The following is a 60,915-nucleotide window of genomic DNA, read 5'->3' on the forward strand; positions in this document are numbered from 1 at the left end:
TTTCTAATGTTGTCATATTTAGCTTTGCTAAAATTAGGCCTGGGTGTTTTTTTAATTTTTGGGGGCCTCAATGTTGCACCCACAATATTAACGGAATTACCTAGTACCGGGTGATGCGTTTCCAAATCCACTAGTGGGACACCCTGGGTCACTGATACTAGTTTCGGTGAGTTTGAAATAACGAGATCTAAGAATCTGCCGTTTAAGTTTGGTATTGCACACATTTGGTGGAGATCGTTGAAAGAAAGAGAATCGATAACCAAGGCGTCTGTGTTATCTGTAGGAGAGCTAGGGATCAGAGAGCATAAGTTTCGGTCTGTACAGTGACACCAGTGGAGGTACGGCCTATTAAAATCACCTACTAAAAGAAGTATAGATTCTTTTGACATTTTGTGTTGTATAACATTTGTTACATTATTCATTAAATTTTCTAAAGAATCATACTTAACGGGGGGAGGAAGATATAAAGTACAAATACATAATTCCACTTTTGAGTTACCCTGGCCAAACTTAATCGTAATCCATAGGTTCTGATTAGTAGACTCCCACTTAAATTTCCTAACGGGGGAATTTTTTTTGTGGACTGCTATGAGGACCCCACCTCCCTCCACTTTCTGCGAGACTGTCGAGTGTCAGTCTCGCCTAAAAACCAAGTGTCTGCTGTCTATAAGTTCATGGTCATAAACAGACTCGTTTAAGTTTGTCTCAGTTAATAGAATAACGTCCAAGTCTTATTTTAATACATTTTCTCGTAAAATATGCGCTTTGGTTCTAAGACCATTTACATTTTGATATACGATTTTAAGATAACAAATAGGTTTACTTAATGAAAGGATAGACACAAATTTAGAGGGAGTTTAAGAAGTCCGAGTCTCTTACTACGAAACTTTTGGAATTAACGTCCTTTCTGATAAAAATCTTTCCACCTCGAACCCACACAAACACTTAATGCAGAGACAGAGAATTTGACAGTATATTTACTCGCCGGTTGAGGGTGATCGCAGAAAAATATTGACAGCTACAAAAGAAGTCCGTTTTGAGGGTATATAAATCAAACTTATTTTACTTAATTTCTATTGCAAATAATTGGAACTTATCTGAGATAACGCCTAAGCAGCTTCTTCGTAGATGTTGCTTTCCGCCTGTTACTCTTTCCACATGAAACTAGCAGTAATTTTATATAACAAGATAAAAATCTAGGAGCACTGTATCAATAGTAGCAGGGTTGCCAGATTCCCAGATTCCTAGACCATATTTTGGCGGTACGTAAGCAAGTATCAACATCATATAAAAATATTGCGAACAATAGAGGGCCAAGCAAGGAACCCTGAGGAACGCCACTCGATATGGGTACCCACCTTGATATATAATTACTGACAACAACAGCTTGAGTGCGATTATGAATATAGGAACCATCTTAACAAATCACCGCTGATACCAATATTATAGAGCTTATTAAGAAGGATGTCATGCCGTATTCGGTCGAATACCTTACTGAAGTCGGTGTAAATTACATCAGCGTGGACACCTTGCTGCATTGTTTCAGTTCGATAATTATTAAGAAGTGCAAGATTAGAGACAGGCGAGCGACCTCTAAGAAAACCATGCTGACTGGGGCTAAAGGCTTGCCTTAATGCAGGATAAACCTGACTACAAATGATTTTTTCAAAAACCTTAGATATAAAACAAAGCTTAGAAATTGGACGGTAATTTGATATACGGTAGTCTTAGCCCCCTTTTTATGCACTGGAGTAATATAAGCCATTATTATTTATTAACACGGCTTTGCTCACGTTTTTGTCGGTGTCGGTACCGACTAGTTTCGGACCATTCGGAGGTCCATCATTAGGGTGAGTGTGGTTGGTTCGCGATAACGTCCCACCTCTTACTGCGGACTTGGGCTCGTATGGCGCGGCTGGACAAAACGTGAGTAAAGTCGTATTAATAAATAAATTAAATAATTTTTCTAGCTATTTATATTTATATCCAATCACGATAATATTACTAATGACAGGCTATAATGGCCACGATGGTCCGCGAGCGGCAGCACGGCCCAGTGGTTGAGCTGTCCCGCGTGGCGGCCCGACGAGCACGTCGCGGCGGCTCTGGTCTGGCGGGCGCGGGCGGCATGCGCTCCGTGTTCGGTCAGATGGTGGCCCGCCTGCCCGCACTCACGCAGGAGGCGCTCGCCCTGCCGCACCGCGTGTGGAAGGTCAAGTTCGTGGGTGAGTTACATACACGCGGGGCTGGCGGCATGCGCTCCGTGTTCGGTCAGATGGTGGCCCGCCTGCCCGCACTCACGCAGGAGGCGCTCGCCCTGCCGCACCGCGTGTGGAAGGTCAAGTTCGTGGGTGAGTTACATACACGCGGGGCTGGCGGCATGCGCTCCGTGTTCGGTCAGATGGTGGCCCGCCTGCCCGCACTCACGCAGGAGGCGCTCGCCCTGCCGCACCGCGTGTGGAAGGTCAAGTTCGTGGGTGAGTTACATACACGCGGGGCTGGCGGCATGCGCTCCGTGTTCGGTCAGATGGTGGCCCGCCTGCCCGCACTCACGCAGGAGGCGCTCGCCCTGCCGCACCGCGTGTGGAAGGTCAAGTTCGTGGGTGAGTTACATACACGCGGGGCTGGCGGCATGCGCTCCGTGTTCGGTCAGATGGTGGCCCGCCTGCCCGCACTCACGCAGGAGGCGCTCGCCCTGCCGCACCGCGTGTGGAAGGTCAAGTTCGTGGGTGAGTTACATACACGCGGGGCTGGCGGCATGCGCTCCGTGTTCGGTCAGATGGTGGCCCGCCTGCCCGCACTCACGCAGGAGGCGCTCGCCCTGCCGCACCGCGTGTGGAAGGTCAAGTTCGTGGGTGAGTTACATACACGCGGGGCTGGCGGCATGCGCTCCGTGTTCGGTCAGATGGTGGCCCGCCTGCCCGCACTCACGCAGGAGGCGCTCGCCCTGCCGCACCGCGTGTGGAAGGTCAAGTTCGTGGGTGAGTTACATACACGCGGGGCTGGCGGCATGCGCTCCGTGTTCGGTCAGATGGTGGCCCGCCTGCCCGCACTCACGCAGGAGGCGCTCGCCCTGCCGCACCGCGTGTGGAAGGTCAAGTTCGTGGGTGAGTTACATACACGCGGGGCTGGCGGCATGCGCTCCGTGTTCGGTCAGATGGTGGCCCGCCTGCCCGCACTCACGCAGGAGGCGCTCGCCCTGCCGCACCGCGTGTGGAAGGTCAAGTTCGTGGGTGAGTTACATACACGCGGGGCTGGCGGCATGCGCTCCGTGTTCGGTCAGATGGTGGCCCGCCTGCCCGCACTCACGCAGGAGGCGCTCGCCCTGCCGCACCGCGTGTGGAAGGTCAAGTTCGTGGGTGAGTTACATACACGCGGGGCTGGCGGCATGCGCTCCGTGTTCGGTCTTGTTGGTCAATGTTTTTTCTTTCTATACGCTAGTATATTCTAAATAAATGGTTACGACAAAGATCATGTTTATATCTCGCAAAAGACAGCGATCTTTATCCCTAATGAAGTTTACTTATAATCGGGGTCGTATTGCGGCACGATATCATTCAGAATATGTTGCTACTACCTATATAAGCCATCTGCTATATCGTTACTTACATAGTCCCATTCAAAGGTCAAAATTGCTCAAAATTTTACTTTAGCTTCGCTTGCCAAATGGACCTGAACAATAAATATTTTTAGTACATCCTTTCCTTTAAAGATTTACCATTTACCTATACTTCAGTGTTTTTTTATACCTTCGTTATATCTAGTATTCTACGTTCATAACTTAAATTGCACGCTGTGTTTATTGGGCGTACCTACATATAAGCTTTCTAAGATACCGGTAATATATTATCAACGAATGATTATCATAGATTATTATATAATAAACTATCCCCTAGGTGAGAGCGTGGACGACTGCGGCGGTGGTTACAGCGAGAGCATTGCAGAGATGTGTGAGGAGCTGCAGAACGGATCACTGCCGCTACTGATGGCGACGCCAAACGGACGTGGCGACGCGGGCGCCTCGAGGGACGCCTTCCTGCTCAACCCGACCGCCACCACACCGCTGCATCTTAACTGCTTCCGGTTCCTAGGTATGCTACTAACACATTGCCGCTGAATATTGTTTGGGCTTAACATTTCATCCTTCCTATCTTTGAATACTAGTGCAGTAGATTTTTGTCGTAGTTAGGAATTACACATACACTCACACACACAAACACACACACTTACATACACACATACACTTGCATGGGTAACAATAATAACAACAACTCTTTGTAATAGGACATTAAATAAAGAAAGATAGCTTATGTTGGTAATCGGGGAGCCATAATACATCCACTCCCACTCAATATCTTAGGGAGGGGATGGCTGAAAAACAGCGCTGCATGGAAATATGAATCCATGTCAGGTGTAGCTGAGCCTATTGTTTCATCGCCTAGCCTAATTGTGTATTTTATTTTTGTAGTTTTCTATAAAGCTCTAAAGTATTTATTTATTCAATTGAGATTGTGTATCTGAGTGATTTGAGAATTATTAGATGTGTGTGTGCGCGTGTGTTCAAACGGAATTAGTCTGCGCGAGTGTTCGTGACCAACATTTGGCCCCGAACTTTCTAATGTTAATATTAAGGATTATTATAGAGCTGCTCTATTATGTAGGTACTTGAGGTTATTAAATTTTCTATAAGTATAATAAATGTATTGTAATGTGCTGGTCTAATTCTACACAAATATATATATATAGTTATAAATACAAAGAAACGAATTCCGCCTAATACTTCATATTCTTTAAATAATTTTTTGTTAGATGAAGTGGATGAAATCAGAGACCTTGGAATTATTTTAGACAAGAAATTATCCTTCAATACACACATAGATGTAACAATCAATAAATGTTACAGATTATTAGGCTTTGTTTGGCGTAATTGCAAAACGTTTAAATCATGTTTAGCTCTTAAAATGGTTTATTTTGCTCTAATTCGTAGTTTATTAGAATACGGCTCCACCGTTTGGAATCTATTCTATAAGGATCCTATCAAAAGAATCGAAAGAATCCAGAAACGCTTTCTTTTTTGTTGTCAGTACATGAAAAAAAAACAGTTCGAGTTAACCTCTTATAACGATAGATTGTATTTCTTTAATATAACGTCACTAGAAAATCGTCACTGGGTGAATGATCAAATGTTTCTGTACAAAATTTTAAATTACAAATAAGACTGTCCCAATATCTTAGCCAAAATTAAATTTTCTGTGCCACGCGAAAGTGCACGTTTCACAAATTTCAAACCTTTTATTGGAAATTTATATAGAACTGAACTCGGTGCTAATAGTGTTTTAGAAAGGATCTGCCGGGAGCACAATAATCTTTTCAAAACTACTCGTGTTGACATCCACTCCTCCTCCCCTCCGCATTACAAAAAATTATTGCAGCAATTTATCAGTGCAGAAACCACATAACTTATGCTTTGTTTTGATTTATATCCAAAATTTAATTTTTAGTTTTTTTTTTCACTTGTTACTTCTACATTATAATAGTACAATACAATATTTTTTCATTGTAAACTTGCAACCCCGCACTTGTGCAACTCAAAAATGCATGCTGGTTTGCCTGTAACTTGCACCATAATTTACACTTATTTTGTTTTTTTTTTGTTTTTATTATGAAAAATAGAATTACAATTTATTATTATATAACAGGCCAAAAACCACAGAGGTTTGTCCGGCATGTTAGAAGAAATACTATTATCGATTACAATTACAATAAATATTAATATTAACTTATAAATACACAATTTAATAATATAGGTACAATACAAACGAAAAAATTAATGTAGGTACAACATCAACAGTACTTATTGTAGCACGGGTGGGTCGCATGGCCTGCCACCGCAATGTATTGAATTTTTGAGTGACCGTCTGTTTAGATATATTAATTAGTAAACAATACTCAACTTTATAACGAATAGTTAAGTACTCAATTGCGGATAGCACATCACGCTACGCACTAATCATGGCTTCGACAACGAAAGGCAACTCAAGACATAAAGTTATGACCAATATACAGATTGTTTAAAAAGAATAACTTTAATTTAGTTTTAATATTTTTTGTATTTATCTTGTTTCTTATTTCAGGATTGATTGTATTAAGTAGGCGTGGTACTAAGTATGCTGTAGTTCTCTCACCCTATACATTTCTGGCTTTCACCGTTTTATAAAATTTATTTGTTTGATTGCGTGTAATGGTTTCATGATTATATTTTTGTATAATGTTCTCATTGAACATTTGTTCTTTTAATATATTGTAGTAAAATTTAGATTGTACTGGTAGCACATTACAGTGTTTGAATAAATTGAACTCATCATTTTGGTTAGTTTCTTTTATGTTTTTTGAAACAATTTGTTTTAAAATTCTGTTTTGCAACTTTTCGATCTCATTTAAATACGTTTTGTAAGTTCTACCGTACGAACTAATACCATAACTTACTATTGTATCGGCCAATGTGTTATAAAGCAACAGTAAAATTTTATAAGGTAGTTTACTTTTAATTATTTTAATGTTTGCGAGGAAAGCTCTAAGCTTATCACAAACTGAATATATTTGAGCGTGCCAGTTAAATTTATGGTCTATAATTAATCCAAGATATGTGTGCGTTTTAACCGAGTCAATTGTAGGACAGCTGCAAATACTAGGGTCCAAGTTGTGGTGAAAGCAAATGTGACTATTCGCTTTTACTATTTGGGTAGTATCAATTGTTGATTTTATGTACGGGGATCGAATGTGTATTAGTTTGGTTTTTTTAGCGTTTAGGACAAGTCCGTTGTCATGGCACCATTTATTGATTAAATCGAAGTCGCTTTGAAGTTTATTGAGAGCGTGTTTGACATTCTTTTCACCTATTAACAGACATGTGTCATCTGCATATTGGTATGAGGTGCAATATTTCAGAACACTCGTCATGTCATTAACATAAGCAATGAAATGAAGCGGACCGAGCACTGATCCCTGAGCTGTGCCTTCAGTGACGGGAATCACCTTGCTAGAAGCATTTCCCACCTTTACATAATATGATTAAAATTAAATTGAAGTAGATGACCTCTTATACCGGAGTCTTATGATTTGTTTATTAAGCAACCATGATCTAAGGTATCAAAAGCCCTGGAGAAATCTATAAATAGTGCTAGCACATGCTTCCTATTATCCAGGTATTGGTTAACAGTATCCGAAAAATCTGATAGAAGGGATGTTGTGCTAAAAAATTTTCCTCAAAATACGTGATATTGATGACTGTTACAAGTTGCAAACAGACCTGAATGCTTTGTCTGAATATTATAGTAATAATAGGATTGTTTTTAACGTTAAAAAATGCCACTACATAACATTGACACGGAAAGTAAAACCAATACTTTTCGATTACAAGATAAACGGTGGCTCAATATCTAAAGTGAGCTCAGTTAGAGACTTGGGAGTCAAAATTGATACTAAGCTTTCTATGAACGACCAGGTTAATATCGTAGCAGATAAAGCATATAAACAGCTGGGATACATCAATTAGTAATTTAGTAACTAGTAATTTCAGCAACATAGAGTGCATAAAAAGTCTATACTTCAGTTATGTTCGCAGTGCACTGCAAGTAACATCTGGTCACCTTACTATGTCATACACAAACAAAGGATTGAATCCATACAAAAGCAATTCCTAAAGTATCTAGCGTTCAAGCAATTTAAAAACTTTTCATGCTATGAAGAAGCTTGTAAGCACTACGAAATTGACACTTTAGAGAATCGAAGAAAGCTAAACGATATGCTGCTATTGCAAGCAATCCTAAATGGTAAAATTGATTGTCCCTCCTTATTAGCGAGTTTTTCATTGAACGTCCCATCATTTAGAACTCGTCACACGCACTTTCTGGCTGTACCAAAAGCTAACACCAATTACACACAAAACTCTGTTCAGCAACGTCTGGCTCTCACCTACAATAAAGCTTATTTTAATTTAGATATGTTTTGCTTGTCCAAAGTACAGCTAAAAAAAGAAATAAGAAATAAACATCGACTGCAATGATTATCCAAACACACACATACTACATACACCCTCAAATACACTACACACAACCTTACATACACGCACACACACTCCTGTAACCTTATTTTGTAAAGCTTATTTTCTAAGTAGCTTATTATAGTAATTGTAAATATTTTGTTATCTTATTCTGGCTTGTTTAAATCATAAAATGTTACTTCTTTTGTTTAATACCTATATTCTAGGAGTGGTAGTGCCACGTTGGGTCCTTACGGACACAACCGAATTGGGCCGGCACGCCCGGAGAAATACCACTCCCCCACTCGAAACCGGCGTGAAATAGCGGCTATGCCGCTGTGTTTCGTCCGGTGAGTGGGGTATCCGGAGGCCTACACCCCCCCTCCCAAATACAAATGGCAGCACAGACTAAAACGAGACTACTCCAGGACGGTACCAGGCTATGCAGCCCTGGAGAATCCGTCCCTGGGCGTCCACAATTAGGGCCTGTACCGAACAGTGGTTGCGCAGGCTGCCCCGCGTATTCTGGAGGGGGCAAATCTGCGCTGACTCGGGGCAAACAGAGCAGGAGGCTCAAACCACCCTCCTCCACACTCGCTGTGGAGGAGGGGGAACATCAGGGGGCTTCGCTCAAATTTAAATGCCGTCCACTTTCACCTGGGGACGGTGAAGCCGGCCCTGCTCTTTTTAACCGAGACACAGATATCCTCCCTGGCTGATTCATCTTACCTTTCCTACCCGGGGTATAATTTGGAACACTCCTTAATACCACGGGCTGGCGTGTGCGTTTACGTCAGGGAGAATGTCTGTTCTCGACGCCTGAGTTTTCTTGAAGGACAGGACCTATCCATCATCTGGCTGCGTGTAGACTGCGATGACCATCCGCGAATCTACGCATGCCTGTATAGGTCCCATAGTGGTAACGCAGAGACTGACCGGCTCCTCGAACGCATCCAAATGGCTAGAGATTCCGTGTTGGAGCAGATCCCCACAGCAGAGATCGTGTTTCTTGGCGATTTTAACGCCCACCACGCCGAATGGCTAGGCTCACGTACCACCGATCATGCAGGGAGATCTGTTCACGACTTCGCCTTAGCATATGGTCTGACGCAACTGGTTATTGCGCCAACGCGAATCCCAGATGTGCAAGATCATACACCTTCACTGTTGGACCTTCTGTTGACCTCACATCCGGACATGTCATATTTACTGTGCCAGTCTATTTTATTTAATTCCTGTTGCAAGGTTTCACTATCACAATAATAAAGATGTTTTTTTGTTGGAACACGCTGTATATTGCTCATGCCTGGACACTCGCAAGCTAGTACAATAACACGATGATCTGCCAGAACTGTATCGACAGTCGCCGTACACGGATTCAAATGAATGAGACGCGTAAACAAGTGGACAATGCATCTTTTTGTGACTTTATTTAATCTTAATTCGATTCTAGTGTAATCTGATATTCCCATAATGAATCCGAGTTCGGAGAGCATGTCCAAATACTTAGTTTTTGTGCTGTGGTCACATTTTAAGTTAATATTCGTGTCACCTAACACGAATGCATCATCAGTTTTAATATTACCTAAAATTCGTGATAATTCGTGTATGAAAGTTAATTTATCCGTGTGTGGTGGTCTATATAATGCATAGAGAGTGACCGGGTGATTATTTGCATCAATTAACGTGCCAGTTATTGTCTCAAAGCTTGTTGTTTTGGTGGATATTGTTGTAAATTTAAGATAATTTTTAACGTAGACTATTATTCCTCCTCCCCTTTGTTTAGAGCGAAGCTCACTGTGCATTCTATAGCCTGGTATATTATATAAATTGATGGTACTATTTTTTAAGTTGACCTCCGTTAATACAATTAAATCAATAGGAGTTTTACATGATTTGATCAAGACTAATAACTTATCATAATTCTTGATTAAAGATCGAATGTTTACATGCACACAAAACAAGTGAATTTGGTTAAATGGAACAGAATTGACAAATGTATTTATGGTTGAACAATTAAATAATTCAGTATAGTAGATTTTTTGTTCGGTAGGTAAGTGCTTCACGTATAAATAATCGACGTGCAGCTTGGTCTGCAGGAGCTCGCTGTACTATATCTCCAGCTGTAATATCCTTACACTTAGAAGACACCAACCACTGGTTACGCACTAAATCGGACTTTACTTCAACTAATATGTGTCCTGGGTGAGGGCGGTCCTTTGGCTTAGGCATTCGGCGACAGGTTACAATATCAGATGGTTCACTTCCAGTTATTGAGCTATACATTGCATTACTTGATCCAGACTCATATTAGGGATTTCTGGAACGCCTGCTATTTCTATAGTACTACCCAACATTTTTTGTTCGATACCACTGATCTGTTGCTCTGCGGCGGCTAGACGGAGTTCTAGGTTTTTGTTTCTATTTATCAGCTCAATATTTTTGGTAAGAAGTGATTTTATGGTAACATCTTGCTGTCTTATAATTTGTTCTAAATCTGTAATTTGGCCGTTCATATGGTCCATTGAGCACGTTAGTTCGTATAATTCTGTTTTAATTACTTTTTGCATTTCACGAGTGATACTGGCAACTAGCTTTTTATGGTTAAGCACTGATTGTGGTCTAGTATCTTCCTCATCGGAACTGGCTTCAGGAGGTATAAAGAAAGATGTGCGGCGGGTTATATTGCCAATACACTGTTCACAACTCCATTCTAAGCCTTCAGAATTTCGAAGTGCCGCTAATTGTTTAGCGGTAAGCTTTGCACATGTGCTTGTTGCATGCACGGATTTATTACAGCGGCTGAATTCTAATCCTGATAGCTTTTGTGTTATATTTTTATCACAATTCGCACACTTTTTACTCGGCATTATGTCTAACTAAGTCTAACTTTATAATTTCTACAGAAAAAACGTATATATGAATAGCACACGTAGTAAGGTTAAAAACGATCCGATCGTTGCCGACGTTGAGGCCGAACTGGTTATTTTTATAAGCTAGTAATAGTGTATAATCTGTTGGTGAACCTAAATAAATAAAACTGGATTTTGTTCGGAGGATCATATACGCCTGACTTTAGGACATTCTATAAAAGAAGTTACTTTTTATCAGTTATTTTTTACTTTAGTTTACTTTTAATTATTATATTTTATATTAATTTGACCTCATTTTGGTAATAAAAGGCTTTTTAGTATTTATTTATTTATTAAGGTGTCCTGATGGGTATCGCGATCCGCACGGGGTCGCCGCTGTCACTGTCGCTGGCTGAAGGCGTGTGGCGGCAGGTGGCTGGCCAGCCGCTGCGGCCGCAGGACCTCGCAGAAGTCGACAAGGACTTCTTGCCCGCCCTGCTGTGCATCCGCGACATGACACCCCACAATAAGGTAAGACCCCAAGTAATATGTAAATACTACTTAACAAGAGGTGAGACTGCCTAGGTAAAAATTTAGTTTAGTACGAAACGTGCAGTGAGATTTGACATAAGTTTGAAATAGTAATTACAATATGGTGACAATATATAATTCGGCTAAGTTTGAAAGTGGACAGTTGCTCATAACGTAGTGGATTTCGGCTATCTCCGTTTTTACAAGATTATAGACATTATCTATCAATGTACGTTTCATACAATCCTTTTTTTCTTAGAGAGTTTCGCTAGGTTGGTAAGACCAACCTTGTACCATAATAATGATAAACACGTGCTTCTTTCATTTATGCATCTAAATAGACTTTCACAGTTGTGTAAACGGCGAAAAAAATTGAGTTAACCTGCATTTTCAGCAATACACGCACACACGACGTGACATACGAATCGCGAGTGTAATACTTAGTTCATAATAAATATTGTCACTAATACATTAACTAATATATATGGAGATTTCTCTGATTTAAATATATAGTTATTAAACATTACTGTGTTTCGGTCTGAAGGGCGCCGTTGCCAGTGAAATTACTGGGTAAATGAGACTTGACAACTTTTGTCTCAAGATGACAAGCTCATTTGTAGTGCTGCTCAGAATTTTTGCGGCACTGCATTGTAATGGGCAAGGCAAGGCGTATCAATTACCATCAGCTGAATGCCCTGCTCGTCTCGTCCCTTATTTTCAAATTCAATAATGTACACAATATATATATATATATATATATGTATATTAATGTACAGGAGCTACAGAACCTGGAGCTGCCGTTCTCGATCCCGTCCGCGGCGGGTCACGAGGTGCCGCTGTCCACACGACACAAGCGAGTCACGCCCGCCAACAAGGACGAATATGTGCAGTTGGCGCTGCACTACAGGTGAGACATTTGAGTATCTTTTGGGTTTACTTCTCTTCCTTTTTACAAGCTTATTTATTTATACATAATCCACAGTTCTTAAAGTTTCATATCACTACGTATTATAAAACAAAGTCCTCCGCCGCGTCTGTGTGTCTCAAAAAGTACTGCTCCCATTTTCACGCTGTTTTCTTCAATGTATAGCGTAGTTCTCGACGAAGGTTTTAGTATATATTTTGTAAAGTTTTAGTATACAATTTTGTATACATTAAAAATTTTTGTTGAAGGTGCCGGAAAAAATAAACCGTCTGGGAGCTTTCAACGATCTTATATAGGTCTACAGAAAATTCCAAAATTGGTCACTCCTTAATGAGGCTGACTTATATCTCTAAGTCTGGGGAGGTGATAAAATCTACGACATAAAATAAGACCAGTATTTGTTATCAATTTGCTATTTTTTAAGTCTTCTAGTATTCAACACTTCTGGGATTGATTATAAAAATTTGTTATTATTCAAGTCAATATTTTTCATTTTCCTAATTATTCAACTAGTGAGGTTCAGCAGGTTATCAACTATAAAGTAGATCCTGTAGATGGAGCCACAACTTGAGAGTTGAACAAGATTTAACAGGATTTGCGAACCGTGTGTCACTCGGACGGTTGGCTCAGTTGGTAAGAGTCCCGCATCGTTCATAAATTTAGGATACAAATTGAAGTGTCCAATGTTTGTTAGGATGCACGAGTTCGACGAGCAAGTCCGCGCGGTCCGCGACGGTGTGTCGCGAGTGATCCCCGCGCCGCTGCTGGCTCTGTTCTCCGCGGCCGAGCTCGAGACGCTCGTGTGCGGCTCTCCAGACATACCCGTGCAGGCGCTCAGAGCTTCGGCTACCTACAAAGGTGCGTGTGGAAGACCTGCTCCGGCTGTCGGGAATTAAGTAATACAGAACCTCGCTTATCACACACTTATAAAAAAATCATGTTTTATTAATAAATTAAACATTTAGTTTATATATTAGTCTAGAAAATAAATAATAGTTTAAAAAATTAAAAACACGCTTTTACAGAAAACCGAACTAAAAAATTAAAAATAAATTTGAATTAAGATTAGTTTAATTATTTTTAATAAATACAAATTAATATTTACAATACTACGACTACATAAAATTAAAACTATCATTACGTGGAAGCGTACCAAGAATACTGGCAGCTACTTTTTATGTAGTCGTTGTATTGTAAATATAGTTATAAGATTTGTTTTATTAAATATAAGTAACTAAAACCAATAAGTGTTATAAACTTCTAAGTTATACAAAGTTTGATTAATATTACATTAGTAAATAAGAAAATGCATGGTATCAATAATTTTGTACTGTATACATTACACTCTATGGGGTGTAATGTATATAGCATAGCATAGGCGGTACAGGTAATCTGAGGCTTTCTTATTTACGAAACCGATGAATGTGTAAAGATAATATATAGGCTCGTTTCTCAACTTGTTGGCATAATAAATAATACATTATTTGCATTGCATAAATTTGTAAGCAGAAGTTAACTAGTTGTGTCTGTCTGTGGGGCAGGCGTGGAAGCGAATGCCCCGCTGGTGACGTGGTTCTGGGAGGTGATGGAGGAGCTGTCCGGAAGCGAGCGCGCGCTGTTCCTTCGCTTCGTGTGGGGACGGACGAGGCTGCCGAGGGCGCCCCAGGATCCTCGCCAGAGAGACTTCGTTCTGCAGGTACACATACCACCCATGTTCCACCATTTACTCTCAATAAATCAATTTAAAGAAAATCTCTCAAGTGTTATGTATATATATAGGCACATAAGTGAATTTGCCCGAAACTGTCATAACCATAATGTTAACACCAGGAACAGACATAAACTTTTAATGCCTACTGTTCGCTAAGTCAAGTTTGTCTTGTGTGGGGCTTTGTATACCCATGCTTTTACAACAAGATCCCAGAAAATGTATAAAACAAATGTATTACGAAATTCAAAAGATTTGTTAAAAATCGTTTGTGTGGTAAAGGTACTATAATATAAATGACTTTCTTAACGATATCATAGATTGGGGATGGAGCGACCGCCCTCAGGCTATGAAATAATAAATTTTATTGTACGATTTTACATTGTAACCATACTTTTATAATAAAAAAGGATTATTAAAATTATAGATGAATTAATTTTTCTTCGCAATTGTAGACATCCAATCAAATTTGCTGTACTGATACGTACTACGCTCGACCGACGTTAGCGCTGACCGTCGGTCGAGAACTAAATCCAGCCTAAAAAAGACATATAAAAAGCAAAGAAATATAGGGGCGCATACAAACGTGTGGATAGTTGATGGTTGTTGATCGTTCAATTGGCAACACTGTTTAGAGACGTCGCTTCATTGTATGTCTTCTACCGCATCTATCACGGGGAGTGTTCCGAAGAGCTGTTTAACCTGATTCCTTCTCTACAATTCCACCTTCGCACGCACGGCTTAATGGTGTGACTCCTATGGTGGCAGTAGAAAGTGGACGGCGATGATCACTTAACATCAGGTGATGTGTAACACTCGTTTGTCCCCCTCTTCCAAAAAAAATCTTGGGTTATTTTCAACCAATATTAATTACCCTACACTGTCCCAAACTGTACCTAACACTGTCCCCCTACATCTGTACCAAAAAGGTCACTAACGCATTCTTTGATTGGTTATCTGGAGTATAAGAAGGTTTAGGGAGCGAGCACGGCTTGTAAATGATATCAGTGACATTATGTTTGCTTTTTAAAATTGCAATACTGTATACCAGAAAGTATATATATAGTATATATAAAATGTTTTATACAATTACAGGTTCTGGACAAGTATCAGCCACCAGATCACTTCCTGCCCGAAAGCTACACATGTTTCTTCCTTCTCAAGATGCCAAGATATTCGTGCAAAGCTGTACTGCGGGAGAAATTGAGGTAATCCTTTGAATTAACATTAAGTCTGTTGTGATGGTTTATGGTCTACAGGTGTTTGTGACCTGGAAATTCTAGGAGTTGATCAAGCAAAAGCCAAGCAAGTAATAGCTTAAAGGCCGGCAACGCTCCTGTGATTCCTCTGGTGTTGCAAGAGATTGTAGGCGGCTGTGATCACTTAACACCAGGTGACTCATACACTCGATTGTCGTCCTATTCCATAAAAAAAAGCAGTATTGAGGTCCGTAAATTTAGGTTTACACCTTTTGGAGTCATTTGTAACGACAGTTTTGTAATGAAATACGAGGATACAGGTCACCCGCTTTTTTTATGCCTTTATTGCCCTCTGCTGGGGCCTGAAAGGAATAGGTAAGTCCCAGGCCCTTAGGTCTCCCGTGAAGCAGTAATGAGTAAGCAATATTGTAATTCGGTCTGAAGGGCGCCGTAGCTAGTGAAATTACTGGGCAAATGAGACGTATCATCTATATCTCAAGTGACGAGCGCAGTAATTGTAGTACCGCTTAATTTTTGGGTTTTTCAAGAATCCTTAGCGGCACTGCATTGATTACAATTACCATTAGGTCAGGGTGTATCAATTACTATCAGCTGAACCCATACTCTCTTATAACACCAGAGTCGTTTATTCGATGCTGTATAAGGTGTGTATTCATAATAATGATAGCTGATTACTAATTTACTACCTTTTTTTATATGTTGATAAAATTTATCCGCCAGTTTATGACCACATTCAATATACACACGTAATAGATTTTTGTGCGCATTTTAGATACGCGATTCATTTCTGCAAGAGCATAGACACGGACGAGTATGCGCGTGTCGCCCTCAGCGCGGCAGAGCGCGTGTCTTCAGAGGAGTCGGACTCGGAGGACAGTTGTCCCGCCCCGACCCGGGCGACTCCCGCGCTGTACTCGCTCTCGAGGCCAACCACTAACCTATAAGGGTCGCTACACACTTACACTGGTCGGCCTGAATCGACACATTCAAACGGTAGCATATATAATGTAGGTTTATGAAATGCGCTTTAGCAATCAATACTTACATAATTTATCCGTCTAGATAGAGCCTCTTGCTACTAAACAGCTGATAAAAACAGGCCCGTTTTATTACTTTAGTGAGCGTGACTAGCTATGTCTTACACTCGCGTTTTGTATGTCACTTTGTGTTAGCGTGCGTGCATTGCTCAAAATAGAGGTTAACTGTCAACCTCAATTTTTATCGACCTTTTCTCAGCTGTCACAGTGTATCTAGACGTATAAATGATCTAAGCTGATCTAAGAAGATCAATATTCAATACAGCTAATTGCTAGACGAAAACAGCGTGTGTTGTATGAAGTTGTTAGACACTTGCCGAACAAAGTCCAACATGTATAGTGATTGCTTCGAAACAGTTTTGTTATTCAACGAATACTTCTGAACCGTTTAAATATGGTGCAACCATATTCAACATTAGTCGGTACATAAGGGTTTGGTGACAGAGAAGTAAATTATTCGCCAATCCGCGCTGATGTCGCATTTTTCTCTTAGTGGATATATTATGTGGATATGTTGAGTCGGGCCAAGTGGTAAACCTCGAAAGGTGTCTGTGCACCACACCGTACAAGACCATGGCCACACTATGAACATTTCAGGTACGGAAAGAAACTAACTAAATCCACTGGGACGTATCCTCAGTACCATAGTTCTTGATACTCGAAGAAAATTATCTTTCCTGACACGTCTAGCAGTGTCATGGTACGACGTAATGTAGTGGGCATAATTTATATATAGACCTTAAATAACACTTAACTAAGCTGACCCAGTAGAAATGCTTATTAAGAATGACGACGATAGTATTCAATTATATAGATTGTCATTTCGAATTTTTTAATGCTTGCATAAAAATATCAACCAACAAGTTTCTAGTCTTTCACGGTTTTACGCTGAAACGAACAGTTTCCAGACCATCTATCAAAAATATGACACCTGTCAAAAGACGGTCGCCATTTATAGTTTTATTGGCACGGCCATGTCTTGGCAACTTTATGTATACGCTTCTGTTCAGTATATTATGTGTAATAAGTATTAAAATTAGTAATGTTAAAGAAGTCAAATTATTGCCAACGCCTTATTCTAGGACCATTCTTAATATTGCAGTTGCGGATCTAACACTAGATAATCTTAGAATAATCGCGGCCTAAGGATTAAGCAGTTTATCAATTTAAATTAAATGTATGATATTTTCGCCGAATTTTTGTAACAAGCAACTTGATTTTCAAGTAAGAAAAACCATTCCAGTTATAGTATTAATTAAATATCGATAATTTCTAAATCGGATATCGATATCACTAGCTAAATGTATTATTCGTCACTTTTTAAATATAAAGATGTACTGCCTTTCTGTTTAATCATAAGATATTGGATGTTTTGATACGAATAATTATTTATTTAAATTATTAATAGGTTTTAATTATAATAATTTAAACTAGATATAAGTTTATAGCTCGGCGCTTAAGTAATATTTACTCCATCCAAAGGAGTTTCCATTATCTGTAAATTGTTGTCATTGCGTGTAAATGTGACGTTATTGACATATGAGACCACAAAGATGAGGTTGTAAGTGTAAACTCATTACCTCATCTTTGTTGTTATCAGGGTTGGATGATGTGATGAAAAACTAAGACTGTTTTTGAGTGCGCAAAAGAGGCAAATTACCTATAAAAATATCGAATATTGAACTTATGTCTGTTGGAAAACTTGGAGTGATTTTTATTTATTATGTATACGTATGATATTTTATATTTACCGAGCTAAAGTATTGAATGCTAGTCATTTTATGAAAAAAGAAACACTTCTTGAGAATTTATTAAGCAAACGTGCTGCAAGCAAGCAAAATACTGCAGTCCTTACTAACTGATGAGAGAAATATTAACGATATTAACTTCAAATTTTTAGGTTATATGAAAAAAATATGTCATAAAATGATTCTAAAATATGGCTTAGTTTTATTGAGCTTGTTGATCATAACTACATTGCTTAAAAATTTGGTTTATATAACGCGTTATCAATGATTTATAGAGGCGTTACGTCATAAACAGCCGCCATGACACCTAGATGTTTTCGCGCGTAACTCTAAATAAATTCAGATTTTTTTCCAAACTAATACACGTGCACCGACATAGTGCATGAGAAATCCAAAATGTGTGATCATGCCTAATAATTGATTAATTATTTTTCAAGGTCACATCACACAAGATTTACATTCATCGATAAGAATATGCAATTGGTTTTATGTAAGATTTTCTATGTAGACTTGTAGAATGTGATATTTTACAATGATTTGTCATTTGGTGTAACCATAAAATGCTGGTGCTTTTATAAATATGGTGATACTGAGCACAAAGTAGAGGACTAGATATTGGCTATTGATATTATTGATTTATTAATCGAATGCACCACCAAAGAATATTGTAAAGATCTGTAATCAGTAGTGTTATGCTTCTTTTATCCATTGCTGCAATTATGTATATGAAAATAATATTCAATCTCAGATTTTGTGGTTTTATTTCTAACTTAAGTCCCTATCTAGAAGACAACTTATTCAAAATCAAAAATAATATATTCATTTAAGTCAAAAATCAACCCTTAATATCAAAGTTATATTTTTTACCATTCACCATCATTTTGGAAGGTTGAGTGAGAAATAGATAGTGATAGGAGTGTAATGAGAGAAGTGGCAATAAACTCATTTGTCATTCTTTAAAATCAAACATAAAATTTTGAAACCAACCTCACATATCTTCTTTTAAGTTATATTTAAAAAATATATATATAAAGAGTACATAAGGTGGTGTAACAATAAATAGTCTACTTTCTGAAGTTATAAGAATATAACATAACTCAACAAAATCCTCAATAGTTAGAGTACAGCTGTATGTGCATTCACTTACATATTATAATGTTAATAAATTATGGTAGACCTTGTATAGCGGACACGGACCTGTCGGCGCTTGAGATTAACTAACCAAAACTCATTTACTGAATGAGAATCAAAAAATATTTTAAAAAACTAAGGTAACATTTTTTCAACATAATATTTTAAGCCAAATGCTTACTCGCATTAACACTTATAGGTAACTTAATATAAAACAATTTGGGACTGGGCTTTACTAGGGGACGCTCGACTACGGATGCAGATGTTGAATCATTTTGAGGCCTGGGAGGTATCACAGAATCATCTGTGATTTATCTAAGGCTTTCGATAGTGTTCAACATTCAACGCTGGTCAGGAAGCTAAGTCACTATGGTATAAAAGGATCTGCGCTCGATCTTCTGATCTCATTTTTAAATAATAGAATTCAGAGGGTCGATGTGAATGGCAGGAGATCTCCTGGGACCCCTCTCGGTATCTCAAGGGCACCACAAGGGTCTATTCTTGAACCGTTTCTCTTCTAGTTCTAATTTAGGTATATAAATTTATCTAACCTCGGAGACAAAAAACACAAAGTAGTATTAAAAGAAGCCATATAACGAAATAAACAATGCTCTATCTGACATCGTGTACTGGTTTAGCGCTAATAACTTATTGTTAAATAGTCATAAAACTAATTATATTAAATTTGTAGTCATCAAAAATGTAGATGCGAATATTTTACTAACCAGAGAGATGGTAAAACCAGTGGAATTTCTTGGCATTACTCTTGATTCGAAATTGCAATGGGGCGGAAATTGAAGGATTGGCGAATAGGTTAGTTCTGCAGCATATGTGGTTAAAAATTAGAGAGTTAACTGACATCGATAAGGCGCAACTAGTTGCTTTAGTTATTTTCATAGTATTATGTCCTATGGTATATTGTTATGACGCAGTGCAGCCGATATTAATCCCATCTTTGTGCTACAGTAGAGGGATAGTCGCGCTATTTATAACCTAGGTCCTAAAGAATCATTAAGAGAAAAATTTAAATCAATTAACATTTTGACTGTTGCATCTCTCAATATATTTTTGATAATGTTCATAAGCACAATAAGGAATTTGCTAGAAACGGTGACAATCATAATGTTAACACGAGAAACAATCAAACTTCTTATGCCTACTACTCGGTCAAGTCGAGTTAGTAAGTCTTTTATTGGGCGATTTATATGCTTTTACAATATGATGTGTTACGAAATTTAATTTTGTGGGAAATGTTTTTGAAACATAAATGATTTTCTTAGTGATACCACAGACTGGGAATGGGGCCGACACTCTCAGGCTATTTATCTTTATATATATAATTCTTCTGTACGTGTGTTGACAGTGAACTCCTAAACGGCTGGACCGAGTTTCATGATTTTTTACACGTACCAGTGAATATGAGAATGGTATAGATTCTCAATTGAGTCCATATATAATTCTCCTGTCCATGTGTATGTTAGTGAACTCCTAACGGCTCGACCGATTTTTCAAATTTAAGACGTGTACAGGACAACGTCGGGCAGGTCCTAGTTAATTATAAAATATGTTTATTGTACGATATTACATTGTGTGTCTCATGTGGCTCGTTAAATAAATTAATTTACGTAGGCACTTGCAATCAACCAAGACTCATGAGGAAAGAAGTAAAATGCAATCCACTAACCTTTGAACACTCCCACGTCGCTCAGGGGGCGGCGGCGCAGCAGCTCCAACGATCCTGACTCTGGTGTTCCAGGTGAACGTCACTGGCGATCGCAAGCTTGCAAAGTTTATATGTAGACACTAGTATTGAACGTCAACACTAGACTTGATGACCACTGGTTATCACTCAGAGTAAAAACGGTTTACATGTGTAGTGCTATCGACCACGCCCGAGCAAAGATCAATTGTCTCTGTCTGCTTGTCAACCCAAGCGCGACTTGTGTCATAGGATAGTGGAGCACGTACAACTACCCTCATGATTCCTAATAAAATCAGCAAGTACCATACATACCCCCCACCGAAATAATTGTAATGATTTCCAGGTAAAGGAAAATTAAAGTATTTATATTTATTTATGTATTTAATAAAATTAGAGTCATCTAACTCTATATAAAAAAGTATAAAAAAAACTTATGTAATTAGTAAGATAATAAGTATTATAAAAAGTAAATTATGACTATGGATACCTAATAAACTTAACCTATTTATGTAACAACAATACCTACCATTACAAACGTTAAATTCTAAATATTTAATGACAAAATGGTAACGGACATAACTTATTAACTGGCCGCTTAAAACAACGATTAACTGTCCGGACACTGACTACGCGAACGTCGCCGTCAGGACCAGGAAACGTTTCAATGACTCTTACCTAATGGCCATTGCCAAGGGCGAGTTAAATCCGATTTAATTAAAACAAGGTCACCAACCTTCAAATTAGGTGGGGATACATGCCATTTTGACCTTTGTTGTAATGTGTGTAAGTAATCATGTGACCAAAGTTTCCAAAATGATTGTGAACATTTTTGAATATATTGCCACCTAGACAATAAATTAATAGGAACGTCCTCTAAATTGTGCTCAGGCACTGCGAGCAGGGAGCCTACTCCTAAAATCGATATTCGCTAAATCGTGGCATTAGTCGTATCGAATCCTACTCTTAGTTACATCGTAATCAATGTCGAAACGATGATGGAACGAACGAAACATTATTCGATATTATCGGTCCTAACCCTACTCTTAGTTGAAAATGTCAAAGACGAATATTCGAATTTCACAAATAAACGTCACTTTTACGATAATCTCAACGACACCTTCTAGGCTGTCGATGCTATTATCGTTTCAACTTGTATAGATTTACCTTGTAACGTACGAGGTCCTACATGTTAATAATTACGATGGAAATGTCCAATAATCAAAGTTGTAATGTGACTTCGTCTAGGTAAAAGCAAGGGATGTTTACGACTAAAAGGTAGACTCGCCTGTGAGATTCTACCCCTCACCCTGAGAAACTCTGCTTCGTCCAAGAATGGAGATGTTTTTTCAAAGTTTGAATTATTAATCTATTATTTTTAAGTGAATTAATTGCGTTGGAATAAAATTGTTTTTGAGTTAATTTAATTATAAGGTTATGTGCGGAATTTTATTCAATAGTTGCCAAGTTTTAAAATATCTATCACATTTTTTATTACGTGAGTTGTTAATGAATCGCAAACACCAAGCGGTGACGCGCTGCAATTTATTAAAAGTTGAAAATTTTAAAAACAATTCATGATCCGACGGTTCTTTATTACTCAACAAATTAAAACTCTCCGTATTTTATTTTAACTGTAAAATATCAGTGTCGTCCCTAACATAAAATGCGGTAATCGGCCACTGTTGAAAGTCTCTCGTGAGCCATTCTGGTCCATGCAACCAGAGCTGTTGGACGGCGAGGAGGTCCGCGGGTGCTGTACCGCGCGAGCACACGCCCGCCACATTCTCGTCGCTACTCACGTGATACCAACAGTTTGACGGCATTGCTTCGATTATTTGAGCAAAACGATTGCTAACAAACGTTTTTAATTTGTAAGGTGGCGTTTCCAACCATGCAAGTACGACACTAGAGTCTGTCAGAGCTATGATTTTGTAATTAAAATTGTTAAGGTTTTGTTTTAAAAATAATATTAATTTGGATAATAAAACACATCCCATCAATTCGAATCGAGGGATTGAAAGAGGTTTAATTGGTGCTACTTTAGTTTTACAAGTGAGCAGCCTAGTTTTAACAATGTATGTACGAACGTACAGTTCGTAGCGTAGACAAGAATAATAAATATAGTACACGCCGCATACCCACGCGTCGAGGCATCACAAAATGCAATTATCTGGACGTCAGAAAAGTCCGTTATTAATAAATGACGCTCAATGCGGAGCTCAGACAAAGTTGACAAAGATGATATAAACGTTTTCCATCTCTCACAAAGATCAGACGGCAGGGGTCCATCCCAGCCTTTGCTAAGTTTCCATATATCCTGCGGGAGGCACTTAGGCAAAAAAACACACGGTGCTAGAAAACCTACAGGGTCAAAAATGCTTGCTAATAATTTTAATACTGAACGTTTAGTGAAAATATTATCTGTTAACTATTGCCGTACCTAATATAACGGAATTTTGTTTGCTATCTGATAACGATGAGTCATGAGTGACAGTTGTCATTGGCGCGTCAGCAGGCGCGGGCGACGCAGGGAGAGGGGGGCGGGGGCGGGTGCACTGCAGACTGCTTGCTGTTACAGTCGACATGTAACAAAGCATGGTGCGTTTGTCCGCGTGTGTAACATCGAAACTAGCTGTGGCACTCATCAGCTGTATGATTTAGTTTTAAACAATTATGACAAATGGCTACCTAACGTATTAGCACGGCTAATACGCTGTATTGGTGTCAGTTTACGAAACTCTGTACACCTAAAAGTCATATTATGATTTTCGTTACAGTGAAGACATTCATAATTATTCAATTTGTTTTTGTTGTTCGTTGTTTGAGTGTAATTTTTACGTGAAGTTAAGTTTTTATTATTATTAGTGTTTAAATTCAAAGGTTGTTTGTTACGTTGTGTGCGAACTGCCATTATTTTGTATAATTATATTTGAAGTGTACGTTTGTGAATGTTCCAATACTTTAACATGATTTTGCACAACGGATATTAAGTTTTCATAACTAGGAATTGTTGTTTGATCAATGCTTTGCTCAAATAATTTGCGAGTATTTTGATCAAGTGATTTTAACGCAATATGGCAGATAACGTAATTATGAAGGTTAGCTATATTAAGTGAACAAATTACCTTGTAGGAACTTTCAAAGATTTCAATAAAATTATTTAGGCTTAAAGGAGATTCTTTTAAAATGGGTGGAAAAGTTAACATTTTTATCACTAGCCAGCATACGTTGATCTTGGTACTTACCAAGTAGGGCTTTCCATACCACATCATAGTTCGATGATGTAATCGGTACACTTTTTATAACACTTAGGGCTTCTCCCTTGACAACAAATAGTGAAACTTATCAATGTTTGATATGCCTTTTTGGTTATGAACTAAGGAGCAAAATGTCTCATAAAAGGTTGTGAAGTTTTCTATGTTTCCGTCAAAGGAGATTAACTCTAGTTTAGGTCACCTAGGACGACTATTTATTGATGAATTATCTGACGAATTATTACTGTTGTTAAGTTTTGGTTTTTAACACAACTTTTGATTTGAAAGAATAAATCATCAAAACTATTTAATTCACTAGTAAACTGTATTTTAGGATTTAACAAAGCTTCTAGTTCAAATATATTAATTGTAACCTTTGCATATTTCTCGCGAATAGAATTAATTTCAGAGGCACGAAGTAAAAACATGTCGATGTCTACAGATTCAGGATTCGAACATATTTACATTATACGAGGGCTGCACTAAAAGTATCGGGAATGGAATATTTCCACTGTTCCTGTCATATTAAAATCTTTTTAATTGAAACCTCCTTGGTTTTAAAAATCGAATACCATTTATTTATTTAAAAAAAGACTGTCTTGTCACAAGGTCTTTTCAAACTTTTTTAGTCGTTGAGAAAATGGAATTGACTCGAGAAAATTCTAGAGCGATGATTTATTATGACTTTCGATGTGGTTTAACACAAAAACATTGTGTTGACCGGATGATTTGTGCCTTTGGTGATGAAGCCCCATCTAAAACCACAATTTATCGCTGCTTTGCTGAATTTCAACGTAAACGTGTCAAGCTCAATGATGAACCCCGTCAAGGTCGTCCAAAAACTGCAATCACCAAAGAAAACGTTGATGCTGTGCGTTAGCTGATTGAGGAACATCGACATGTGACATACCGCGAAATTCAGGAGACTTTGGCATGAGTCAAATACAAATAATCTAAGGTGTAAAAAAGTTGTTTTCCCGATGGATACCGCATTTGCTCTGTGAAGAGCAAAAAGCGGCTCGCGTTACTTGGTGCGTCAGAACTCTCGAAAGATTTCACGCAGGATCCTCAAATGCTGTATACAACATCGTATCAGGTGACGAATCCTGGGCGTACGAACCGAAAACAAAAAACCAGTCACGAGTTTGGGTGTTCGAAAATGATTTAAAGCCAACAAAAATTGTTCGTTCACGGAGTTTTGCAAAAAAAAATGGTGGCCACGTTTGTCTCCAAAACCGGCCATGTTGCGACTATTCCTCTTGAGAGACAAATAACGGTTAACCGTTCTTTCAGAACGTTCGTGCAGAATGGTATGCTAGCATTTGTTTGTCGCAGGTCGTTTCTGAACTCCGTAAAGAGAACTGCAACCGCCGCATCATCCTCCATAACGACAATGCGAGTTCTCACACCGCGCACAGAACAAAAGAGTTTTAGAGCAAGAAAACATTACAAGAATTATTAGACCATCCGCCGTACAGCCCCGACCTAAGCCCTAATGATTTCTATACTTTCCCTAAAATAAAGAATAAATTGCGTGGTCAGAGATTTTCATCACCTGACGAAGCTGTGGACGCCTACAAAATGGCCATTTTGGAGACCCCAACTTCCGAATGGAATGGTTGCTTCAATGATTGATTCCATCGTATGGAAAAATGTGTCAAATTTCGCGGAGAATACTTCGGAAAGCAATAAATACATTTTCAAATAGTTATGTTGTTGCAGTTCCTTGATTCCCGAAATTTTCAGTGCCGCCCTCGTATTTTCAAAGAAGTATCGTATAGTTTTTGGACCTGAGAGAATAGTCTTTGCTTAACTGCATTATGAGTTCAAACTTTGTAACGAATTTCTTGTTCGTCTCCTTCGACTTCAACTTTCCTGCGGGTAGCCATTTTTAAGCGACGCAGTTACAATATTACGTAGGTACCAAGTTAATATTATTTAGTATAAAAATTAATTATTAAGGATTTCGCTAAGTATTAATGTTACAAATAAGTAAGTTTATCAACAAAATGATTTACGTATGACGATTTTAATGTAAATTATATAAGAAGTATTAATATTATAAGTATGTGTAGGTAGATTAAAATATCTAATTGTAACAAAGGAATTAAGATTTACCTGTAACTAGACCGATTAAATAGTAATATTAAAGTTAAATCAAAGTATTCGAAGGACCTATAAGAATGAAATGACCAATATCCGACTACGTTGGCCAATATCCGGCTCCAAAGGCCAATGTTCGGGCTCAGGAATATTATCTGGGACTGTATTAAGGTTTCCTATAGTCGCCGGTTTTGGGTCGTTAAATAAATTAATTTATGTAGGCACTTGCAATCAACCAAGACTCATGAGGAAAGAAGTAAAATGCAATCCACTAACCTTTGAACACTCCCACGTCGCTCAGGGGGCGGCGGCGCAGCAGCTCCAACGATCCTGACTCTGGTGTTCCAGGTGAACGTCACTGGCGATCGCAAGCTTGCAAAGTTTATATGTAGACACTAGTATTGAACGTCAACACTAGACTTGATGACCACTGGTTATCACTCAGGGTAAACACGGTTTACATATGTAGTGCTATCGACCACGCCCAAACAAAGATGTCTCTATCCGCTTGTGAACCCAAGCGACTTGTGTCATCCGATAGTGGAGCACGTACAACTACCCTCATGATTCCTAATAAAATCAGCAAGTACTGTACAGTTATCGATATTTCTTGAGCCAGTTCTTCTCAGGTCTGAGACATTCTTTTTTGAATGGGTGGTAGTTTTTGACGTTCAATAAGTGATTTTTAATCCTATTTTGAATAAAAATATGAGAATTTGAATTACCACCCTAGGATGATAATATAACAGGTACTCAACCAAAGTAACAAAAAATGTGTATATCATGTTTTCATACATACAAATGCAATAATAACATATTACATAAACATTTTACTCGAAAGTTGACACTCCCATTGGTTGAGTGCAATATGTGTATGCCTTTAGAAGTTTGAAGGTTTGATCGCCTCTGTTAACATTGTATGTTTTTCTATGGGTGTGTGTGTTGATAATTAAGTAACATATTCCAAGGTATAGCAATATTATTAAATAGACACCAAAAAGGGAACCAAACTCATGACATATTATGTAAAGTCCATTAAGTTTGAAGGTTTAGGCTTTATAAATACCAATAAAAATCTGAACACATGAATGATGATGGTTGTGGGTAATCATCATCAAGCGAGTCCCATTTCATCAGCTAATGACTGATATCATAACAGCAGTATATTGTAATTAAAATAATAAGATTTGAATCACTGATAAATTAAATGCCCTTTTATAAACATATATGGTTATGATATTAATAAGCAGTTGTATTTAAAAAATAAGTAAACACCAGAAAGGTGAGAGAATAATGCCCAATATTTACTTACATCTTTACAAGAACCACCACCAAGATGTAAAAAAATATACATACAATTATGATATTTGAATTGGTGGTTTAAAATAAAAATCTCCATAGAAGTTATATCAATGAAGAATGAACTGTCACAATTGGACTATTAATTGAACACAATTTTATTTGCAACATTGCAATTGTGTTCATCACATTAAGACATGTTAAATAAGTGACACATTAATGAATAGTTAAGTATTTCATCTTTAGCCCAGTTATTATGATAACTATGGCACCCTTCAATATGGAAAATAAGATAAACATTCCTGGCAGAAAAAGGTGTTGCTACTGTACCCCCCTACCCAGCATTCTGTTATAAAATAAAATGTGTATAAAATTTCAAAGCAGGGTTAAAAAATATAATAATATGTGCAACAATAATTTACATGATTTTAATTTTCACTAAATACAGTCCTTAAACATAAATGAAACACACCATAATAATATTTACTTTGCTGCTGTAGACTTCTTAGGCTTCAGTATGTTATATAGAATGACAACTCCAAAGAATGCATAAGTCGCTTTAGCTGTCTGTAAAAAAATATAAAATTAGACTAAAAATTTATATATATCGATAAATATCAAAATATATGTAGGTAGTATGTACTAAAATTATTAAATTACTATAATACTGATGACATAATTTTTTTTAATATTGTCATTTTGTTTCAGCAATAAGTAGGTAGTTCTTTTGATGTTCACCAAAACAACACCACGTAGTTCTAGATTATTTTAACTATGTATTGATGTAGCACGAAATTAAGACCGTATTATTAAAAATAATTTTAATTTGTCTTACGTTTGCCCTGCCTCTGTTGGTTTGACTATTGAAGTATTTGGAAAGTCCCTTCAACTGGGATTCGTCAACTGCTTCTCCGGCCATGCTGTAAATTTAAGGAAATAATACTTTTAAGGTATGATACAGCTAACAGTAATTTTTTATTAAAATAAAACCATTAAAAATACCTTTTCTTATGTAACAACAAGTAACAACCTCAAAAATTGCGAAGAACCAGGGTCTAATTGTCAAATGTCAGGTGAGAACTGACAGTTAAATTTGACGTCTCCTCATTTTCTGGAGTCCACAGAATATACAACAACGCTGTCAAGGATGTTGGAACGTGTTAAACACTATTCATATATTCGGTACGGCACCTAACTGATTTGTTATTGCCATTATAAATTACCTTATTTAATTTAAGGAGTGACCGTTGAGTTTCCTGTTTTTCTCGTGAGCTTTTCCGAACATATTATGGTAAATTCAGTAATAGAGAGAAAAGTTAATAAAATAAATATTTGTAGTGATTATTCAAAAGGGCTTAGTTTAAGCCTAATTGAATAAAGCTTATTTGACGTTCACATACTTAAAAGTTAATCTTCAATGTTACTTAGACTTAGTGAGCGAAATGTACTTCGGTTGACGGATGCCTTAAAGCTAGGGTTTATTTGAACTACAAATGATTTACCCCTATATCACGAAAAAGTTGTGGGTATGAAGCTATTGCAGCAGACAAAATCAGTACCCAATGTCAGTTAAATAAGTTAACAGAACACTTAAAAGCCGAAACCAATATTAAAAATTCATAACCACTTTTAAAAAGTTACTTTTGGAAAAATGTTACTATTCTATTAATGAATACCTAGAGGAAAAATATATTTGAATGTCTGCCCCTCTGTCGATTATTGCTATGCCTTATTACGAGGTGCATATGATGATTATTTTGTACTACAATTTTGTTTAGTAACTAAGTCGCATGTAACGCAATTTAATTAAATAAATAAATAAAAATGCAACCTTGTATAAGTAATTTTTAAATCAATCAGAGAGCGATAATGACAGTGATTGTAGTAGTTGTTTTGATGCCATTGAGAATAAAATAATTAAATGTAGTATATTTGCATAATATTATAATACATTAAACATTCTTTACTTTTGATTTCATTCGCATCCTTAATTATTGTAACTAATAATTTAAAACAATGAATTAGTGACGGGTCCGGATGCTTGGTATGAGCGTTGAATGATCGGCGCTTATGTCAAACATGTGGCATTTGAAATAGCCTGCATGTTGTGGGGATGAGTGGCACGATGACGTGTCGCCCAATGAAAAGCAACATGCAGTCTATAGTGAATAAGGATTCTGCATGTTGTGAGGATGAGTGGCACGATGACGTGTCGCCCAATGAGAAGCAACATGCAGTCTATAGTGAGTAAGGATTGAGTGATTTTTCGACCAAAGAAAAGCAACAAGTAGTGACAAAACAACATTAACGAATAGTGAGAAGTGAACTTTGTAGTGAGCGACTTTTGAACATTAAAATGTTTTGCTTAGTTACATTATTATTAGTAGCTAGAGAATTGTAAATTTATTTCTAGTTTGTAAGTAACAATGGTATTATGGCATATGGCACTTTATTACTCGCAAGCAAGCCACTCGTATGCCTACAATTTTTGCAATACTGCACTGTTACAACGATGTCGCATAATATAATAATCCATTTCATCGTAATAAAAATTGTGAAATCGACATATTTAGTCAAAGTTTATATAATTTTAAAATAACAATTAAGAAGCACTGTGACATAGAACTCAAATATTAGTTGTAATTATATATTATCAATGTGAATGTAAATAATATAACGCTGTGTACAATAGTTAGATTTACAATTTTATAGTGATAAGATCCTTCTTTTTATTTTTTATATTTCATGTTTTACTTTGTAATTGTTTTTATACCTTAAATAAATAAGTATACAATTGTGAAAATCTGACTGTTTGTAAAAGTCAGAAGGGTAATAGTCATAGTTTTTGTATAAACATTAGCATTATATAAATAGCATATAGAAAAAAAAATGGTTTTGTAATGCTAACATATTAAGAGTATTTGTATGTGTTTTCTTAGAACGTTAACTTTAATTGACTGCAACGAAGGCACTCGTTGAAGATCGGATGGCCGAGCTGTTACAAATATTAAAACCATTAGTCGACTCTACTTTAATTCCATAGACAGTGTTGGTTCTCTCTAATCTGCCAACCTCCTCTTTGTTCAGTAAGCTGTAAATCGGTTACTAACGTTTTTAACACAAACGATCAGCAAGCCAGTCGAGCTTCAACAGTCGCCTGGCAAGGTTGCCTTCGAGCATGTTCGTACATTAAGTGAAGTAATATAAGAAGTTAATATAAATTCTAATAAACCGCTTATTGTAAAGACGACGTTTTACTGGATCGACCTAAAACACTTCTACCACAGTCTTAAACTCTTCCCTGCAGTCATCCCACGAACATCTAGACTATCTGGGCAATCATCGTTGTCGTGAGTGTCAATTAAGAACAACTAACATCTATTTCGAGATACAAGATGGTGGATTTGACTTTTTTAATAAAATCAGTATAGGTATCGTTTTCGAGATTTTCGGGAGTGTCGGTGATCACACAATTTTATTTCAAAAGTCCAGCATTAGCGGCTTCCGATGATATAGTACATTAGTAGTAGTATATAGTACATTTTGACAGCACTATCTGTTTCAACATACTCAAAAATTATGAAAACGACAGACATGACGAAAGATTTGTCATTTTATTGCAACCGCCATCTTGAATTTTCATTTTGCTTCTGATTTTCACCATCATATTTGAAAACGCACGTATGTAACAATTTTTTGTTCAAAATAAATAAATATATATAAAAACATCCTTGAAAACCAAATCACACTCATAAAAAATTGATATTAAATATTGCAGTCGCCGTTTTAGTTTAACATTGTGAATTATGTTCACGAATTTATTATAATCGATCGATCGGGCCTATAATTCGAACACCTACTAATTATAATAATATAACAATAAATCATATCATATAGTTACTATACTACTTCATAGATTAAAAAACGAAAACCAGAGTTTTGATGGAACAGAGTTCAAAAAGCCGTACCTATACCACGCAATACGCTGGCATTTTATTAAAAATAAAAAAAATATTAAAAAGATCGCGGAAACAATTAAAAACGTAACACATGACTGGTCTTGACTGCGAAAACCGCTAAGGGGCCTCGTCGATGGGCATGTTTGTGTGAGTGTGTCATGTCAAACGTTTGTAGGTAGTTTCCATACTGGTACATATGTCTACTGTGGTTAAGATGACTAAGATCCATATTCCAATAGGGCTAGTCTACAAAAAACTGAAACCGCAGTGCTACGCGACGTCTGTCAAAAATATTCAATTAAATTCAATTGCCCTACAGATGTCTTCTAAAAACCTCGATCATGGATTACGTGTTGGGACACCTAAAATACGTTAAGTCTTGAGATCACAAAAATTGGCATGTGGCGGTGTCATCGATACTGCTCTATTTTGCGTTAGGTATCTACGCAAAACCCTTATGGGCACATATTTGATAGTTGCTTTGAGTTTGTTATTTTTAGAAGAACCTTGATAGTTTCGTATTTATTGTTGATCGCAACATTTATGGGCCAGGATAAAATCAACAAAAATTTTAGCTAATGAAAAGTATAACATGACCGTGTAAGTGTATCCCGTTGGCTTTTTCAAACAGCACAAAATGAACATCTCCCAAGCCGCAGAATATATCATCTGAATAATTGCTTTAAAAAAAATACATTTCATTTGGCAATTTTACAGTCCCTCAAAGTATATTTTTTACTATAATACTGTATTATTACCTCCATATAAGTACTATGTTTCACCAATATTTTTATACGCAATCGATAGACCTTAATGCGAGTTGGTGATTGAATTTAAATTACTGTCGTAGGTTCTTCAAATCCATTCGAAGCGAAAATATCGTCATTCCTTGAATTGAAACTGCTTCCCCTCCACCAGACACATTAATTGGCATTCCACACTCGTAATCTCTTTGCTTATTTAACTATCGATTGGTTTATTTAAACAATCGATGTGGGTGATGGACATAACTAAACATTGTACAATACCAAACCACTATTGAATAAATATAAGACGCATTCACGTCAAAATACAAAAATCTAGTGATACTGTTACAAACTTACATCCAACATCACAGAAACACAACAATAATTAGGAGCGACAAAAGTCCCATTCCATAGGACATTATATTACTCGAAAAAATAGCATCCGTACCTGGGCAGGGTTGGCAGTGCGGCTGGTGGGAGGCTCTGTCCATAGTTCATGGCCCAGGTTTCACGAGGCAACGGCGAAACAAATATCTCTCGTAATATCGAGGACAACTCCTACCACTAATGGGTGCCCGTGACTTTGTCAGCACCAGAATTTCAGTACATATACAAAACTAAAAAAAGAATAAACAAACACTAAATGTTACGGTAAGCTTGCCATAATATTAGGGTAGTAGTAGTGCAAATTATTATAGCCGTTTCTGTACAAATAGACAACTTCTAAACTATACATTTGGTATAATTACCATTAGACATGAGGTATATTTTATTTTAAAGGAACACAGCACAGTCAATTGCTATTAAACTTCATCATTCTTTCTTTTTCTTTGGTGCAGAGGACTTGAATAATTTATAGTAAACGTAGTATATGGCCAACAATCCATAGGTAGCTTTAGTGACCTGAGATATAAAATATTATAATAATCATCTGAACTGAAGTAAGTAATTAAATATTGTTTTGTGTTTTTATCAAGCCCGTAAACTATAGGTATAGAAAACTTACATTAGCTCTCCCTCTATTCGTTTCACTGTTAAAATAGCGATGAAAGCCTTTTAATTTTGGATCATCTTCCACCCCACCAGCCATTCATGTAAATTATTTACCTAGTGTGGAGATGACTTTGTAGATACTTTTATAAAATTACTAATATGACTTCTGTTCTCGTTAAGCTGTCTATTATTTTCATAATGCTTACACGACAGGGATAAAAAAGTTTGGATCCATGAGGTTTTATTTAGTCCTCAATCACACCAAATGTAAAATTGAACGGCTACAACATCATAATAATATTATCAACAGAATAATTAATGTTTGGATTTCGCTTACGTTTAATTTGAATAAAAGCCTGAAATATCTAATAATTGTCCGCCACGGACGAGTAAAAAAAGAAGGACTCCGTGTCACCTTACATAACAGAGGAGCACCAAAACACGCCGGCTAACGTGTAAATACATAGCCCCACGCCCACACTTACACTAATACAAGCTGATCGGCCGCCATTATGAGATTTGCCATAGTCTGTGACAGATCAGTTTGTGTCGCAATAAAATATTTTAAAAATGCCGTCGTGCGTTGTTTAAAAGTGTAAAAACGATACTATAGAAGTATTTGTGGCCATATATGATTATTTAAGGGAGAAAAATTGTGTAACTAGTATCCCCCGTAACCGCACACACACTAGCATGAAGGTGCTTCACTTGCTAATATCACGGCGCGGAGTCCTTATTTTTTTACTCGTCCGTGTTGTCCGCATGCAAAATTATTAAAAAATGGGTACCAATCTAAATGAGTATCAACCAGGTAGCAACTCATGTGAAAATATTTCGGACCACTCGTTCCTCTCATTGCCACTAGAAAATATTGCTATAGAGTAAGATTCAGGCTGCAGGATACACCTTCCACTAACATTGGGAGCTTTGATATTGCTCAAGCTTGTCGAGATCGATCGACTTTGTTTTTTGCCTAGGCTCTTTTAGAACCATTCCTCTGGGTACCTACATACCCATTTATAGGCAATGTAGGTACATAGTCTCGGACGCTGGTATAGAATGCTGCTGTAAGCATTAAGGATAGGTACCTAGGTAAATATGGATATGGATCACTTATTGTATTATTCTTTAACATTAGGTTTTCAGCTAGCTCAACCGGTACTAATTCTTATAAAGTTTTATCACAAAATTGGACAGATGACCCAAGATTTGGTGCCTCTGTCAGAGAATAAGTTTTCCCATTCAAAGAGTTAGCATTGGAGTTGGCACGTAACACGTAGTCAGTGACCTTAATAATGTCTATTACTTACAACTTACTGTTTGAATTAGATAAACAGGTTATCAAATCTGCATTTACCTAAACATAAATTAATTTTGTAACCAAAAATCCAGTTTGGAATGTTTTGGTACCTACCTACGCGCCTAACATACATAAAACACCCATGTCGATATCTTTATTAATCTCGCAGATGATAAGCTGTCAAATCCAGCCACTTTAAGAATTGAATTTTGTAAAAAACAGTCAGCTTGGTGTAAAATGCAGCCAATTTTGACATTAACTAAAATACTTACAATGCATTAGTCAGCCAACCTCTATGGCTGTTTTTAACAAATTTCAAAATGTTAAGAGTATGCAGTGGTGTGCAGTTTTCAAGTAACGTAAGATGCAGCCAGTCTATGATGGCTGTTTTCTGTCAAATAGATATTTATTATTATTAGTAGTTGGCTTTTTTCAACACCATCCTGGCTGTTTTGTGAAATATTACTTATTTTATAATACAATCTTCATGAATGTTGAGTAGTTCTACTTCTCTTACTTGATCAATATAGTTTTTCAAGAAGTTTTTTTACAGCAAATCTAAAATACTAAAGAAAGATACGTGCAATCTGCGATACATTTCGAATCGAAATAATAAATGCAGGAAGAAGCGATGGGGATATTAACTCCATAACAGAAATACCCAACATACATTAATCAGACCGAACGAGCATGATTTCAATTAAAATAGATATGAACCTAGCTAAAAATAAAATAAAACATAATATTATATTGCATATTTTGATATGCAAAGCCATTACCGCGGATTCAATCAAATGTGATATTTTACTAAAGGAAAGGCTTTATAACTAAGGTGTGCTATTTTAAACCAAAGCTACTCTTATACATGGGTAAACAGTCAGACTGGACGTGGTTCACAGGAGGTGGGTACGGTGGACAGTACGGCTTTCGCTATGGCCGCTCTCCGGGTGTATCTTCTGGTATACCTAACACAGGCGGGCGCGTCTATGCGTTAGCAAGGTTCTCCCTAGCAGTTAGTCTCGTTATAGCGAAGGCCTTTGATCGTGTATGGCTCAAGGCGCTTCGCTCAAAACTTCCATTATTTGGGATTCCCGAGAGTTTATGCAAGTGGACCAACAGCTTCCTCACTGGGTGCAGCATACAAGTCCTCGACGGTTATTGCTCGGGCCCAAAGCCCGTGGACGCTGGAGTTCCCAAAGGCTGGTCGGTCGACTGGCGATCTTCTGGTATACCTAACACACAGATGGGCGGCGGCTATTGAAAGCAAGGGGGAAGGCCTGGCAGTTGGTCTGGATATAGCGAAGGCCTTTGATCGTGTATGGCACAAGGCGCCCCTCGCAAAACTTCCATCATTTGGGCTTCCCGAGAGCTTATGCAAGTGGACCTCCAGCTTCCTCACTGGGCGCAGCATACAGGTCGTTATCGACGGTTATTGCTCGAATCCCAAGCCCGTGAACGCTGGAGTGCCCCAAGGCTGTGTGCTATCTCCCACGCTGTTTCTTCTGCATATCAATGATATGTTGGACACCGCCAACATGCATTGCTATGCAGACGACAGCACTGGTGATGCCGTATACACGGGCCATGCAGGTCTCTCTCGGGAAAACGTCGACCAGTGCCGGGTGAAACTTGTGTCTTCTATCGAGTCCTCTCTCGAGAAGGTCGCGGAATGGGGTAAGTTGAACCTTGTCCAATTTAACCCCCAGAAGACTCAAGTTTGCGCGTTTACCACTAAAAAAACCCCATTTGCCGTATCACCGCTCTTCGAGAACACTTCCCTTAAAGCCTCGCCTAGTATCGGAATACTGGGTCTCGAAATCTCGAGCAATTGCCAATTCCGTGGCCATCTGGAGGGCAAAGCCAAACTGGCTTCAAAGAAACTAGCCGTCATAAATAGAGCACGGCAATACTTCAAGCCGGCCCACATTCTAGCGCTCTACAAAGCGCAGGTCCGGCCTCACATGGAGTATTGCTGTCATCTCTGGTCTGGCGAACCCCAGTATCAGCTCGATCCATCTGACCGCGTGCAACGCAGAGCAGCTCGAATTGTCGGGGACCCAGTACTCTGTGAACGGCTGGATCACTTGGCGTTGCGTAGAGACGTCGCTTCATTGTGTGTCTTCTACCGCATTTATCACGGGGAGTGTTCCGAAGAGCTGTTCAACCTGATTCCTGCCGCCGAATTTCACCTTCGCACGACGCGGAAGTAACAGTGTAGGAGATAACATTCAGCCTTTTTTTTTTTATGGAATAGGAGGACAAACGAGCGTACGGGTCACCTGGTGTTAAGTGATCACCGCCGCCCACACTCTCCTGCAACACCAGAGGAATCACAAGAGCGTTGCCGGCCTTTAAGGAAGGTGTACGCGCTTTTCTTGAAGGTACCCATGTCGTATCGTCCCGGAGACACCGCACAAGGAAGCTCATTCCACAGCTTCGTGGTACGAGGAAGAAAGCTCCTTGAAAACCGCACTGTGGAGGACCGCCACACATCCAGATGGTGGGGATGATATCCTAACTTGTGGCGTGTCGTGCGAAGGTGGAATTCGGCGGCAGGAATCAGGTTAAACAGCTCTTCGGAACACTCCCCGTGATAGATGCGGTAGAAGACACACAATGAAGCGACGTCTCTACGCAACGCCAAGTGATCCAGCCGTTCACAGAGCACTGGGTCCCCGACAATTCGAGCTGCTTTGCACGCGGTCAAATGGATCGAGCTGATACTGGGGTGCGCCAGACCAGAGATGACAGCAGTACTCCATGTATGGCCGAACCTGCGCTTTGTCGAGCGCTAGTATGTGGGCCGGCTTGAAGTATTGCCGTGCTCTATTAATGACGCCCAGTTTCTTTGAAGCCAATTTGGCTTTGCCTTCCAGATGACCACGAAATTGGCAATCGCTCGAGATTTCGAGTCCCAGTATTCCGATACTAGGCGAGGCTTTGAGGGAAGTGTTGTCGAAGAGCGGTGATACGACAAATGGGATTTTTTTAGTGGTAAACGCGCAAACTTGAGTCTTCTGGGGGTTAAATTGGACAAGGTTCAATTTACCCCATTCCGCGACCTTCTCAAGAGAGGACTCGATAGAAGACACAAGTTTCTCCCGGCACTGGTCGACGATTTCCCGAGAGAGACCTGCATGGCCCGTGTATATGGCATCACCAGTGCTGTCGTCTGCATAGCAATGAATGTTGGAGGTGTCCAACATATCATTGATATGCAGAAGAAACAGCGTGGGAGACAGCACACAGCGTTGGAGCACTCCAGAATTCACGGGCTTCGGGTTCGAGCAATATCCGTCGACAACGACCTGTATGCTACGCCCAGTGAGGAAGCTGGAGGTCCACTTGCACAAGCTCTCGGGAAACCCAAATGATGGAAGTTTGGAGAGAAGCGCCTTGTGCCATACACGATCAAAGGCCAGGCCTTCCCCCTTGTTTTCAATAGCCGCAGCCCATCTATGTGTCAGGTATACCAGAAGATCACCTGCCGACCGACCATGGCGAAACCCGTATTGTCGGTCGTTGATCAACTGGTGACCCTCTAGGTATACCAAGAGCTGACGGCTAATTATGCTCTCCATGATTTTGCAGAGCAGGGAGGTAATAGCAATAGGCCTGTAGTTTGCCGGATCCGAACTGTCTCCTTTTTTTTGGATCGGATGGACAAGGGCAGACTTCCATGAGTCAGGGACTAACCCTTTAGAATAAGAGTGCCGGAATAAACGCGTTAACACCGGCGTCAACTCAGAGGCACACGTTCTAAGCACGATTGGAGAAATGCCATCCGGCCCGCTCGACTTCCTGACGTCCAACGAAAACAGAGCTCGCCTAACAGTTTTCTGTCTGAACTGTACTTCAGGCATAGAGCACTGACACCGCGGGATGGTCGGCGGTGTTTTTCCGTTGTCGTCAAGAGTCGAGTTGGAGGCGAGAAGAGTGCACAAGATATCGGCTTTCTCTTTTGCCGTATGGGCCAGGGTGTCATTCCTCATGTGCAACGGCGGCATGGACGGCTGGCTGAAGTTACCAAGAGTAGCTTTCGACAACGACCAGAACTTGCGTGTTCCGGTCGGGTAACTGGAAAGCTGCTCGCCGATTTTGACGACGTGTTTTGACTTTGCACGGGCGATTTGCCGCTTAAAAAATCTGGAGGCACGGTTGTATTTCCTCTTAAGAACTGTGCAGTTCGGATCCTTTGTGCCCAGCGCCGCAACCCAAGTTCGATAAGCCTGTTTTTTGCAGTCAGATGCTGCTTTAACTGACGCATCGAACCAGGGCTGCGATCTGCCACCGATGGGTACTACAGAGTTTGGTATAAAAATATCCATACCCTGTAGTATCACATCGGCTACTGCAATGTAGCAGGCACTAGGATCATCCGAAGGGAAACAAACCCTGCCCCAAGGGTAGGATGCTGACTTGTAGTGCCAAACGCGGCGGGTCGCTCAACCAATTGGGATAGACCATACACCAATGCAAAATTATGCACAGATTGCCCTGCGTAGTCTGTGGTACGTGATCCAAGCCATTCGGCATTGTGCCCGTTGAAATCACCCAAGACTACGATTTCAGCGGAGGGGATCTGTGCAAGTACGTCGTTAATTGCCGCTTGGACGCAGCCCATAAGATGATCGGTTTCTGCGTTACCACTATGGGACCTGTAAACACACGCATAGATGCGGACGCGGTCCTCTAAATCTACGCGGAGCCAGAGAGTGGACAGGTCCCTACCCTCAAAATTGCCGAGACGGCGACAGCAGATATCCTCCCTAACGTACACACATACCCCGGCATGAGGCAAAAAATTGTGCTCAATTTTGGACCCGGGGTACGTTAAATATGACGTATCGCTAGATCGAGATATCTGCGTCTCAGTAAGGAAACAAGGCCGGCTGCGCCGTCTCAAGGTGGTGGTGGACGGCCTTTAAATTGGAGTGAATTCCCCTGATATTGTAAAAGTCCACGTTGAGAGTGGAGCGGGGTGCCGTGGTGATACTGCCTCGTTTGTCCTTGGTCATGCGCGGTTCTGTGCCCTCCCCAGAATACGAAGGGCAGCCCGAGCTAGAGTGCCCGGGGAGGGATTCTCCAACTCTGGTAGAGCCGGTACCCTCCTGGGGTAAAATCTTTTTTAGTTCCGCTGTTATATTCGGGTGGAGGGGGGCGGGGGAATGACCACCGGTCCTCGACACTAACCTATGCGAAACATAGCGGTACTAGGCCGCTACTTTACGCCGGTATTCTGTGCGAGTGTGGTAATTAACCCGGACGAGTCTGGCCCGATTGTGCTGACGTCAAAAGAGGGCAGCGTGACTCTCCCACTTCTAAAAAGCCCTTAGTCGCCTCTTACGACACCCATGGGCCTGGGACTCCCCTATTCTTTTTACGCCCCGGGAAAAGTACAGGGCAACTCCATTCAGCAACAGCATTCCTCTGTTAATAGTAGCGCAACTAGATAATTTATAACTGCCGGCATCATTATTGACTCCAACTGTTTGGGTTCTGTTATTTAAATAGCTACTGAACCATTTTATAGCCTCCGGACTCAATCCGTAGTACGCTAATTTCGAAATTAATAATGATACATCAACGGTATCGAATGCCCGGGAATACTCAAGGAGTACTAGCATTGTGGCCTTACCCTCCTTCTGGGCCTTCAATACGTTGTCAACAACATCCAGTAATGCAGTGGTAGTACTTCTTTTTTTTCTGAAACCTGATTGATGGTCCGGTAATATATTATTTGTTTCTAAAAACGCATTAATTGTTTGTGTACAATTTTTTCAATTATTTTGGATGCGCAGGGAGGTATGCTAATTGGGCGAAGGTCTATGTAGAGTTCTGGGATATCTTTTTTGGGTAAGGGTCGCACTAGTGCGTGGCGCCAGAGATCAGGTTTCAGAAAAAAAAGAAGATTTGTGATTGTTATTTGGCCGACCTCGAAATGGCTTAGCGTTAGCAAAAAAAGTCGAGGGTTCTGGCGATATTACCCGGGTGCGTAAAGAAACAGAGGTTTGTGTTTGTAATTTATCCACCCCGCTAATTTTTTGAAATATGTCGGTACCTGACTCTGCTCGAACATGTACTTGCAAGAAGGTGATATTTTACTGAGATCGTCTTTCATATATTTTTCTTTTAATTTTTGATCTTAATCCTTATGGCGCAATTCTAGCACTTCTGCTCGTTTCCCGCAAATTATTATTATTGTCTTATATTCAGAATCATTACCAAAGAACTGGTTTAATTTTTCATAAATAGAGGATGCATTAACGGGAATGTCCGCAGAAGCAGACCAATCAACAAGATTTTGCAATGCAGAATTTACGGCTTCATTTTGAGCCAAGAATGCATTAGATAACGCTGCAAAACTACGTTCCATTTGAAACCAATGTAAAGGAGTTGAGGGATACTCCAGCCGTCGTAGCCCCTCATTTACTCTTAGTTTGGTAAAAGCCGGAAAAGCCATGTTCTTTTTCTGAATACCAGTGTATTGAACCGCGTTCCAGTCTGGCGATTTGAATCTTTGCTTGTTCAAATAACTTGCCAGTTGCTGGGACAGTATGTCAAACCTTTCATCCAGATCCCGCACACTACTGAACGCGAACTAGAACGCTTTTGGCGTTTCCTTGGTGGTCCCTCTTAATCCGACGAACAATCCCATGAACTGTCCTCACTTGTACAATTTTTTTCAGTCGACGCGATAACCTCTTTATTACTCATTTTTAACACTTAAGAGGTTAATCAACGGAACGGAAGACAAACTAAACTGTTTGAAATTACTTTCTACTTAAATCTCGAAAGTTAATTTAAATAATTTAGAACTCGTGACAAATTTTTTATGTAATATAATAATGGTAAATTAAATATAGAATTTTCGTAACGACCATGTGCTCGGTTCGAAAAACGACGCAACAATGAGGAACATCGCGGTCACTGTAGGCGCATTTCAGTTGAGGGCGCTGTAGGCGCGTATTGGGAACGGAAATGGCGACATCTAGCGATCAGGCGACGAAACGGAAGCGATGTACTCTCTCATAATGGACTTCGGACGTCAAACGGAACGCATAGTATACGTTATTATTTGCAAAATTTCATAGTTCTAGGTGAATGGAAAATACGCTATAAATTTTAATCCCCTTGGGAGTGTCGAAATATAGGTTTTTTTCGGCATAAACGGCTGTATCTTTTGTTTACGTTAACTTAGAAGTTTAATTTTTTCACAGCTTAAGAGACGGAATACTTGAATATATCGTTATAATTATTTCAACTCAATACCTCCTCACGCTCCCGATATATAGTCTTGACTGACCAACAGACGGAGGGGCAACAAAGTGATCATATTAGGGTCCCGTTTTTTCCCTTTGAGGTACGGAACCCTAAAAATATGAAAGCAGCAAAATAATTTAGATTATTTTGTACTATATTTTTGTTGCTATGGATTTTTCGTATGCTTCTTTATTTATTTTGTTGTTTAAAAATAACCCAAAACACAGCCAACTCATGTGGCTGGATTAAGCTTTATTGTGATAACTGTAAAATATGCTTTTTTGTATGAAACATTGTTGGGAACCATTCTTGGATTTAAAATAAAAAAATAATGATAATATGATTTTCAATTTAGGGACGACTTAGATGTCCCATGATCATCTGGTTCTCCAATTGAATTACTTATTTGAACCAAAAATCTTAAAAGATGGTGCTGATTAAAATTTTGAAAAGTAATTTTTTTTATGTTCCTCTGGCTGTAGTCTTGAATCAACTGTTTATATTTATAATAACTTTCCCTTCCGTTCAGCTATTCTTTCTGGAGCTACTTTTTAGTATTTTTGATCTTTCTCGTTCCCATTCACTGTCCAAATGGGACGAAGTCAATTCCTGGATGTGACAAGTTAATAATAAAACTGTTAGAGCGAGATCGTAATATATAAAAACTTTATCTTTGTCCAAGCGACTTTTCTGTAATTATGAGCTGCATAATAAAGTTATTTGTTTTATTTTCTGTACCCTTCCCATGAACCATGCACTTAATAATAGAAACATTATATTAAATAACAATATTATGGATGACAAACTCAGTATGTTGATGGATTTTTATTATGGAAAAGGACGACAAACGAGCGTACGGGTCACCGGTGTTAAGTGGTCACCACCGCTCACCTTCTCTTGCAACACCAGAGGAATCTCAGAAGCGTTGCCGGCCTTTAAGGAATGTGTACGCGCTTTTTTTTGAAGGTACCCATGTCGTATCGTCCCGAAAACACACAAAGAAGATCATTCCACAGCTTTGTTGAACGTGGAAGAAAGTTCCTTGGAAACTGCACTGTAGAGGTACGCCGCACATCCAGATGGTGGATATGGTATTATAATTTGTGGCGTGCCGTGCGAAGGTAGAATACGGCGTCAGGAATCAGGTTAAATTCGATAAAAGATACACAATGAAGCGACGTCCGTACACAACGCCAAGTGATCCAGCCGTTCACAGAGCACTTTGTGCCCGACAATTCGAGCTGATTTGGGTTGCACGCGGTCAAATGGATAGAGCTGATACTGGGGTGCGCCAGACCAGAGATGACAGCAATACTCCATAAATGGCCGGACTTGCGCTTTCCAGAGCGCTAAATTATAATTAAATAGATAAATTAAAGTTTATTCAACCCTATGCATAATGCGTAGGTAGGTCATTGATATATTAGGACAATAATGAAATTTATATTGTAAATAAAATAGATTTTTTTATACTAAACATTATCAATCACAAACTCAGTAGATGTGACTGTAGTTGGACAAATAAAAGTTGATGCACCCATATATAATTTGCAGTGTAAAATTTAATCAACAAAAACACATTACCAAATTACATAATATATTTTTAAGTTTCATCAAAATTTTTTAAAGCCTCACATTAAATTTATAATACAAAAACAACTCAGATAAGTATTGCAGGTAATACAATAGAAAAAATACTCTATGTTATGATATATCATTATCACTTAAAACTAATAATAAGACTAGCTTCTCATTGTCGTTTTGCAAAACAATTACCGATTTGACGACACATCAGATCAAATTCGTTATATTGTGGGGCTTTGTTCTCCAAATTTTTTCTAATCTCTAGATAGATCATCTCACAAAGCTGCATTAATAATAATTATGTGTAATACCACAGAATTTGTGCAAATCACAAGATATTACTTGGCCACATTATCTCTGGACCTCCCTGGGACGTGAAGCTCCCTCCCGTTCCCCTTTCATCCCCTCTCGCTAATCCTGTTATATCAGTATGGTTTGCAGTTTCATTACCGTTGGGTGCATGTCATGATATTTTTGTGGTATCAATGCTTTTTAACTGTGTTAATAGTTTTGTAGTTTCTCTTGTACTGTGTCACTATAATTATAGTACGACCAGAAAAATAAATCCGTATTTTTACTTAACCCAATGATTTAAATTGATTTTTTATCATTATAATAAAAATAATCAGCATCACAACACAACACCTTTACAATAATCTATAATACTGAAAAATAAATAGTTATTTATCAATAATAATATCCTAGTGATGCTTCTTTTGCACATTATAACAAAGAGATGTGTCATTATTGACATTAAGTCCAGAGATATGTTACCAGACAGTATATAAGTTTGATGATATTGAGCGTAACAGGTATTGTAAATGCAGGCAACAAAGTAGTAGATGCCCAGGCTGATTCGTCAGTCATACAGTATTTTTTTAAATCCTATATAAGCAACATTTTTGGAACTTTCGCCAAACCAAAGAATTCAATAATCAAAATTATCAACTTCTCAATTATTATTGCCATTGTGATGATGAATCATGATCAGTTAATAAAAATATTGCTCTACATTGATTCATCATCCAATTTCATAACTACTACTGTATATTTTCTAATATTAATAACTTATTGTCTAGGTAATAAGTACATTTCTTTATTCATTGTATTAATAGTCTTAAACAGCTATCACATTTTAGCTTATAATAGTTGAGCACCAAAATTATAGTGCTGATGTACAAAAGTTGCTTGTGCCAAGTACTTTACTTGTAGCAAAAAAATACATTGCAACAGTCCCAAAGTTTAGCACTACACTAGATAATGCAGTTTTATAATATGAGATCTTCTTCCCAATCTTCTTTCTGTCTCTCTGACATTGATATCCTCGGCTGGGTGATCTGCTGCAATTCTTCATATGTTCGTGGAGGTATGGGGTTGTCACTGAGGTCCACATACTCCAGTGCTCGAGATCTTGATAATCTGGTGACATCAACCTCTGGAAAAACAATTTAATTAGAAATAAACACCTAAAACACAATTACATATGAATATAATTTTAAACAATTATATAAGAAAATCTCTGTTGACTTTTTATTTCTTATTAAAACAAAGAAATCTTAAAGTATTTGTATAAACATATTATTGCTATAAGTAGCTTTATTGATTTGCAAATAAATGTAATAATTGAAGTGAAGTCTTTATTATGAATATTATATTACTACTAGCTGACCCAGTAAACATTGTATTGCCGATATTAAAATGGCGATACAAAAGTAACTGTTGATCGTAGATGGGTGAAAATTTGAAGTTGTTTGTATTTTTTAATGCAGACTCATAATCAAACAAATTTAAAAAAAATGTCAAAAAAATAAAAATAATTCGTGTGGACCACCCTTAACATTTAGGGGGATGAATAGAATAGATGTTGTCCGATTCTCAGACCTACCCAATATGCACTCAAAATTTCATGAGAATCGGTCAAGCCGTTTTGGAGGAGTTCGGTCCCGCACACCGTGACACGAGAATTTTATATATTAGATGACATTTACTTAATATAATCTTTATAATAACAGATGCAGTTTTTTTTTATTGTTAAGTAAGTAGCTAATAATCAATTATTGTAATTGTCTTTTTAAAAATTTTACCTTTTAAAATATAAAATAAAATTAAGTACCAATAATCTGATTGTGGTGAGCAAGTAATGTGTGAAGGCTCGGACACTGGCAGGCTATATGGGGGAGGGCTACAAAGCTGTTGTGAGATACATCTAGCCTCTGCAAACAAGTGAGTGCACATAGCTCGTCTGGTAGTTTTGCTATTTGATTATTTGACAGGTTTAAATCTGAAAAATAAAAGTACACATTTTGAGTAAAACAATAATTTAAAATCCAAGTTCTATGTATAAAAATTTAAAACTTCATGAATTTTCATTCAGTTTGACCTCAGAAATTTAGTTGGAATAAAATCAAGTTTTCAAGATTTTTGTTATACAACATTTACAGAGGAGCACAGCATTTTCGTTGAAAACACCCAGGCAGCATATTTTTTGTGACATCTCCAAATATTGTTAATGTAAAAAAAGGACTTATCAAATTATCCATTTGTGATACTCATGAACATAAGTGCAGCAGTTTTTGAGTTTATTGTGAACAGACAGACATACATGGATGTTTTATAATATGTAGTGATACTGTATGTTAATTACTAACACTAATTAAAATTACCTGTAATAAGACTAAATTTGACAGTAAACTTTGGAGGTATTTTAGTTATAACATTTCCACTAAGATCACAAGTCTTCAGTTCTGTGTGTCTCATCAAATGGTACACAGCATCAGGTACTTGCATCAGTTGACATTCAGACAAATCTGCAACAAACATGTAATTATTTTTCAAATGAGACTTAAATGGCACAAAATACACAAAGTCCCCTCACTGTCATCCAATCAAGCATGTATTTAACATGTGTGACAAACAGCCCTTTATGCGGATCATGCATGGTACAAACATACAAAATAGGTGCATATTAAAATCATTTGCAGAAAATAGCCTAAGTTAAGTTGTAAGTTTGAACCATAATACAGTGATTTTATAAAATCAGCTATAAACAATTTAAGTGCACATTTAAAGTTAATTTTTCACAATTTGCAAGACCTCTATGACTGATATACTCATTAACAATTTTGTATACCTTTCCTTGATGTTTGAGTAACAGAAGCCACTGTTACTGCACTAGTTCACAAAGGCCTGCTACATTCTTGTGATACTTTAGAGATTGGTGTTGCAAGAAAGCATGGATAGCAGTCACTTACTACAATTTGTTCCTGTCAGTGCCTATGTCAGCTACTATCTGAATACTCATGTTAAATGTAGTACTTAACTGATTACCTAATACTTGTGTTTCTTGTGCATCTTCACATCGCAGTATAACTCTTGTAACAGCTGAAGCCATTGCTAATTTTGATTTCACGACACTGATTTGTCTCATACACAAAAGTGCACACTACTGTGGATCCGGGGAACTCAGCACACTGTCTGCGCCTATCTTATATTACTATACACTGTACAGTTAAATCTGTTCTCAATTCTTATAAGTCTAAAAATACACAGCTTCATATTCCAAGATTTCAAGGCCTTTATTATTGGCTCGACATTAGAAAATAAAACAAGTTCTGAGTTAGAACTTAGAATTAAGAACTATCACTATCGGACTGATAGCTTCAAGCTTGTATGCATAGAAGTGGTTTTATTTCTCTATCTCTCTTTGTCTAATTTTAATATTTAAAAAAAAAGTGAAAAAATGATATTTTCATTTCATTGATCAAACGTTATTAGTTTGAACATAATAATAATAATATATAATATTGACACACTTTTTACACAAATTATCTTGCCGAAGATTAAACATAATCTATACTAATATTATAAAGCTGCAGTGTTTGTTTGTTTGTTTGAACGCGCTAATCTCTGGTACTACTGGTCCGATTTGAATGATTCTTTCAGTGTTGGGTAGTCCATTTATCGAGGAAGGCTATAGGCTGTTTTTTTTCAAAATTAGGGATCCGTAATAAAATTGCTATTTTGTAACATAAGGTGTAAAATCGAAAACCTATTTTTGCGTGCGCTGCAAAAACTATTGACAATAAAACAAAATGATGTACAGGCTATAATATAGGCAATATTTTATTACTTATAAAACTATCGCGTGAATTATACTTTATATGGCAAAACAACGTTTGCCGGGTCAACTAGTTAGTTATATAGCCTGTGTTATGGGTTGCAATACAACGATAATATATTTTAGTACAAGGTATATTTAAACTTCAATAATTATTTTCATACTTAGAACTTAATATAATTAATCCTATTTACAATTTAGTAATTTACAAATAATTTGTATTAGTAAAAACTAAAAAAGTAAATATTTTTTTTACTTTTTTATTTTATTGTGACATGTGCCTCTTTGACCATACCCCTTATCACCCATATGCATCTTTGCCTCGACGAAGAAAGAATTGACTAGCTTCTGGAGGATTATAAGCACAGGAAATAATTTTGACACTACCTACCTATCTTTTAAAATTACTTTTGATGATTGTTTAATGAAAGCCTCTAGAATATTATAAGCTGCTCTTGGTATACTTTAGAAGCAATGTGTATTTTATTTTTAGGATTGTTATCTTCTTTTGGGAATATTTTGAACATAGGAGAATATTTGAATTTTTTTTCTAATTTTTTGCGGAGTCTTTTATTTTTACTATATGGCAGAATGATTATAATAATTAATTAAATAGACTGAAATAATTGAAAATTTTAAGTAGATACCTACTTGAGATGGTCGCATTCTTTTATTTTATTTGCAAATTGCTAATTTACTGATACTGATGATATGATACCGATTGAGACAACATAAGTCATTTATTTTATAAAAACTTCTGTGTTTTGTGAAAACTACAGAGAATACTAACTGAAAACTGATTTCATTAACTAATGTTGAACGAAATTATTCTAAACATCAGTTCATTAAGACATCGGCCGATTAGTTTCGTAATTAATTAGTTTTTTCGCTTACCGGTAAAATTTGAGATAGCGTAGGTACCTACATTCGCGGTATAATAATGCTGGTAACGCGGCATTGAACTATCAACGACGCTTTAATTTACCGCGAGGGTTGTCTAGACCCCAGTTCCAACGCGCAGGTATGAGAGATTAAAATATTACATCTTCACAAGGAATTTCAAAAATTATAAAAACATTCGTAGTAAACTACCTACTACGAATTATTAGTAGATACTTACCGAGAATATCTGACCTTTATCAAAGGTTAGGGATATCTTAGTTCCAAAATTAATAATACAATGTTGTATAGTTTCGTAAAAAGACCGCAAAATAGAGTGCTGGGCGAGGTTTTTTCGGGCGCCGCTTCTTCGTGGTAGTGTTAGAAATGACATCAAAAAGAATTCTAAAGGAATCAATTTTGAGAAAATAACGTCTTTTATGCCTTTTTGATAGATTTTTAAAATTTAAATTAGTTCGTATCTCTTTGGTATAAAACCTTTTTAGTTTCTATTAGAAGTTTATATGCTATTGAAACCTCTTTTTAAACGCTTGTTATATGTTCGTTCTCAAACAGTATTTCCAAAGACAACACATTTGTCTATAAGCAATACTGGACTATGTATATATTCAACAGTCAACATTAAAAAACGAGTATATTCGTTCAAAAATGGAAGGCATTATTATTTGTCACCATGACATGGCTTCTGCACCCAAAGTTAGCTACACCTCAGGAACTCATCAGCGGCACAGTAGACATGTGTACGTCCACTGTGTCAGCGGTTAACAGACCCCCCGGGGTGTGATTTCAAAGATGAGCTAGTTTCTTATTAGTTCGTCTCCCCATGTTCGTACTGATGTGCTTTGATGAAGCATCATGACGTTTACCGAGTGTTATTGAAAAAAAAACATTGTGGCGAACTGTTAGCCTCTATTTTCAGCAACGCACGCACACTAAAACAATGTGACATGCGTATCGCGAGTCTAAGACGTAGCTTGTCATGCAAACTGAAGTAATAAACCTATTTAGACATAAAAATTATCTAAGTTTAAATATGTTATGTTATTATCACTTCCTATGGCAAATAAAAAATATTTATAGATTTGAAATATCTTATATTTCAATAATAGAAAATTATTATATTATATTCTATCAAATTTAACATTACCGCACATAACTATGTTACATCAATTAAAAAAAATCTTTTCTGTAACATATATTATGAAATTTAGCTCAATCATAAGTTAACAGATGTCAGTCAGTACAGTTACAGATGTCAACAAGTCATATGTATGAAAAGAGTAATGAATGTAGAGGAAGCGCGTGAGGTTTGTAAGGATAGAAGCAAATGGCATTCTATTGTCTCTGCCTACCCCGACGGGAAAAAGGCGTGAGTGTGTGTTATTATTTATATAAGTTAACAGCTGAGCTATGTTATTTTCCGCTTCAGTTCAAAAGCAATTTATAGTATTAGATCACGGTTGTAAGATCCATCAATGTAACACGCTCAGCTTATGTGTACTTGTTTTTAATTGTTAGCCGTGTTGATACAGGAAGCAAATAAATGTAACACGAAATTTGTTAAAAACATGCAAGTTATAACTACAATTATTTTAAGTAGACGCTTAAATAAATTACTTTAAATTGCGCTTCAAGTGAAACGATTCCAGTGTTTAACTGTTTAAACTCTGTAATGACCTTGTTTGAACATTACAGTATACGACGACCCATATAGCCCAGTGTTAGTGATCTTACTGAGCTAGAGGTCCCAGGTTCAAATCTCGGAAGGTGTATGTGAAGACATTTATATTATGAAAAATAAAGATGTTTGTTTCCGAGTAATGGATGTTTACGTAAGTATAGTGTACTAAATATAATCGTTGTTTTGCACTTGCACATAATACTCAGAGGCGACGAAAGCTTGGAAAAAATAATTATTGTTGGAAATATATTAAATAAATTAGGGACTCTTTATCCAAATTCTCTACAGTTGCTACAGACGCGCTGAACAAAATCCGGTGGATCATCTGCTCCAGATGCAACAATAATGCTCACCATGATCCTCAGACACGAGGAACCTACCCCAGAGAGAGATATATGGTTATCTTGCACCCATTTAAACAATTTATGCCTAATTGGAGCAAGATAATTTGTGTGTGTCAATATTAAAAAAAATACAGTATGGTATGGTACCGTATCGGAGCTCCAGTTCCCACAATTAGACCCCTTAATTCGGTGTAATTTCCGTGCAATGTTAGCCAGTTACTCCAAACAGACCAGGTCCTTCCAGAAGTTTAGAACATTCGTAGACTTCACGTCTTCCAGAAGTTTAGAACATTCGTTGACTTGATTGTGAAATGGATTCTTTCTTAGTGTGTGAGCTGTCCACCATAATGCGGATATCGTGTCTGTACAGTCATACACGGGATATTTAACATGAAGCTGTAACGCGCGAGCATGACTTTCAAATAACGAATCTCTCTAGCTGTTACCAAAAAAATATCTACTAATTTGGAGAGTTTCCTGCACCGTGTCTACTCTTTTGAAGCGCCATAATATTATGTTTCCGAAGTGAAACATGGCGGTGGATGGAATTATTAAATTCAAGCTTAACATTAGAGCTAATATGTATCAATGTACTTCCTACGAATATTATAAATGTGAAAGTTTGTATGTCTGGATGTATGTTTGAACTTCTTTAACGCAAAATCTACTGAATAGATTATGATGAAACTTTACAATAATATAGCTTACACACCAGAATAACAAATAGGCTAACAAATTTATAAAACTATAGTGTGAATTATGCAAAATATAAAAGAAGTGTGATTGTTACTAATGAATACAACTAGCGCCATCTCTTATCAACTAGCAAGCACAAGATCAATACAATTTATATAGCAAAACAACGTTTGCCGGGTCAGCTAGTATTATGTAAGTCCGCATCTTGAGATACAGCAGGACACGATTATGTCAATTGTCACATAATTCTTGACACTTCAAACACCACCAATCAAAAGTTCGTTTTTCATAGTGACGACTCCTTGCTGACATCATGTAGGTATTAATTTAACATGGTTCAATCCCTGTACCGACTCGCGGGGTTAGACCTCTCATACTTATAATTTTTGAGCTTATTTTTGTGACGTATGATGTACTGTGTGATTCACCTGTTAAAGATGTGCTTTAAAATTTTGTACCTTTTTTTTAGATCTTTTGATTTTAAGCCGCGGCCCTCGGCTATACATAAATAAAGAATAAGTTGAAATAATCCAAGAGCGGATTATTGGCTATACACTTTCACTTATAGGAATAAGTGAACAGTACAGTGTACAACTTCCTAGTAGATACAAATGTATAATAATTACATTTATGCCATGTATGGCATTTGTATAAGGACGGATATAGCGAGGTCACCAAGGTCTTTGTTGCAGCAATATATTACCGGAATTCTTATTTGAAGCGTTTCTTATGTGTGTTGTGAGAGAGTGTGTGTGTTTTTTAGTTATTACTTAAATTATTTATTTTATTAAACGGTACCTAATTTTAGCGCCTGTCATGGCAAATAATAAATAATATGTGAACCAGATTTTCTCTTAGTTCTTTTTGATAACTGAAGAAGTCCAACTCTTACAAATACACTTACGGTGTTATTACAAAACATAAATTTAAACATGGCTTAGGCACGCGTTTTATTAGACAGTGACATAAGTACCTATAGGTAACGACGTAACGGACCTAACGATAACGACCTCTAAAATTGAGCTTATCTTTGCCTATTACAAAACAGTGTTTAGCTTGTGTTTAGTTACGTCATTAAGAACAACATAAACATTAGGAACAATTAAATATAATCTAACTACCGTTTTCAATAACGTATCTCTAGTTACGGATATGTTGCTATCACCGTTTAATGACAAGATCTTATCTATCCATAGTTATGTCCAATATACTCATAGTCCAATGTTATCTGTCGATATGTTATTGAAATGTAAGTAAGCTTAAAAGTATAGATTTGTCTACCTCTACTAAGTTAAACTAAGGATAGATAGGTTATTGAAAACGGCCATGAATCCTCCTTTATGAAGATGATCTATCCGTTACACACACCTAAGACAACATACAAACTCTGCCAAGCTATTGCGGTTTATAATATGAAATCCACTGACACACAAACGGACAGCGGAATAATATGGTTGCCGTTGCGTCCCCATTGTCACCGTTGGGTACATAACCTTAACCCTAACCCTGATGAACGATATAAACCAGAGATTAGTGGTGCTGCCTACTGAGCTGGAGCTCCGGGGTTTGATTCCCGGAAGACATGCAAACATTTATAATATGATGAAAATGGATGTTTGTTTCCGAATTATAGATGTTTCTATGTAATTATGTATACTTAAACTAAGTACATCGTAGTCTTGCAACCCATTTGCAACTCAGTTGGTTTACAGGGTTTATGGCTAGTTTTGGCCAATACAATTTGTGTAAAAGTGTGTCAATAGGTATTATAATAATAAAAAATACTTAAGTCGGTCCGAATAAGAGAAAATAGAGTCACGGTCGAGTGGTTCAAAAAATTAAATGTCTGATTTTATATTCCAAGTTCTTTCTCATATCGTTCAATCAAACACAATGGCTCCTAATGGCTACACAGGGGGTCAAGGTCAACAAAATTTGGGTCATTAAGTCACCCAGTCTTTATTACCCAATAAATTCATCAATAAATTATGAACTTATTAGTGATACGTAAATATAAGTTTGCTCTAGATTTCCTTATGAATATAGTTGCGAAATTAGAAGATTGCATTTACGTCATTAATAATTAGATAAGATAAAGAGAAGTAGGTACTACCGTATATCTTGTCTAGTTTTCTTTGTAGAAACTAGGTTATTGTTTGAGATATAAACAAATTATTTATCTGTAAATAAGGACTTCATGCCTTAAATTTATATGTCTGCTGCATAACATAATAAAAATTATCTTCAAGATATGTTTCAAGACGTGATTTCAGTGATGATTGTATATGCAATATGCGTTATTTTTCACCATGTTTTTTGTTGCTACATGTCCCTATTTGCATCAACAATAAAATATATCTGTGTAGGTTAGTATATGTATAATATTGTTCGGAAACAATTCAAACAAAACAAACAATCTTTTCTTTCGAAAATAAACTGTTTCATGTACTTTTACAGTTAATAAACAAAAATACATATTGTAATAATTATTATCATGTACACATTTAATGTTCTAATAAACATACTATAAATATATTATATTGCAGCCTTACTGATAAATAAAGTCGGCAGTATTATTAAGCAACTAGTTAGTATAACTTGTTTCTAATAAACATATTTAACAGCATTCGACTAACACTTAATTGAATTAATTATTTTCTGTCTTTGTTTATTGCGCAGGTTAAATATATTATTATTTTATGAAACTAATTGTTTGTAACTTCTTATGAAATATTTTATATTTAAAACTCTTTTAACTAACACGATTTATATATTGGATGCAACACCTTACAAACTAATTTGTTTTTTATATTACAGCCATTGTAAAATACTGTATTGATTGAAAAGAGTGGCCGTTGAGTTTCTTGTATGTTCTTCTCACGAGCTCTACTTTTTTCGAAAATAATATGGTAGATTCAGTATTTTCAAAGAAATATTTATAGTGACGATTCAAAGGCGCTTAGTTTAATCCTAATTGAATAAAGTTTATTTGACTTTGACTTAGAAAAAAAATATTTCATTGACCAGAATCTCCAGTAAGCTCCATAAATGTAACCCTACCTTTACGTTACCTACCTATATAATCTTTGCTTATGACCTATGTTCGATTGAGTGAGTGATGTAACTGACCTAGTTGACTGTTCTCCTGAGCATCCTCACACCGGCCCACGACCCTGATGATGGCCCGCCCTGCGAGTCTAGCACAGATCATCATAGCTGGAGCCCTACGGTCTGGCTCCTCAGCTTCCGCGGGCATCCGGGCATCATTGTAATCCGACGGGGGCCTCATCACTGCACTTGTTAACCACTGCACTCTCCACAACTAGTGACGTCACTAGGATCACAATCCACACGATCCAAATACCTTAGATATTAGCCACGCCGTTCCGAAACGCGTAGCGCCTGGCTGAACGGCAACACTGATAAATTCGAGCGCGGCGTATTGAACCTGCTTTTATACCATCGCCAAAACAAAGAAGCATGGTGCGAGAGTGAGGCGCGAACAACAACAAAGCGCGCCGTCTCGCTCGCACTGTCTGCTGCGTAGTTTGTTTCGGTTGGTTTTCCTTGAGAAAGCACGTGGAAAATATATTAAGAGGAAAACGTGAACACTCTCAGGATTAACGGGTTGTTTGTACACAATGAGCAGATATAGCTCGGCTGGTCTTATTGTTTATTTTGATCGTTTGTATGTTTCGATATCATTTATTGTGTTTCGTTTATCGATAGTCATTGACAATCACTGATTAATAATTGTGTGATTATTTTACGATCACGTAGGTTGTGCTGTTGATAGTAAATAACCGAGTAGATTATAATATTATTATTCTTTTTAACTGTATTCTTATTTCATTAAATGTATATATACCAATAATATTATAAATCTCGGAAACGGCTCTAAGGATTTTAATGAAGTTTAGTATACAGGAAGTTTCGGGGGCGAGAAATTAATCTAGCTAGGTTTCAATTTTAAAAAATGTAGTTTTAATGAGAAACTGCTACAATAATATTAGAAAACAAAGGTAAATTTCACCACTATATTCAAGACTATAATAGCTCAGATGGGACATTGGTTGATCCGGAAAGCAGAAGACCCAATTCGAATCCACATGTCCTATTAGTTTTTTTGTTCAAGTTTTGTACCTTCTTAAAAAGGCTTGGTCGTCCAGGTACTATTACTAATATAAGAAAAATCAGCAGATTATGTTTTTAGCGCATGCATAACTTCAAAGAGTAGAGGTTGGTATGCGATTTCTACGGCCATTTCTTTAGATTGTGTTTAAATTTAGTAACATTGTATGAAAAACATAAAACGCAATACATTTGTCGATTGCACTGTTAGTATATAAAATCAATAAATATTTAATAGACTAATAATATAATTTATGTCTTATTCTAGTTGGTACTCTGGTATTAAGTACTATATATGAAGGTTTTATCTGGTATATGTACCTACTTGTAAACTCAACGTAACTATATTCGAAACAGGCAAAAATACAAAATATATATTTTTAATTCAGCCTGAAACAATACTTTTTATTTATCTTACTTTCTCTACACTGAAATGTTATTTTTTTAGGGCGATTACGATTGAACCTTATGTTTTTATCAGCTTAATATAAATGCCTAAATATATTAATCGCAACACCAAAGTTGCAAATGAGATGTTGATATAATAAGTAATTATATCAAGATATTAATAAATATTATTAAAATATCATCATCATCAGCTGGAAGACGTCCACTGCTGGACAAAGGCCTCCCCCAACGATTTCCACGATGATCGGTCCTGCGCTGCCCTCATCCAACGTATTCCGGCGATCTTGACCAGATCGTCGGTTCATCTTGTGGGGGGCCTACCAACACTGCATCTTCCGGTACGTGGTCGCCATTCGAGGACTTTACTGCCCCAACGGCCATCTGTCCGTCGAACTATGTGCCCTGCCTACTGCCACTTCAGTTTCGCGATCATTTGGGCTATGTCGCACTATTAAAGTATACTAATTAAGAAATATCATGAACCACTTTTAAATTTTATTATACATTATTATTTATATTAGATGCGTAGTAAAATGTGGAAAACATCGTATATTTATATATTGTGTGTTGCATTTAGGAGCTTGCGTCATTTGTATTCTGGTTTGACGTCCATTGCTTGAGTTCGTTCAACGCACTGTTTTCTCATTCGTACGCCAAACAGAGACGCAAATTTTCATCTCGGAAAAACCTTGAATTCTGGCCAAAAATATAAATCCAAAGTCGAGCACTGAACACGTTATGTTTTAAATTATTTACTCTGCTTTGTGTCATTATATGAAACAAAAGGATATATTTCGTACAAAATAACTTCAGATTCGTTTTCATTCGGTAGACAAGGATGGATAGACGCCTTTACCATATACTTGAGATAATCGTGCGCACTGACATGTATAAATACCACTGGACAGGCTGTTCCATATGTTTGACAGCAGATTATTTGTGCCTGTGTATAATACAAATGGCTGCGAAGGAACGTACAATACTCTGAAGTATTTTTGCATTTTGAATTAATTTCTTTCGTTTTCTGTGTTATTTATACTTCAAGAATGAACGCAATGAAGTACACATTTTTTTTTGTAAATAGTTCCCCACCGTCTATTGATGTTTGCTGAGGTTGTCATCACTAGTTTTAGTACCGCAGACTCTCGCTACATGACCAACAGCGCCAAAATGGCGAATATCAAACAGGCACAAAAGCACTTTGACAGAAGCCAGTCCAGAGGTCAGTCAGCGTGCGTCGACAGAAAAAACGTGCGAGAGAAAAAAAACATCTCAAACAGAGATACAGCAAGATAGAATACGAAAACAATTCTATTGTTTCTCTGATCGACTTTGATTGACAAGTCGTAGGCAGTCAGCCACGCTTGCATAGAATACTAAACCACTTGCTACGCACACATTTACAAATCAATTTGATCACGCACTATCTGTCAGGTCGTCTAAACGTAGTATATATTTTTATCTCTACGATACGCATAGAATATTGACACTATGATACGCATCATGTTGACGTCTGGATTTTTTTATGAAAATAAGGGACGAGACGAGCAGGACGTTCGTTGACCATCAGTCAATTATGATATGATACACCCTGCCAATTTCAATGCAATGCTGTTCAGGATTCTTGAAAAATGCCCAAAAATTCTGAGCGGCACAACAAATGCGCTCGTCACCTTGGTACATAAGATGTTAAGTCTCATTTGGCCAGTAATTTCTCTAGCTACGGCGCCCTTCAGACCGAAACACAATAATGCTTACACATAACTGCTTCACGGCAGAAATAGGTGCCGTTGTGGTACTCGTAATCTAGCCGGCTCTATCACAATAGATCACATTGGTCGCAGTGAAACAGGGCTGCACTGAACTATACCATAGCCAGTTTACATAATAATTAATAGATTTTATTATATAACATAATGTTGTGAGCAAGACCTCAAACCATCTGGATTACAGATGTTTTAAGGGTTTAGAAAAACCCTATCAACGTAAATAATGCAAGTTACTTGTACCTAAATGGAGATCCGGTCCTTTCCTTCGTTGACACTGCGAAAACTAACTGAACCGATAGCATGGAGCGTACTGTGGAGAAAGTTTTAGTATATGATAATATGTTAGTGATTACTTATCTGGAACCTATATTGTTTTATTTTGAAATACCTATATATTCAATACAAATAAATAAATCAAGATAGAGATAAATTACTTCTACTGTCCTTAATTAGCTGTCAATAATCTGAAGCTGTCCCAATATACCCGATAAGTCATTCTTATCGCCTTATATTGGGACTCGCAATTTCCATAAAAACTTCTCTCGCTGGTAAGCTATACGTCGTCCCATTGACATTATTTATTGGGACAGAACAGTCAACGATAGTAACGATTTTTATCTCAAGTAGGAGATTATTGGTTCTAAATTTGTTTACTTATGATATTATGTGCAATACTTATTTGAAAGTCTCATATTAAAAGCTCTCTTATTAGGGTTACTGATGCTTCTCATAAAAAAAGATATGCCATCATAATGTAACATAATCACAGCTCTTAGAAAACTTTAAGGTAATTGGTTCATACTTCGTTAGAACGGCCTTGTGTGATTGCAATTGTAACGCCACCTCTCGTGTCCCACTTAACAACATCTGCTTCAATATTTTTAATTCGTGAATATTTCACAGTTTCTCGTTTCGTCATTTCGTAGCGAACTGTGCCACTTTATATTTTGTAATGAACTCATTAGTTTATTCGTAATTTGCCAAATCATTGTATGATTAATCCAGTGGAAATTTTCGTACATATTTAGCTGAGTGATATTTGAACAAAGAGATTGTATAGAATGACCAGTAATATCTAAGAAACTTATATATAGATGGCATAAAAGGAAAATTAAATTTTTAATTAATGTTAGGAAAATCTTGCCAAAACACATCATTAAAAACCGCCTTAATCATATAGCAAATCGGAGGTTAAAGTCAGTTAAGCAATTTCTGATATAATCAATATCTGACAAACAAACAATTATTAATCTAAAAATGAATTTCATGCCTCGATTTTTTTTTAATCAATTTCACAATCTAAGAAATAATAAATTTTACCACTTTGGCAGTGTCTCGCGTGCAAACTATTCAGTTTAGAAAAAAAAAATATTAGAAACTTCAATATCATTTTTGAAGACCTATCCATAGATCCCACAAGTATCCACACGTTTGATGAAAAAAAAAATTATTTTCAGTTCTAAGTGTGAGAAACCCCTAAAACTTATTATTTTCTTCTATTTTTGTGTGAAATTATTAATGCGGTTTACAAAATACACCTTCTTACCAAGTTAAAACAGTTTCGGGAAAAAGTGGCTTATAAAATAAAATACGGACGGGCAGACACACAGACATGACGAATCTATAAGGGTTCCGGTTTTTGCCACTTGGCTACAGAACCCTGAAAATCAGGTGTTGGTTCTCGTAATTCATTCGAAATTTTGGAAACTCAATGGAAAGGTAATATTCTGGTCCGATTTGTTTTAATTTTTCCACTTATTGCTGTTGCATTTGTAAACTAAGCTTCTGCGATCTATATCACGATAAAGCTGTTTTAGGCACTTTTTGAAATGTAGCGTTTACAAAAACAATAATTACAAAAAAAGGAACAATAGACAATATCAGAGACTCAGGTAATGATACTGATCTTTTTAAAAAAAATATTAATCTAGGGTTAAAACAAAGGATAAAATAACCAAGAGGGCTTAATGGAAAAATCACTGCTAATAAATTACTGTTACGCCAGTTCTAAGCTTCTACATAAGCCAAACCACTGTTGACCGAAATTATCTATGTGAAATGAACTTCTAATGTAACCTTATTACCCCAGGCAATTAATAATTCTTTTTGTACGATATAACATTGTAACCATGTTCTTCTCAGGTCTGAGGCATACTTTTCCAATGGTGGTTTTTGGCTTACAATAAGTGTTATCATATACTATTTTGAATAAAAATATTTGAATCTGAATTTGAATATGCTTGTGTGCCCTTCTCTTTCATAATAAAGCTAATTTCTAAAACCGCTGATTTTTACGGGACTTTCTTATGAGATTTAATCCGTCACCACGTCTACCACATACGGTGGTAAATTCATTACTTTGATTTCTTTTTACACACAGGGAATTTTAAATAAATGTCTTCCTATCGCGTTTTGTTTATCTAATGAATTTTTGTAACAAATATTATGATATTATCAAGGACAAAGAGTCCCACGTCACAGTAGCATTAACATTTCGCAGAAGTTTTTCATTACTAACGTAAATGTCCATTCTTTGTGCTATTTCAGGAAATCTGGAGACCAGCCAATATCTTCTCCACACGGTCATTCGGTGCATTTCGACATCATTAGGTGTTTAGGGAAAATTAGTTCTTAAGCCGTTACCTTAGGTCTTTAAAATCAGACGGCCGTGAGTCTAAAAATAAATTAAATGGGCTTCCTTTGTTTTTAAGCAGCATTTAAACATCATTTCCTACATGTTTGTGTGCAGAATTTATAAAATAATATACGCAGCTCTTCCTAGATCGATTTACCAGAGGGAGGCTCCTTTGCACAGGATGCCGGCTAGATTGTGGGTTGCACAACGGCACGGCGCCTATTCCTGCTGTGAAGTAGTCCAGTAATATGTAAGTATGATTGTGTTTCGGTCTGAAGGGCGCCGCAGCTAATGAAATTATAGGGCATATGAGATTTAACTCAGAATTTTTGGGTTTTCCCAGAATCCCGAGTGGCACTGCCATGAAATGGACAGGGTGTATCATCAGCTGAAAGTCCTGCTCGTCTTGTCCCTTATTGTTATAAAAAATAAAGATCTGCAAGGTGAAATCATCTGTGAAACCTTTTTTTTACGATACGACGCAGGGACACAATATAGTAATGGAACAGTAACATAACTCAGTAGACTTATAAATTAAGAGTAAATTTATACCTACATCTGGGTATGCGTTAGGGTTGACATGCAAAAAGTAAAATTACGGATTGACGATGAGGGCGGCGCAGCGCATTTAATTTAACTCGGACAGCGACTAGTCTCACGCTGCGCACTGCGCGGCAGTCAATAGTTTTGTCTTCCCAAGATTGCTTAGCGGCCGAATAAATTATGTGTATGTGTGCGTGCGTCGATTCATACGCTCTATACGTACGGCACGCTATGATGGCCGTTTTGACGTTTGTCCACTCATGAAGTTTCGTATTAATTAATAATTACATTGAAG

At 37.4% G+C, this 60,915-nt stretch overlaps 3 protein-coding genes across 4 annotated transcripts; 1 reads left to right on the forward strand and 2 right to left on the reverse strand.

Annotated features, from left to right (window-relative positions):
- The first annotated feature begins 3,262 nt into the window (after nt 1-3,262).
- Nucleotides 3,263-18,811, forward strand: LOC126971848 (probable E3 ubiquitin-protein ligase HERC2). Its single transcript, XM_050818353.1, has 8 exons — nt 3,263-3,359; nt 3,897-4,091; nt 11,252-11,424; nt 12,201-12,331; nt 13,044-13,207; nt 13,891-14,045; nt 15,153-15,265; nt 16,050-18,811. Exons 1-8 carry the CDS (start codon nt 3,263-3,265, stop codon nt 16,219-16,221), a joined length of 1,200 nt encoding a protein of 399 aa, XP_050674310.1. The 3' UTR covers nt 16,222-18,811.
- A 9,154-nt stretch (nt 18,812-27,965) lies between these two features.
- Nucleotides 27,966-33,411, reverse strand: LOC126971875 (ATP synthase membrane subunit K, mitochondrial). Its single transcript, XM_050818396.1, has 5 exons — nt 33,263-33,411; nt 33,006-33,159; nt 32,705-32,873; nt 28,387-28,471; nt 27,966-28,118 (listed from the first exon to the last, which is right to left on the reverse strand). Exons 3-5 carry the CDS (start codon nt 32,752-32,754, stop codon nt 28,035-28,037), a joined length of 219 nt encoding a protein of 72 aa, XP_050674353.1. The 5' UTR covers nt 32,755-32,873; nt 33,006-33,159; nt 33,263-33,411; the 3' UTR covers nt 27,966-28,034.
- Nucleotides 33,412-43,392: 9,981 nt separating this feature from the next.
- Nucleotides 43,393-54,572, reverse strand: LOC126971867 (leucine-rich repeat-containing protein 40). 2 transcript variants are annotated; one of them, XM_050818385.1, is made up of 4 exons: nt 54,264-54,572; nt 46,060-46,203; nt 45,510-45,677; nt 43,393-44,831 (listed from the first exon to the last, which is right to left on the reverse strand). In XM_050818385.1, the coding sequence occupies exons 1-4, from the start codon at nt 54,421-54,423 to the stop codon at nt 44,665-44,667; spliced, it is 639 nt and encodes a 212-aa protein (XP_050674342.1). In that variant the 5' UTR covers nt 54,424-54,572; the 3' UTR covers nt 43,393-44,664. The 2 variants fall into 2 exon arrangements, with proteins under 2 accessions (XP_050674342.1, XP_050674343.1); XM_050818386.1 differs by lacking the exon at nt 54,264-54,572 and adding an exon at nt 46,724-46,966.
- Nucleotides 54,573-60,915: the final 6,343 nt, after the last annotated feature.

This window comes from Leptidea sinapis, chromosome 24 (genome assembly GCF_905404315.1).
Source record: "Leptidea sinapis chromosome 24, ilLepSina1.1, whole genome shotgun sequence".
NCBI lineage: Eukaryota > Metazoa > Arthropoda > Insecta > Lepidoptera > Pieridae > Leptidea > Leptidea sinapis.

Coding starts and splice junctions, on each gene's coding strand:
- LOC126971848 (XM_050818353.1), top strand. CDS start 3,263: ATGCGCTCCGTGTTCGGTCAGATGGTGGCCCGCCTGCCCGCACTCACG. Junction 11,425..12,200: donor ACATGACACCCCACAATAAG/GTAAGACCCCAA, acceptor ATTAATGTACAG/GAGCTACAGAACCTGGAGCT. Junction 15,266..16,049: donor GTACTGCGGGAGAAATTGAG/GTAATCCTTTGA, acceptor TGCGCATTTTAG/ATACGCGATTCATTTCTGCA.
- LOC126971875 (XM_050818396.1), bottom strand. CDS start 32,754: ATGAACTATGGACAGAGCCTCCCACCAGCCGCACTGCCAACCCTGCCC. Junction 28,472..32,704: donor GCACTGCCAACCCTGCCCAG/GTACGGATGCTA, acceptor TTAAATTTACAG/CATGGCCGGAGAAGCAGTTG. Junction 28,119..28,386: donor CCAACAGAGGCAGGGCAAAC/GTAAGACAAATT, acceptor ATTTTTTTACAG/ACAGCTAAAGCGACTTATGC.
- LOC126971867 (XM_050818385.1), bottom strand. CDS start 54,423: ATGAGGCCCCCGTCGGATTACAATGATGCCCGGATGCCCGCGGAAGCT. Junction 46,204..54,263: donor TCAGGAGAACAGTCAACTAG/GTCAGTTACATC, acceptor TGTTTGTTGCAG/ATTTGTCTGAATGTCAACTG. Junction 45,678..46,059: donor CAAATTTAGTCTTATTACAG/GTAATTTTAATT, acceptor TTTATTTTTCAG/ATTTAAACCTGTCAAATAAT.